Raw genomic sequence first — 72,089 nt, forward strand, 5'->3', positions numbered from 1 at the left:
AAAAGGTTGCAAATTGAGTCATAATGAGAAAATGTTTGGGATGAATTGGCCTACCTTTACCTATCTATATAACTCCTAACCCTTAATGAGGTAAAAGTTGCTGTCTGTCAGAGTTGAACTTACATGAGGACAGGACACGTTTTGACCCAGAGATTAAGTGAACTAATTTGCCCCCTACATCACTTAGTGGACTAAGTCTGCCAATAATGCACTGATCTCTGAATTGGAGCTGTGAACTCTCAAGTTCTACATTAGGATTGCAACACTATAGGGTTTACTCTTTGAAAAAGTCTGTCAACCAAGACTTACGCGAGACCGGCCCCATATATTTTCTGACAGTTACTTTTCAGAAGCGTGTTGCAGACTGTCCGGCACTTGTGTGACTGGCAGGTTATTTCTGAATGATGAGCTGAAACAGGTATGGAATTAGAATAACTTTCTATGGCCGAATGATAAAAGTGTGTGTGGAGCATAGGCTGGCATGGGGCTAATGGTTATTCAGGGGATCAGTGGGCACCATAACTTGACGTGTGTTCATTAGGCAGCATAGGAAAAGAATGGGTTTTGTCTGGTTTGGTGGCATGAATGACCTTGGAGAGCTTAGCGGTATGGGGGGTGCTTTTGAAATCATCTTTAAAATGCTTCCCTCATGCAAATGGGGGCTCCTCACTCCTGTATGGTTCAGTGAGGTATGTGTCATTGAAAAGCTGGCCCAGCTTTGTGAACCTTGGGGAGGAATGGGACCCATCACCACAAGGAGCAATGATGTTGGCTATGTCATGTATAATCTTCAATCTGAAACCACCCTGCACTCTTAAAAAACATTCCTTCAGCTCTGAAACCCCGAGAATTTGAATCAGGAATCATGGAATAGGGGCAAGCTGGCCAATTTTAAACAGCTCCTGGGTAATCACAGTCAACAAAAATCTCGGCCTCTGTGTTGTCTCCAACTCTGCATGATGCTTATATTTTCTGACAGTATTTTCAGAATTTATGCTGGCCACATTGCACTATATCAAGGATATATCACAACTGATAATAAGTCTCCAATGATCACTAGGAATCATTGTTGCACACAAACCTATAACCACACTACGACAAACACTGGCAAGGTTCAATGACCCCACTCCCATGACATGCGGGACCAACGTAGTTTACAAAATGCCTTGCAATGACTGCAGCAAACATTACATCAGCCAGACAGGAAGGAAACTAGCCATCAAGATACATGAACACCAGCTGGCAACAAAACAACACAACAAACTTTCCCTCTTCTTAGTGCACACGGACAACAAAGGCCATCCATTTAACTGGGATGACATGACCACCCTAGCTCAAGCCAACCATAGACACGCACAGGAATTCTTAGAGGCCTGGTTTTCAACCCGTAATGCAATCAACAAACACATGGAATTAGGCCCCATATACAAACCCATGCAGAACAGAAGCAGAAATGGCACAACCGAAATTAACAGACCAGATCATATGAATTCCAAACAGAGCAGAGCAACCCAGTTTCAGTGGAAGCCACACTGATGATATTACCTAGCAATGGTGATGAAACACCTGTACGATAACCAGCCAGCTCGGTGACCAAGTCAACAACGTCAGTATTTTCAGAAGCTTGGGAGAAACCTTTAATTGCCTTTTTTGCCATTTTGCATCCCTGGAAGCATGGCAGGAAAGAAGATGGCTTTCAAGGACCAACCTGTGTTTCTACCATTGGCCATTTTCCCGAGTGTGGGAGAGGGAGTAGGCCAGAACCTGCCTACTCATATTGAGGATCGAATTCACAGCACTGTGTGCTCATCAAGAGCTTGGCTCCAGTAAGTTTTTACATTTTCATGGGAGGCAGCTGGCCTTTAGCAGCTGTTGGGCTTTTCGCAGGCTGTGTGGAGGCATGGACCATGAATTAGAGGCAGGAAAGGTTTAAGTGATCAATTAAATGGTTTTACCTCCTTTACAGCCCATGGTGCAATGCTGCGGAGTGAATTGTACCTGTGTTTAGTGAGTTGTGCTGTGATTGAAAGATGTAACTATTCCCATATTTGCCGCTTCAGTGAACCCTCAAGCTGTCAATAATAGGTCAACAATGATCAATGGTAAAATCTTCAGATGAGCTAAAAAAAAGCAAGTTAATCATGTGGATAAAAAAAAAATAAGAAACAGTCCCACTAATGAATGAGTAGCCTAGTATGAAAAACAAGAGTAACTAATCTTTCCCCATTACTTCTACATATTCCTTTCTAACACATGGACTTGGCTAGCCTGCAGTTCTGGATGAGTGGCAGGCTTTCCTCCAGGCTAGTTAGGACCTGACCAACAAGAAAACTCTGCCTTCCAATTGTCTTGCAACAGGGGCAGGAGCTGAAAACAAGTTTGGACCAAGGCTTCACTGCCCACTTCCATCTTGAAAACCCAACCCTCTGAGTCCTTCAGCAACAGAGAAATATTGTAATGGTTTGGTGCATTACTGGGAGAAGCACTTTCATACCTTTTGATTCTGTGTGAAGTTTAAGTTCCATAAGGGGATTAATTTTGACAATGAGCAATGGTGTAAAGTGGATGACAGCAAATAAACTGTCATTGTACATTTTATCTGATTGTCATGTCTGTGGAAACAAAATCAAAGAATGCTGTTTAACCATTGGCTAAATTAATTTTGAATGCTTTACTCAATCACTCCTTCCCAGAGACACTCCCCAGGATTCAGGCAGAAGAAATGTCATGTTCTTCAGCACTGAGTTACGTCCTTATAGTGCAGCCTGGTCCCATGCTAACTCTCGATCATGCAATCTTGCATAGTTCCAATGTTACACCAGACTGTTTCCATGTGTTTCTCTCAAATAAAAACACTGTAAGTGAACCATCAGTTTTTGTTAGAAACTAGTGTGGGCAAATGTGAAGTTATGCAATTTGCCAAGAATAGAAAAACAGAACATTATTTAAATGGGGCAAGACTGCAGAAAGCTCCAATACAGAGGCATTTGGGAGTGTTCGTGCATGTATCACAACTAGCTAGTATCCAATAGGCCAGAGGAGCAGGAAGGTTAACATTTCAGAAAAGGTTGAAACAGAGTTCTGACCCAAAATGTCAACTTTCCTGCTCTTCTGATGCTGCCTGACCTGCTGTGTTTATCCAGGTCCACTCTGTATTGTCTCTGACACCAGCATTGGCAGTTCTTATTATCTCTGATCTGGTACCCAAGTTCAACATATAATAGGGAATGCAAATGGCTTCATATTCGAAGGGAACAGAGTGGAAACGTCATGCTAAAACTCTACACAGCACTAGTCAGACCAGATCTGGATCACTATGCAAGTTTTGGTCCCCTTATCTAATGGAAGATAGAATGGAATTGGAGGCAATCCGGAGAAGGTTCACTTGGCTGGTGCCAGTTATCGAGACATTTTATCTGAGGGCAGGTTGAGTAGGTTGGGTTTATATTCTTGAGAGGTTAGAAGAATAAGAAGCAACTTTATTGAAAAATACAAGACTTTTAAGCGCCAGACCTTCTAGATGCGGAGAAGTTGTTTCCCCTTGTGAGAGAGTCTAACACCAAATGGCATAATCTCAGAATAAGGGGTCACGCATTTCAAACAAAGATGAGGAGAAATTTCTTCTCTCAGAGGGTAGTGAATCTGTGGAATTCCTCACCACAGAGGGTAGTAGAGGCTGGGTCATTAAATATAACGAGGCTGAGATAGACAGATCTTTAATCAGTGAGAGAGCCAAGGATTATGGGGAAAAGGCAGGGAAGTGGAGTTTAGGGTTATTAAATCAGGCATGATCTCATTGAACAGAGGAGCAGTGTCAATGGGCTGAATGGCCTATTGTCCTTCCATGTCTCATGGTCTAAAAATGGAATTTGATCATTGTTTTTGCACAGATTCCAGATAAATGTACCTTTAAAGCTGAAACATGACATCAAACATGTGACACTCTGGTATAGACATTCAGCCATTCCCACCTCAGTGTAATGGAGTCAGTGTAATGTGTTCAATCAGTTAGTTATGTTAATGTGAATGAACAGTAATGGTCAGGAAGCACACAGCCCAGGTTATGGGGGGAGGCAATGGCCTAGTGGTATTATCACGGGGCTGGTAATCCAGAGACCCAGATAATGCTCCAGAGATCCAGGTTCAAATCCCAATATGGTAGAATCTGAATTCAATAAAATATCTGGCATTGAGAATCTAATGATTGTCAATTGTCATCCTTTAGGGAAGGAAACTGCCACCTTACCTAATCTGTCCTATGTATGACTCCAGACCACAGCAATGTGTTTGACTCTGAACTGCCCTCTGGGAAATTAGGGAGGTGCAATAAATGCTGCTCAGCTAGTGATACCTTCATCCCATGAATGAATAAAGGAAAAAAAATGTGTAAATAGCTAATGTTAATAAATTTTAAAGCACCTGTCTTAACAAGAACACAGTCTTTGTGGTTTGTGAGCTGACATATAATGAGGCAGTCAAACGATACCATACTGGAAGCGGTGTTTGACTCAAGTTTTTTGAATTGTTTTTTCCTGTTGTGGGATATGGGTGTCAGTAGCTGGGCTATTATTTATTTTCCATCCCTAGTTGCCCTTGAGAAGGTCGTGGAGAGTTACCTTCTTGAACTACAGCCCAACTTCTCTGAGTTGAACCGCATGTCATTTGGGACGGAATTCCAGGATTTTGACCCAGTGACTCTGAAGAAATGGTAATATATTTCCAAGTCAGAATGGTGAATGGCTTGGCAGGGAACTTGCAGGTGGTGCTGTTCCCATCCTATTGCCCTTGTCCTTTTAGATGGAGGTGATGTGGGGTCGCAGGAACAGCACCTCATATCTCGCTTGGGAACCCTGCAACCCAATGATATCAAAGTGGACTTCGCAAGCTTCAAAATCTCTCCTCCCCCTACTGCATCCCAAAACCAGCCTAGCTTGTCCCCACCTCCCTAACTTGTCCTTCCTCCCACCAATCCCCTCCTTCCACCTCAAGCCCCAAACCGATCTCCTACCTACTAGCCTCATCCTGCCTCCTTGACCTGTCCGTCCTCCCTGGACTGACCTATCCCTCCCTAACACCCCACCTACAATCACCTTTACTGGCTCCACCCCAGCCTCCTTGGCCTGTCTGTCTCCTGTCTACCTATCTTGTCCTTTATCCAACTTTTATCCTCCTCCCCCTCTCTCACTGTTTATTTCAGAATCCACTTCCCCTCCCCCATTTCTGAAGAAGGGTCTAGGCCTGAAATGTCAGCTTTCCTGCTCCTCTGATGCTGCCTGGCCTGCTGTGTTCATCCAGCTCTACATCTTGCTATCTTAGCTGTAGATGATCATGTGTTTGGATGGTCCAGTCCAAGGAATTTTGGCGAATTACAAGTTATGAGACTTGATAAAGTAATGGATGGAAATTCATGGCTTCACTCTCAAAATCAGAAAACCACCCAATATCCGCTTCTCCCATGCACAAATCCATGACAACTCTCCCTTCATGAAACATAAAAACATAGAAAATAGTAACAGGTGTATGCTCTTCAACCCTTCGAGTGTGTTCTACCATTTAATAAGATTCAATATGATTGATTGATTTGATTTGAAGTATTACAGTCATGAACTGAGGTACAGTGAAAAGTGTTGTCTTACTTGCTTTACAGGTGGATCGTACTATATAAGTGTGCCAGGGTAACAGAACAGAGTGCAGGATAGTGTTACAGCTGCTGAGAAAGTGCAGTGAGAGAGATCAACATTAATATTAAAGAGATCCATTCAAAAGTCCAATAACAGCAGGGAAGCAACAGTTCTTGAGTCTGTTCTTACATGTATGCAATCTTTTACATTTTCTGCCAAATGGAAGATGGTGGAGGAGAGTGTAACTGCGGTGAGAGGGATCTTTGATTATGTTGGTTGCTTTCCCAAGGGCAGCGGGAAATATAGATGAAGTTGAAGAATTGGAGGCTGGTTTGCATGATGGACTGAGCTGTTTCAGACTCTCTGTAGTTTATTTCAGTCTTGGGAAGAGCAGTTGCCAAACCGCACTGTGGTACATCCAGGTAGGATCATAGCTGATCATCCAATTCAGCCCCATGTTCCTGCTTTCACCCCATACCCTTTGATCCCTTTAGCCATAAGAACTATATCTAATTCCTTCTTGAAAACATTCAATGTTTTGGTCTCATCTACTTTCTGTGCTAAAGAATTCCACAGGCTCACCACTCCCCGGGTGAAGAAATTTCTCCTCATCTCAATCTTAAGGGGAGGTGATGGTCTAATGGTATTGTTGCTGGACTGTTAATCCAGAGATCTAGATAATGTTCTGGGGTCCTGGGTTCAAATCCCACCATGGCAGACGGTGGAGTTTGAATTCAATAAATGTCTGGAATTAAGACAGTGAATTTATTGCTGTTTGCAGGAAAAACCCATCTGGTTCACTAATGTCCCTTATAGAAGGAAACTGTCCATCCTTACCTGGTCTAGCCTACATGTGACTCCAGACCCACGGCAATGTGGCTGATTCTTAACCCCACCCTCTGGGCAATAGATGCTGCCTGGCCAGCAACACCCTCAACTCATGAATGAATAAAGGAAAAAAAGAAATCCTAAATGGCCTGCCCTGTAGCCTTATACAGTGACCCCCTGGCTCTGGGCTCCTGAGTCATTGGGAACATCCTCCTGAATAAATACTTCCTCACACAGCACCATGTTCCTACTTGCTTTGGCAGAACAAAAATGTTGAAGGTGATGTTGGAGGCTGAAATTAAAAACAGAAAATGCTGGAAACAGCTCAGTAGATGTAAAAGCACCTGTGGTGAGAGAGGAACATTTTTTACCTTTCTGATCTATGACCTTGTCTCAGAATCAGGTCAAGTTGGAAATATAATCGAACATAGAAGAGGGGGAGGGTGGTAATAGGAAATAAAGGGCAGCTGTGTGATATAGTGGGCAGCAGGGGATATTAAATGTCGAAAGGTTTCATGGTGAAGGCCAAAGGGAGTGGAAATGGGATGAGCTAAAGAATAGAAGATATCCCTTAGATTGAATGACAGGATCTTGAAAAACTTCCAACTGAATGTGCATGGTCAAGGAAGAGAGAGGAGTGAGAATAACTGAAATAAACAAGCCAGCAAAGAACAGAGAAATAAAATCTGAACAGAGGTTGTGATTTCAAATTGTTGAACTCAGAGTTGAGGTGGAAGGCTGTAGAGACGTGACGTGGAAGTTGAGGCCTTGTGCCTTGAAATTGTTTTGAGCTTCACTGGAACATCACAGCAGACCAGGGACAGAGAGATCAGAGTGAGAACTAGGTGGAGAATTGAAATGACTGGTGACTGGATGCGCGGGGATGTTGCTATAGATTAGATCGAGGTATTTCACAAAGCTGTCAACAAAATTTGTGTTAGTTGCTGGACACTGTGTGTTTCTTAAAATATTCTCTCATGGGAATGTGGTCATCACTGATGAAGTCACCCTTTGTTTCCTATCCCTTATTGTCCTGGGGAAGGTGGCAGTGAGCTGCCTTCCTGAACTGCTTCTTTGGATGTGAGAACACTCACTGTACTGTGAGGGAAGGAGTTGCGGGATTTTGACACAGCAACACTGAAGGAATGGTGATTTAAGCCAGGACGATGGATACCATGGAGGTGGTGGTGTGTCCATGTATCTGCTATCCACGGTGATAGTGGTCCTGGGCTTAGAAGGTGAAGTTGAGGGAGTCTTGGTGAGTTACTGCAGTGTATCTTGTGTATAGTACACACTGCTGCTACTGTGTGTCACTGGTGATGGATATGCATGTCAGATATGGTGGTTCGGGGGACCATTAGGCAGGCTGCTTTGTCCTGGCTGGTGTCAAGCTTCCTGAGTGTCATTGGTTGCTTTCCCAAGGGCGGCGGGAAATATAGATGAAGTTGAAAACTTGGAGGCTGGTTTGCATGATGGACTGAGCTGTTTCCAACTGCACCTATCCGGGCAAGTGGGGAGTATTCCATCACACTCCTACCTTTTGCCTTGTAGATCGTGGACAGACTCTGAGGAGTCAGGACGTGAGTTGCTTGCTGCAAGATTTCTAACCTCCAACCTGTTCTCGTAGCTATTGCATTTATATAGCTATTGCAGTTTAGTTTCTGGTCAATGCTAACTCCCAGGATGTCGACCATTGAGAGGTAGGTGTTCAAGGATGGTGAGGCTATTGAATGTTAAGTGGTTGATAGTTAGATTTACATTTGTTGGAGATGGTTAGTGCCTGGCACTTGTCTGGCATCAATACATGTTCTAAGCAAAATTTATCCTTAGAATACCATTTTCCACTTATGTTATCATTGTGCATTTTACCTCCCTATTGCCGTACCCCTTAATATCCCCTTCCACCTGTTCCCCTCATTGCTTCGGTGCCCTCTCACCTCTCGCACTCCACCATTCTATTCCTGTAATATCTGGACAAGGACACTTATGTCAATCCCTACTCATCGACAATAGCTTCACCTTCAACACCATTAACCCTCTGGGCAGATCTCAAATCTCTAAGACCTAGGTCTCAGCTCCACCCTCTGCAACTGGAACCTCAACTTCCTGATCCATAGATGATAATCAGTGAAGATAAAGCACTGTACCTTATCCATGATGACCCTCAACACTGCAGGCCCTCCAAGGATGAGTTCTCGGCTCCCTCTGTACTCTGTTCACCCACAGCCGATTACCCAAATTCCAAATGAATGCCATCTAGAAGTTTGCAGAAGATGCCACCATGGTAGAATGGGTATATAATAATGACATGTCAGAATACTGGAAGGTGATAGACTTGGTGTCGTGGTGCAGTGAGAACAACCTCTCTCTCTCAATGTCAGCATAACAAAAGAATTGGTCATTGACTTCAGAAAGAAAGGAGGAGAACGTACCCTGGGCTACATCAACAAAATTGAGGTTGAGAGGGTGGAGAGCGTCAAGTCCTTAGGAATGAAGATAGCCAACAACCTGCCCTGGACTTCCCAAGTGATAGTCAAGAAGGCACAGCAACATCTCCTCTTCCTCACCTGGCTCAGGAAGTTTGGCATGTCCATAAAGTCCCTCACCAACATCTACAGACGCACCATAGAAAGCATACTGTCCGGGTGTGTATGGCCTGGTGTGGCAATTGCCCTGCTTAGGATCGTACAAAAGTACAGGAGCTGATGTGCACAGTTGAGAACATCACAGAAGCCAACCTTACACCCACAGAATCCATTTACACTTCTCATTGGCACAGAAAGGCTGTAAACATATCAAAGACCCTTCCCACCCTGGTAATGGTCTTCTACAACCTTTTCCATCAGGCAGAAGATATAGAATCTTGAACACACACACCAATGAGTTCAAGAACAGCTCTTCCCCTCTGTCATTAGGCTGCAGATTGGACTCTCTAACTTCAAATAATGTTGATCTTGCTTTGTGCATCCCCTGTGCACTCCAACCTATATGTATCACTCTGGCTAAGCACCCTATGATTTGTGTGTCCTTGCTCACCACAATTTGCCTGTACTGCTTGCAAGCAGAGCTTTTCACCTTACTTAGGCACACATGGGTACAATAAATCAAATCACCCGGCACTCCTTACATCCCATCACTCCTTCTGTTTCCACCCAGCCCCACACTGCAACTTTGTTTCTGAAAGGAAGGGCAGCAGAGAGAGGAAAACAATACAGAGAGGGCAGGGAAACTGGGTGAGGGGAGTGCTGATGGGAGTGGGAGAGGGGTGAGGGAATGATAGAGTGATGAGGGAAGAGGAAAGAGTCGTGAGGTGGTAGGGAGACTGGTGAGGGAGTGGGTGAGCAGTGAAGGGAGTAGGGAGATTGGTGGGGGAGTGGGAAAGTGCTGAGTGGGTAGGGAGATTTGTGCAAGAGTGGGGAAGGGAGTGGGAAGTATGGTGAAGGAGTGAGGTGGGTAGTGAGGGAATGGTACTTGAATTGAATGGCTTGCTACGGCATTTAAGAGAGCTGTTAACAGTCACCAACATTGTTGTAGGTTTGGAGTCACTTGTCGGCCAGACTAGCTGAGGATGGCAGGTTTCTCTCCTTAAAGGGAATTTGTTAACCAGACAGGCTGTAACAAGGATAGGGGAAGATGGTGTTATTATGATACTGTCCCTGAAATAGAAATCAAGAGGCCCAGAGCAATACACCGGGGACACAGATAGGAAACCCACCACAGCAGTTGAATTAATAGGTCAAGGATGATAAAGCTAGTGTTAGTAATGGCGACAATGAAACTATCGTTGATTGTCAGAAATACCCATCAAGTTCAGTAATTACCTTTTGAGAAAGAAATCAGCCATTTTCCCTTGATCCTGCCTCTGTGACTCCAGACTCATTGCAAAATGGTTCCCTGTCTAATAGTCTCACTGGTTTCTGAGTCCTTTTTAAATTCACTTTTGTGGGATGTGGGTGTCACAGTATTTATTGCCCATCCCTAGTTGCCCTTGGGAAGTTGGGGGCGAGCTGTCTTCTTGAACCACTGCCATCCACTTGCTGTTGGTTGAGCCATAATGTCCTTAGGGAGGGAATTCCAGAATTTTGGTCCAGCAACAGTGAAGTAACGGTGGTATATTTCCAACTCAGAATGATGAGTGGTTTGGAAGAGAACAAACAGGTGGTGATGTTTCCATGTATCTTCCTCGATGGAAGTGGTCATGGGTTTACAAGGTACTGTCTGAGGATCTTTGGTGAACTTCTGCAGTTCATCACACATTCTATCACACTCCTGACTCATGCCTTGCAGGTGATGGACAAGCTTTAGGGATTCAGGAGGTGAGTTACTCAACTGCAGTATTTCCAGCCTCTGGCCCGCTCTTATAGCCACTGTGTTTATGTGGTAAATCCAGTTGAGTTTCAGGTCAATGGTAACCCCCAGGATGTTGTTGGGAGGGGGTTTCAATGATGGTAACACCATTGAATGTTAAGGGGCGGTGGTTAGTTTGTAATAGTCATAGCCTGGCATTTGTGTGGTGCAAATGTCACTTGCCACTTGTCAGCCCAAGCCTGGATATTGTCCTGATCTTGTTGCATTTGAACCATGGACTGCTTCAGTATCAGAGTATTCAGAGAAGCCGCGAATGGTGCTGAACACTGTGCAAACAATAGTGAACATCCCCACTTCTGAATTTATGATGGAGGGAAGGTCATTGATGAAGCAGCTGAAGATGGTTGGGCCTAGGAGACTACACCGAGGATCTCCTGCTGAGATGTCCTATAGCCACAATAACTGACCTCCAATGACCACAACCATCTTTCTTTGTGTCCTAATTGACTTTAACCAATGGAGAGTTTTCCTCCCGATGCCCATTGATTCCAGTTTTGCGAGGGCTCTTTGATGTCAAGGGCTGTCACTCTCACCTTTGGAGTTCAGGTCTTTTGTCTATGTTTGAACCGAGGCTGTAATGAGGGCAAGAGTTGAGTGGCCCTGGCAGAACCCAAACTGGGCATCACTGAGCTGATTATTGCTGAGCAGATGCTGCTTGATAGCACTGTTAATGACACTTTCCATCACATTACTGGTGATCAAGAGTAGACTGTGTGGGTGGTAATCAGTAGGATTGAATTTGTCCTGCTTTTTAAGTACAGGACATACTTGAGCAATTTTCCACATTCAATACAGAGTGGAGCTGGAGGAACACAGCAGGTCAGGCAGCATCAGAGGAGAAGGGCAGTCGATATTTTGGATTGGGGCCCTTCTTCAGGACTGGCAGAGGGGGAAGGGAGCTGGGAAATAAATAGAAGGAGGAGGGGTGGAGCGGGGGAAGGCAGGTGGGATGGTGATAGGTTGATGCAGGGAGGTAATTTTCCACATCGCCAGGTAGATGCCAGGTATGATTAGGGCCATGCAACAAATTCTGGCCTTATCAACAATACCCACATCCCCTGAATAAATAATGAGATTGTTCTTGATGCAATGTTTTAAAAATTTGATTTGGGTAATTATTTGTAAAATGGCACCTGTACAAGCGCAGGAAGTGCCCCCTGTCAGACCCCCACAAACCATTGTGTTGGCACAAATAAGTGTAACCATTCTCCATTGTAATTAGCTTTCTTGTCAAGAAGGCTAGGACTGTTCAACAGGGTTTAAACAAACACTGAGTGTCACTTTCTGTTCACAGACTTGTCAACAAAGGGTGACAGATACTGAGTCTGCCCCCTTGCTGGTGGACCTAACACACTGTTGTTAATCAAACATTTGGCAAACTTAGGTTTAAATCAGAGCCATCTGCAGCCTGTTTCCCAGTTCCTGTGATAACATTCTTATTTCTCACATCACATAATTTCAATAAGTCTCAAAACACATCACGAGCATTTAGCGATGTTTGAATTGTTGCAAGGAGTTATTTTGCACATAGCAGTAAAATGGATAGCAAATGCTAAAAGCCCAGATAACCCATTTGAGTGCTTTGTCTAAACTGGAACATTTCACCCAAGTGAAAAGCCTGCAAGAAAACCAATATTGCTTGGAAATGAACATACTGGTTGTACTGGACCTCCATTCTGAAGTATACAAGACAACAGGCACCAGTATATGTTACCTGTCAGTTTTACTGGTTTCTCATTCTGGGCTCCACCGCTTTCCTTTATAGATAGGACTCAGTTCAACAGCTTAGAAAACTCCAGCATTCCCTCAGCCCATCACTGTAAAACTTGCATTATGAAGATTCCTGTGGGATCTTACATACATAAAAATCCAGCCAAGAGACAGGATAACTACCACTGAATTACTCTGTGACAGACAAATGTATAGTGACATTTCAGCATCTTTCATCCCAGCTACGCAGCTGCTATTCTTGATCAATCACATGCTAATGGGATGGGCCAGGCTGTTTAAATATTTTTTTTAAATGTTACTTACTTCAAAAACATACTTTATTTATAAAAAATATCCTTATATACATACAGTTTCACTAAAACAGTGCGGATCTGTATAGTAGCATATAAAGAAACAAACAAAACATTGGAGCTTGACTTTATCCAACAAAACAAATGAAAACCATTGCCTACTTGTACAAGATGATATTGGCATATATTTGAGGCATCGTGAGGGTCAGGTAACTGAACGGATGCCTATTTACCTTCAGCAGGAAGACCTCAGATGGTGGTCCTTCCATATTGCCCTTCAGTGGTAGCTGCCTCAAGAGTTAGTGCATCCCTCAGCACATAGTCCTGGACCTTGGAATGTGCCAGTCGGCAACAGACATTCGGGGTCAACTCCTTGTTCTAGAAGGCCATCAAAGTACAAGCAGACCTAAGAACATCTTTCACCAAGTTTATGGTCCTCCAGGCGCTGTTCCTTTGGTGTCACTGGGTCAAAATCCTGGCATTCCCTCTTTAAGAGTATTGGGATCAACCTGCAGCACATGGACTTCTATGGTTCAAGAAAGCAGCTGACCAACACCTTCTAAAGGACAATTAGGGATGAGCAGTAAATGCTGACCCCAGCCAGTGACACCCACATCCTGAGAATAAATAAGAAAAAATCTTTACTTAGAGCTGTATTACAGCGATCATGCGTAAATAGAAGAGATTGTTAGAACTCCCAGGAGCCGGGCAATTATTACCCCTTGTTAATGCAGAGGGCCAGGAAATGCAATTGCATGGGGATGGAAAATTTGTCACCAACCCCTCCCCAATCCGTCCACCTTGAATCATAATCTCATAAACAACAATGCAATCAATAATGAACCATTCCAACAAAGGGAAGGGGATTTTTTTCTATTCACTCTGAAAAGGAAGTCAAGACCTCAGATTAGAAACCTCAGCAAGCTGGAACCCATGATAAAGAAGAATTAAAGATTAGATTTGTTCAAGTTGTTTTTCTAACTTTTATCAAGACACATCGAGGGCCGAAGGGCCTGTACTGTGCTGTAATGTTCTATGTACAGTCCATCGATAGCATCCTCAGCTTGGATCCAGATGATTGTGGGGTTGAAGTTCCATTTTAATGCAACTTGGGATTTGAACACATGGTTGACTCAAAGATCAAGAAGCACGGAATGTTATACCATGACATAAGGCCATTAAAAACCGGAAAGGAAATTATAGTTATTAATAACATACACATGGAACTCGGCCTGGGGGTCGTTTTTGGCTGAGGGATTCTGAGTTTCATCCCTATTCCTGTCAGTCCTCTCTCCAATAAAGACAGCTTTTTATCCTAATTGGGAGAGTGTGATTGTTCCAGCAAGCCTCCATCACTGTTACACCTACTGTGTGAGGTTCCACTTATATTAAGGTCCAACTTATATTCGTTCATAAGTTCTAGAGTTGAGCAAATGTATTTTTACACGTTGTTAAAGGTAGATCCTGTTTATGAAGATGATCAGTGGAGTTGTTCTGGTTCAGAAATAAAATTACATTTATGGAGTTTACGCAGTCATTTACCTTTTTCTCCCCCTTGTACTGTATTTAAGTGTCAGTTTTGATTGTCTCTAAATTGGGGCTTGAACACTCCTTTGCAAGTAAGCAGACAGCAGAGATAGCTCTTATCAGCAATGTTGTCCTTCAGGGATTAGGTATAGACTTACTACATTACATACACACAGTCCAGTAAATATACGCAGACAACCTCTCTCTGTATTGATACATATAAACATATGTTCAAGTGAAAATATTGAAGATTCTGGGGCTCAGAAATGGAAATAAAATGTGCTGGAAGTACTCACGTTTGGCAGTACCTGTGGAGAGACAGAGTTAATATTTCAGGTCAATGAACTTCCATCATTTTGTCATTGCTGTGTTAATCTTGTTCTTTTAAGCCTGTGAGATAGTAAGAACTGTCGATGCTGTGGAATCTGAGATAACAAGGTGTAGAGCTGGGTGAACACAGCAGGCCAAGCAGCATCAGAGGAGCAGGAAGGCTGACATTTCAGGCCTAAGCCCTTCTTCAGAAAAGGGAAGGGGAAGGGAGCTGGAAAATAGAGAGCAGAGGGATGGGGCTGGGGAAGGTAGGTGGGATGGTGATAGGTGAGTGCAGGTAGGGAGTGGTGGGGATTAGTCAGTGAGGTGGAAGGGGCGGATAGGTGGGACAGAAGATGGACAGATTGTGGAGAATCCCACGAGGAGCTTGAACAGTTCATCAACTTTACTAACACCTTTCATCCCAATCTCAAGTTCTCCTGGACCATCTCTGACACCTCCCTCTCCTTCCTGGAACTCTCCGTCTCCATCTCTGGTGACCACCTCAAAACTGACATCTATTTCAAACCCACTGCCTCCAACAGCTACCTGGACACCTCCTCTCACCCACCTTCCTGCAAGAATGCGACCACCTACTCCCTATTCCTCTGCCTCGACTGCATCTGGTCCCAAGGTGAGGCATTCCACTCCTGAACATCCCAGATGTCCTCCTATTTCAAGGACCACAACATCCCCTCTTGGGTGGTCAAAAATGCTCTCAACTGCATCTCTTGCATTTCCTGCCCTCACATCCCCTCCCACGACAAAACAAAGTCAGAATCCCCCTTGTCCTCACATATCTCCCCCACTAATGTATCATTCAATGTATCATTCTCTGCCGCTTCCACCACCTATAATCTGGCCCCACAACCAAAGGCATAGTTCCCTCCCCACCCTTATCTGCCTTCTGTAGGGACTGCTCTCTCTGCGGCTCTTTCGTCTGCTCTACACTCCTCACTAGCTCCACCACACTTGGCACTTTTCCCTGCAACCACAGGAAGTGCTACACCTCCCCCCTCACTTCCATTCGAGGCACCAAACAAACATTCCACATCAGACAGAGATTCACCTAACATCCACTAATGTGGTGTACTGCATCCCCTGCTCCCAATGCGGCCTCGTCTACATCGGTGAGACCAAGCGGAGGTTTGGAGACTGCTTTGTAGAGCACCTGCGCTCTGTTCGCCACAAATGACAACACCCTCCGATCACAAACGATTTTAACTCCTCCTCCCACTCCCTGAGTAACATGTCCATCCTGGGCCTCCTTCAGTGTCACAATGACAGTTCCCGCAAACTGAAGTAGCAGCTCCTCAGGAGCCTACAGCCCATTGGCCAAAACGTGGATTTTACCGGTTTCAAAATCTTCCCACCCTGGCCTCAACCCATGGCCAACCCCCCGCCTCATCCCTGCCTCCTTGGCCTGACACAACCTGCCCATCTTCTCTCCCACCTATTCACCCCTCCCACCTCACTACCAATCCCCACTACTCCCTACCTGCACTCACCTATCACCATCCCACCTACCTGCTGCAGCCCTACCACTCCTCTCTCTGTTTATTTCCCAGCTCCTTTCCCCCTCCCTCATTTCTGAAGAAGTGTCCCGACCCAAAACAACAGCTTTCCTGCCCCTCTGATGCTGCCTGGCCTGCTGTGTTCCACACTGTATTGTCTCTCTTTAAACATGCCGTACTCTTATTGGCTGTGTTATGAACCCCATAAAAACCCATAAACTAATAGAAAAATATATGTCTGGCTGGAAAGATCATGCTAAGGTGGTGGATTTCAAGACTGGGGGGACACATTTTAAAGTTGAGAGGAGAGAGATTTAAAAGGGAAAGAGAGGCAGATTTTTTACATTGAGGGTGGCTTATCTGTGGAATGAACTTCCTGAAGAAGTGGTGGATGTGGGTACAATTACAACATTTAAACGACATTTAGATACGTAGATGAATAGGAAAGGTTTGGAAGGATATGAGCCAGGAGTAGGCAGAGGGACGAGTTTAGTTTGGGATTGGCATGGACTGGTTGGGCCGAAGGGTCTATTTCCATGCAGTTTGACTCTATGACTCTATAACTTCTACTGGAATAAACAAATTAAAAATAACATTAACTAGCACTATTTCAATGGGCAGTTTACATTCTAAGCTAAGGTAAGAATTCCCTGCATATTTTTGAAAGTAGCTGAAGACCGCTCTTCCCAGGTTTAACCTATTCTGCCCCTTAAGCGGCCAGTTCATTCTCCAGCCCAAAATTACTCTCCGCTCCTGAATGTTGTTTTCCCCTAACTTTTCCAAGCTGGATTCCTTCCATGTTTCCTGCTGAGAGTTACAATGGAGATTCCTCACTCTAGCCAAAGCTGGGCAAATCTTCCAGACATGTTTAAATCTTCATGAACTTGGTCTCTTCAACCCAGCTGAGAACCCCCATTCATGTTCTGCCAGTGAACAATAGAGACTAGCTGCCTCTATTTATCATCTCTGACTATTTTATAAACTTCTACCAGGTGGCCTCTCAACCACCTGCACTCCAGTGAAAAATGCCCCAGCCAATCCAGCCTTTCTTCATAACACAAATCTTCTATACCTGGCAGCATCCTGGTAAATCTCTTCTGAACCCTCTCCAGGTTATTAATATCTTTCCCATAATTAGGCAACTAGAACTTGATCACAGTATTCCAAAAGAGGCCTCACCAATGTCTATGCTTCTATACACAAAAGAATGAGCAATGAAGGCAAGTGTGCTAAACACTTTTTAACCACCCAGTTAATATGTGACGTAAACTTCAAAGAAATATGTACCTGTATCCCTAAGTCCCTCTTATTGACACATTACATTTATTTGGCATTTCTTTTGAACATAGTTTTTAAAATAATTCACTTTGCCTGATAATTTTGCTGTTTCCTAATCCTGCCTTCTTCATTGTCCATGCCGACCAGACATCACAATCTGCCCTAGACCAATTTGCCAGCATTTGGCCCATATCCCTCGAAACCCTTCCTATTCATATACCCATCCAGATGCCTTTTAAATATTGTGACAGTACCAGCCTCCACCACTTCCTCTGGCAGGTTAATGTCAAGTTTATCTAAATGAATAAATGAATGATTGTTATTATTGTTGCATGTATTTGCAGTGAGAAAAACAGTAAAATACAGTGAAAAGCTTTTCCATTGTTGCCATGATCCTACGCCATTTTGAATAGTTTTATGAATAATTAACAAAAGAAAGATATAGCTTAATGAGAGTCCTGAGAAAGCTCATCATTATCGACTGCCATCCCTCCTCCACCGTCCTGCTGCTGCTTATGTTGGACCCAACCAACATTGAAGGCTATACTCTCAGGCGCCATATTTCACCACTGGGCCAATTACCATCTACCACCGTCTCACTGCCACCTGCACATGGCCCACCACGGTCGGAGTCACTTTTCTCACCACGAGGCCAAGCTTGTCAATGTCGCTGCGAGGTGCTCCTGTCACCACTTTGCTGCCACTAGCACTGGACCTAACCAATGACAAAGGAGCCAATCTTCAGGCGTTATCTCTTGTGACTCGGCCTACCTCACCAGCAGCGCCCCCGCTGATGTAGCAGCCATTGATTTTGATGCCAGGTGCCATGCTCACCCTGGAAAAGTAAGTAGGGGCTCATTCACCATCACCATGAGGTCTGTGCTGGGCCCACTCAAGACTGGCTGAGGCTTCTCGCCATTCTCAATGACATTTGATGACAAGAGGTAAGCGAAGAATAAAAGAGAAAACAGAAAAGAAAAGTGGTCAGAATGGATGAGCCCCAGCTCAGGGACCCTACCCCACGCCATCTTGCTCTGGCATGCCGGATACAGTTTCGTCCCCTTACTTGAGATAATAAAGTTCAGAAATGGTTCACTAAATTAATTCCAGAGATGAAAGGCACCTCTTTAGAGGAGAAGTTAAATAGTTCATGTCTATACCTTCTAGAGTTTAGAAGAATGAGAGGAGATCTAATTGAAGTATATAAGATGCTAAAGGAGACCGATAAATTAGACATAGAGGGGATGGTTCTCTTTGTGGGGCAATCTGGATTAAAAGGCCATAGTTTCAGGATGAGGGGTAGCAGGTTTAGAACAGAGATGAGGAGAAATTACTTCTCTCAAAGGGTCATGAATTTGTGGGATTCACTACCCCGAATGTGGTAGATGCTGGGAAATTGAGTGAGTTTAAGGAGGAGATAGAGAGATTTTTCATTAGTAATGTGTTAAACGGTTATGAATAGTGGGTAAGAAAGTGGTGTTAATGTCGAAATGGAGTCCGTATGATCATATTAAATAGCAGGGTAGGATCGAGGGGCTGAAATGCCTATTCCTGTTCTTAGTCCTTGCATTCTCATGTGGGGAAACTTGTAGAATCCATCTTCAAATTACTATTCAGTGAGCAATACATGGCATAATGAGGCAAATCAGTCCAATTTATTGTGAGAAAGCTGTGTTCGTCAAATATGAGAGGTCTCTGACAGTAGTAAGTGACTGGAAGGGTCAAGTACTAGCACATTAATGTTGTATTGGTATTTGTTTTGAAGGTATGTCAGAGGAGTTGAATAAATCCAGGTGTTCAACATCAAAGAAAAAGTAGCGATGCTGGCCAATGGAGAAAGAAGAAAGATTATGGAGTCTGCAGCATATGGAAAAGAGCTGCAAGTGATTCAGGTCAAAGTTCAGTGTTTGGTCAGGTTTGTTCATTGTGTTCAGATAAATAAACCTTGCTGGTGGCAGGATATGGTGAATGAAGAGAGAAAGTACTTCAGAAAGTCAAACACAGATTGGTCATGTGGACAAACACGGTCGTGTTCAAAACCCAACCTCCAAAATTGCATGACCTTTGTATCATTGAACTTTATGGCAATATAAACAGGACAGTTTGTCCATCATGCCTCAGCCAGGTTTTTTTTGGCAACAGCTGTCTATTTAGTTAACGTCCCCCTCATCTCCCTTCTCTTTCCTCTGTACTCTCCATTTTTCTTCCTTTCAAGCATTTATCCAATTTCTTTTTTGAAAGTTACTTTTGACCGGCTTCAAACACCCTTTCAGACAACACATACCAGCTCCATATTCCCAGAATGGCATGGTGGCTCCGTGGTTGCCACTACAGCCTTACTGTGCTAGGGACCTGGGTTCAATGTTACCCTCGGGTGACTGTGTGAAGTTTGTGCATTTTCCCTGTGTCTGTCTGGGTGCTTCAGTTTCCTCCCATAGTCCAAAGATGTGTGAGTTAGGGAGATTGGCCATGCTGCAGATTGTAGGTTATGTGGATCAGTTTTGGGAAATGCAGAGTTACAAGGACAGGGTGGGATGTTTCTTGGAGTGTTGGTGCAGACTTGATGGGCCAAGTGGCATGTTTCCACACAGTAGGAATTCAGTGATCCCAAATACTTGCTGGGTAAGGCAACCTTCTCTCTATTTACCAATTATTTTAAATTTGTGACCTTTGTTTATCAACACTGCTACAAGTAAAAGTTTCCTGCTATTTATCGCATACAAACCTTTCTTAATTTTGAAATGCTATGAAATCTCCTCTTAATCATTTTTGTTCTCAAGAGGTCAATTTCAGATTTCCCAATCTTGCCTCAATTCTGTAGTCTCACAGATAAATTGCTAGATTTCTGGCAGAGAGTCAATCTTGGCAACGAAGATTTGTCAAATCATCACAATTTTAAATAAATGTTAAAGACCTGTGTTTACATTGTATCTTCCAGGACCTCAGGGTGGTATTCCTTAACCTTTTACAGCCAAGGAAATACTGTTGTAATGTAGCAGAAAAGGCACCTCATTTGGACACAGCAACTTCAACAAAACAACAATGTGATAATGACCAGATAATCATTTGGAAGAGGTTTTGGTCAAAGGATTAATAATGAACCAGAATTTTGGAGAACTCCCTGTGCTTTCTTGAAGTAGTGCTCTCAGATATTGTACACCCACCTCTACATCCTCTGGATTTTTGCTCCCACATCAGGGCGTATAGTTTGATGTAACAGCCTTGAAGTAAAGATGTCCAAAAAGTGCCTGTTCAAGGCTGGTCAGGTACAATATAGCCTTAGAACATAGAACATAGAACATAGAACAGTACAGCACAGTACAGGCCCTTCGGCACATGATGTTATGCTGACCTATTATCCTACGAAGATCAACCTACCCTGCATACCCTACATTTTACCATCCTCCATGTGCCTATCCAAGAGTCGGTTAAAAGTCTCTAAAGTATCTGACTCCACTACTACTGCTGGCAGCACATTCCACACACATCCACCACTCTCTGTGAGAAGAAGCTACCTCTGACATCTCCTCTATACCTTCCGCCAATCACCTTAAAATTATGCCCCCTCGTAATAGTCATTTCTGTCCTGGGAAAAAAATCTCTAACTATCCACTTTATCTATACCTCTCATCATCTTGTAAACGTCTATCAAGTCACCTCTCATCCTTCTTTGCTCCAATGAAAAAAGCACTAGCTCCCTTGACCTTTCCTCATAAGACCTGCCCTCCAGTCCAGGCAGCATCCTGGTAAACCTCCTCTGCACCCTCTCTAAAGCTTCCACATCTTTCCTATAATGAGGTGACCAGAACTGAACACAATATTCCAAATGTGGTCTAACCAGAGTTTTATCAAGCTGCAGCATAACCTCACAGCTCTTAAACTCAATTCCCCTGCCAATGAAAGCCAATACACCAAACACCTTCTGAACAACCCTATCAACTTGAGTTGCAACTTTGAGGGATCTATGGATGTGGATCCGAAGATCTCTCTGTTCTTCCACACTGCTGAGAATCCTGCCATTAACCCTGGATTTTGCATTCAAATTTGACCTTTCAAAATGAATCACTGAAGTCTACCAGCCCAGGATTCAGATTAAAGGTAGCAACAAGAACTACTGACTGTCAGGGTGGGCTGTTTAAAGACCCCACATCAGGTCCTTCGGATTCTATCTCAATTGTTTAGTTATATTTTAGGTCCTCTAGCGGCCAAACCTTGCTCAACAGCATCTTACCCCAGCCACTCCCCATGCTGCTTCCATGTTCCCATGCCTATCTAATGGCAACTCAATCAATCCATGCCAACCTACTCAAAGCTTTTATGCCAACTTAGTGCCAATTCATTTCAATTCATGTAAGATCTTCCCAGTTTAAGGCACTTACATGATCCATGTTAAATGCTGACCTTGCTGTGTGCATTTCCTGCACAGCCATAATCTGTGTGCCTCGCTCTGTCTAAGTACCCTATGATCTTTATGTCCTTGTTTGCTGTGATCTGCCTGTACTGCTCACAAAACGAAGATTTTCACTCTACTTAGGTACATGTGTATCTTCTATGGGCAGACATCAGGGTCCATGGCGAAATGACATAAAACTATATATCTATTACAATCTTCACTACATTAATATAAAACTTACTTCCATTCATCTGGAAGGAGGAGCAAACTGGCAAACTTCTGACTCAGGAGAGTGGCCATAGATGCTTGCTTATGATGATGCTATTTTAATGGTCATTACGCCCCTCGGAACATATTGCCCAGGAGAAAGGACAAATTCAACATGTGTAATTACTCCACGGTTCTTTGATCACTGTCATCTTTTGAACAATTGCTTTGATTCTATCATGCTATGGGCACTGACGGAGGGTAACTAAGACCATAGGGCCATAAGACCATAAGACATTGGAGCAGAAATTAGGCCATTCGACTCATCAAGGCTGTCATTCAATCATGGCTGATAAGTTCTTCAACCTCATTCTCCCCAGACTGTTGATCCCCTTGATAATCAAGAACTTATCTATCTCAGTCTTAAATGTACTCAATGACCTGGCCTCCACAGCCTTCTGTGCATTGAATTCCATAGATTCACCACTCTCTGGCTGAAGAAGTTTCTCCTTATCGCCGTTCTAAAAGGTCTTCCCTTTACTCTAAGGCTGTGCCCTCAGGCCCCAGCCTCTCCTACCAATGGAAACATCTTCCAACATCCAGGCCATTCAGTATTCTGAAAGTTTTAATTAGATCCACTCTCATCTGTCTAAACTCCAATGAGTATAGTCCCAGAGTCCTCAGACGTTCCTCATATGTTAAACTTCCCATTCCTGGGACCATTCTTGTGAACATCCTCTGAACCCTCTTCAGGGCCAGTACATCTTTCCTGAGATATGGAGCCCAAAAGTGCCCACAATACTCCAAATGTGGCCTGACCAGAGCCTCAGAAGCACATCCCTGCTTTTATATTAAAGCCTTGTCAAAACAGATGTCTTCCTGACTACTGACTCAACCTGCAAATTTACGTTGAGAGAATCCTGGGCTGGAACTCCTCAGTCTCTTTCCACTTATGGCTTCTGAATTTTCCCCCCATTTAGAAAGTAGTCCATGCTTTTATTCCTCTTACCAAAGTTCATGACCTCACATTTTCCCATGTTGTACTCTATCTGCCATTTCTTTGCCCACTCTCCTAACCTGACCAAATCCTGCTGCAGCTTCCCCACCTCCTCGATGCTACCTGTTCCTCTAACTATATCTTTATACCATCTGCATAAAGTGAGAAAGTGGAGTGATTGAAGTATTATCAATTGAATTAAGGTTCTTTGGAAAAGTCTATTCAAGTATTGAATGCTGGCACCAGCTCACCCTAAAGTCAACATTACACATAACCCCCCCATAGTCAGTGTTTCCCAACAGAGTTTCAGAAATGAGCAAAAGCAGATCATAGTTATCCATTTTCAGTGCATTCAGAATAAAAGCAGTTAAGCCCATTCTCCTATTCATTCCTCTTCACTCATTTGAAAGGGTCCTGTAGAACAGGGTAGACATACAAGTGTGTTATACATCACGCTGTTTAACAAAAAACACATGCTATGCTTGAAACATTTTTGCATGTAATGTAACTCCTGCAATGTTTAATTAAAGTGGTGTGTGCTGTTTTGAGTGCACTTTATGCTGACTTACCATGGTGAGAGATAGATAAAGTCTATTAGCCACAGTACAAAGACAGCACCATCTGCTTTATGGACAATGAAGCCCTTTTAAAGGGTCTCCCCTTTCAATTCCAAGCAATTGACTTTCAACATATTGTGGCTAGCCAACTAATATTATCACTCTTATAAATGAAAAGAAATCCAAACAGTGGCCAAAATTAATAATGAGTGGGTCATGTTCAGCAAGTGCCATGCATCGAAGCAGCCATAGCTGCCAGAGAGTGCTGCTTTGGTCAGAGTACCAAGCATAACAATATTCTGTGGCTGTGAGTTGACCGAACTGATGTGGACAAGGTTTTCATTGCAGATGCTGCTTTGTCTGGCTAGGGACCAACATTGTTAGAAAGCACAGCTCTCAGCCAACAGCCAGAAGCCAGACTGAATATTAATGGGACAAAAGAGTGGGATCAAACACAGCTTATTCAACATCTTGCATTTAGTGTGAACTTCCTGTGAATGTCACAATTCCTTCCTGCCACGCTGATGCCCATTGCAGTTTGTGCTGCCATTGTTGTCAAAATGCTTGGCATCGGATTCACTGATTGATGCCTTTGGAAATTTGCCAGTTGAACATGAAGCATTTTCAAATGGAAAAACTGACAGTGAATTTTGGAATCTCCCAGCAGGTCCGGCAGCAGCTGAAATATAATTAATGTTTCAAGTTTGTGACTGATCATCAGGTGTGTGTGTGTGTGTGTGTGTGTGTGTGTGTGTGTGTGTGTGAGAGAGAGAGAGAGAGAGAGAGAGAGAGGGAGAGAGAGAGAGAGAGAGAGAGAGATAGACACTCCAGAGTACAAATACATTTGTTCATGAAAAGTTAAGAGTTATCCTGAAATATGTTCTGATATTCACAGCAGTTGTTCTGTCCTTTGTGAAATCAGATTTTTAGTTTTAGCATGAGGACATTGTTAGCAATGTTGACATTTATGGCACATATGTCCCCAAGTGAAAGTCCTTGTGTGTGGAAACCGAAATTGCTGGAGGAACTCAGCAGGTCTGGCAGCATCTGGGGAGAGAGAAACAGAGTTCATGTTTTGGGTCCAATTACCCTTCCAAAGAACACTTTCAGTTTTGGTGAAAGATCGTTAGAGCTGAAACATTAACTCTGTTTTCTCTCCACTGATGCTGCTAAGCCTGCTGAGTCTCAACAGAAATTCCTGAATTTGTTTCAGATTTCCAGCGTCTGCAGTTCTTGTTTCTATTATATACAACAAACTTTGTTTTAAGTGTCACCTTATGAACCAGCACTCTTGATAAAATGGCAAAAATTGTATCCTCAAATACCATAAAATTTACTTGATTATTCTGTCCAATTATTATCGTTTTCTAATATATTTTCCTTAATGTAAATATACTTGTTATTTAATTGAGTGGCCGCATGAGATATCGACAGTTGATTCAATTTCAGATATATGAAAAGGATCTCACAGGTAATGCAGTAGCCAAGCACTATCTTGGTGCTTGTTCGAAGATTCTGGTGATGAGGTATTCTGCCAAATGATCTTGACAGTCTGCTCGGGGAGTAATCCAACAGGATCTGCACTGTCCTTTAGCAGCAGGGTCTCGAGGACACTATTTGCTGACCACTTCCTGATGGACTTGTGGTCAAAGGAGTTTTTCTTTGCAAGTTTCTCCATGAAGGACGGGAGATATGGAATGGCCCAGCTACTTGGACCATTCCGCAGAAGTGAGGACAGCCCCATCCTTCCTAACACTGGGGACAAGTGGAACCCCAGTACATAGTGACACTAGGTGTTTGCATACTGAGGGTCTACCCACAGTTTGATGCAGACGCACTCAAAGATACCCATCAGGATGAGGGCAACATTGGGTACATTCAATCCACCTCCCCTTTACCAAGAGTTTGGTACATGGAGTCCCAGCAGACATGGTCCATCTAGGTAAAGTGGAAGATGGCTTGGGTAACTGCAACAGCGTAGGAGGAATAGTCCAGACCTGTGCCACGTGCAATAACAGAGACAGTGCCTCACGCCTGATGATCAGGTTTTTACCCGCTATGAAGAGAGAGTGGTGCTCCCAAAGGACCACTTCCTGCCTCACCTTGGCAATGAAATCTCAACAAAAAAAAACACAGATTTTACAGCAGGTTACCATCCCTGGGGATTCATGAAAAAATTGGGTTTTAAATTCAATCGACAGCTTTATGGCCACCTTTTCTGAGGCCAACTTTTCATTTCTAGATTTTATAAGAGATGTTGAAGGCGGAGCTGTGGACTTTTTAAAAATTTCTGTGGCATGCACTATGAGTCCTGCTTCTACAACACAACGTGAGTCAAGAGCTGTGATGTGAGACTGTTTTCAATGACATCTCTAAGGATTGGCTCAGTGACCACATTGTAAGGAGGGATGGGTATTAATATGCAAGGCAGGCAGAATCCCTGCCAATAAAAACAGTACAGACACACACACACACACACACACACACAGAGAAAAACCCACAACACTGGAATGTCAGAAGCAAACTATTTGAGGAGATTCACTTGCTGGCTGCTTCTCTCTCATATATCTTACTGACACTTGGCATTACAAAGTAAAATATTATAGTTAGCACTGTCTGGATTGTCTGATCCTGTACAATACTGCTTACTCCAGGGGCTGATCCCTAATGTCAGAGCACTACTATTAGCCATTGTACACTCTGCCCATCTGGTGCCTTGCACTGTACCCTCCTTTGTCACCACATTATTAACAACCCCTGCCTTCAACCATCATGACATTAAGTTCTAGAGTTCCTTCTTAAACAGCCCTCTGTCTTTCTCCTTTTTCCCTTAAGAACATCTTTCAACCCTACTTCTTGACAAAGTTTGAGGTAAGTTATCTTAATGGCCCCCTCTTTAGCTTAGTGCCAGTTTTCCTCCGGTTCTGTTGTTGTGAAATGTGTGATATGACCTTAAAGGTGTCATATAAATGCAAAAAATTGTTGTAGACTTTTCTGCACGGGTCTCTGGGAACATATCATCGTTTGCAGAGGATCCCTGGGAATGAGTCAGTGCTTTCAAGGTTTATTTTAGTGTTTCATTTTTTAAAAACTTCTGGGAGTAAGCCCTGATTAGACAATCTACCTCATTTCTCGAGGACTTCACCCTGTTTGTAATAAAGGCTCCTGCCATCACCCTGCCCCCTACACTCTGTCACCATCCTACCCACAGCCCATTCCCTCATGCATCTTCCACAGATATCTGCATCCTCCAGACCCATTCACCCAGAGTGGGCTAGAACCAAAGAATGTTTTAAAATGATCAGAGAGAGTGAATCTCCCCAGCACTACCGGAAGAAGGTCAATGACCAGCTCCACTCTGCCAGCGTAAGTGCCCCTACCTTGTCTCCGATATCTCCCACACACTCTGTCTCCCTGCTACTGTACCCCCTCCCACCAAGGCTTACATTCTACCACTCTCACCATCATCCACAACATCTTCCCTCACTCATTCTCAGCCACCCAACTTCGATACCATTAACCCTGCCTGTCCTCGGCGCTGCCAGTGTTTTCACTCAGCGCATTTCACAACCCACACCAACACTATGCCTGTCACCTTCAAATCTCCATTAATACGTGGCCCTCTCATTCCAGGAGGAAAACAGCCCCAGAAGAGCAGGAAAGGGTAAAACAGAATGTGGACTGTCTGATAGATGACTCCTCTCTCTTAATGAGGTGATGATCCTGACTCTGACCTCTTCAAGTGGCTGACTGACCATGTTCAAACCACAGAACAGGTAAAGGAGACCACCCTTGACTTACTGTTTCTGGGACTGTCTGACTGAAAACTATTTGCTCTTGACCTGACTGAGGACTGCTGGCAACCATGTCAAAGTTGTATAAATAACCTGACAGTATGGTAATACAGGGAGCCTGGAATCTCTAGCTGAGGGGCAAAACACATAAAGGCAAAACAAGACAAGAGTGAGAGAGCATCAACAAGCTCGGAGTGTGTAAGTGAGTGCTACGGCAAAGAGTGTTGAACCCCGTGAAGCAGTGAGGTCCAGTCCATGAACTAGGTGAATGTCCCTGACTGCACAGCGCCCTTGCTGCTCTGACAGTTACTAGCACAGCCTGAAATGCAGTTTTGAAGTGTCCTGCAAGCAGATTGGAGATGTTCCACCAGAATTCTTAGAGGCTGGCAGATGTCAGATGCCAATTTAGATGTGAGGTACACGTGGCTGGCATCCAAGGAACGTTGCAGAGATGCTATTGCCCGGTGCCCAACATGGGAGAAGCATTGAAGTGAAATCACCAGATGCCTGCCCTCATTTCCATGTGAGAAATCTCAGTGATTAGTTTACTTGCAGTGGATAGTACAAAAGAAAGCTGCATGTTAATGATAACGAAGTGTGAAGCTGGATGAACTCAGCAGGCCAAGCAGCATCTCAGGAGCACAAAAGCTGACGTTTCGGGCCTAGACCCTTCATCAGAGAGGGGGATGGGGAGAGGGTTCTGAAATAAATTGGGACAGAGGGGGAGGCGGACCGAAGATGGAGAGAAAAGAAGATACGTGGAGAGGAGAGTATAGGTGGGGAGGTAGGGAGGGGATGGATCAGTCCGGGGAGGACGGACAGGTCAAGGAGGCAGGATGAGGTTAGTAGGTAGGAAATGGAGGCGTGGCTTGAGGTGGGAGGAGGGGATAGGTGAGAGGAAGAACAGGTTAGGGAGGTGGGGAGAAGCTGGGCTGGTTTAGGGATGCAGTGGTGTGAGGGGATGAGCTGGGCTGGTTGTGTGATGCAGTGCGGGGAGGGGACGAGCTGGGCTGGTTTTGGGATGCGGTGGGGGAGGGGGATATTTTGAAGCTGGTGAAGTCCACATTGATACCATTGGGCTGCAGGGTTCCCAAGTGGAATATGAGTTGCCGTTCCTGCAACCATCGGGTGGCATCATTGTGGCACTGCAGGAGGCCCATGATGGACATGTCATCTAAGGAATGGGAGGGGGAGTTAAAATGGGTCGCAACTGGGAGGTGCAGTGGTTTGCTGCGAACCGAATGGAGGTGTTCTGCAAAGTGGTTCCCAAGCCTCTGCTTGGTTTCCCCAATGTAGAGGTGGCCACAACGGGTACAGTGGATATAGTATACCACATTGGCAGATGTGCAGGTGAACATCTGCTTAATATGGAAAGTCATCTTGGGTACTGGGATGGGAATGAGGGAGAAGGTGTGGGGGCAAGTGTAGCACTTCCTGCGGTTGCAGGGGAAGGTGTCAGGTGTGGTGGGGTTGGAGGGGAGTGTGGAGCGGCACTTTGTTATCTTGAATTCTCCAGCATCTGCAGTTCCCACGATCTCTGCATGTTAATGAGGCAGGATTTGCAGTTACTAAGGTTGGAATAGCCCCCTTTGTGGGTAAGTCAGTGTTGCCTAGTGAAAATCTCACCTTGACTTTAGTTAAACATTGTAGCAATGTGCTCCCGACATCAAGCCAGATTTTGCTGACCTTCTTCAATTTTTCTATGACATCATTCAGGGCTCCCCCCAGTCACTGTTTCTCAGGTAGTCATTCAACTCAATGCTTTATTCACTGAACTGAAATTCCACCAGCTGCAAAGGTGGGGCTTGAATCCCTATTTCAGGCCATTAACCTGGGTTCCTGGCATAGTAAACCAGTGTCATTACCACTACACTACACTGCCCCCAGCTACTTTGAGCCACCCTCTGAAATGGTTTAGCAAGTCACTCAGTTCAAAGACACTTAGTGACATGTAACAAGAAGGGTCCTTGCCAGAAACATCCACTTCCAATTAAAAAAATGGTGCTTAATGAGCATTGCCATACCCAGTGCACAATTTAGCTGCTTCCTGGACCAAATTCAGTCCTGCCACCTCATAGACTGTCTGTACATTGAGAATACAGCAAAGGGTGCACGGTTAGTGAAAAGATATATGTGCTCAGATCTTTTGTGCTTTGAAAGATAACAATTAACCAGGAGAGCAGCTGTATAGCTCTCGCCTTCTGCAACATAGTGCCATGGGATCTGTAAGGCCCTCCTGAGAGAGGAGGGGGAGGCCCCAGTTAACCTTTCATCAAATGTGGGAACATTCAGTCTGAAGGCTTTATGTTTTAAAATAGATATTCTATAAAATTGTTTGAAAAGGATTTCTGAAAAAAACGACTGAAATGATTAATTAGCTCTCCACACCGCCTTGACTCCCATTTGCCCTTCTTGAATGCATTAGCCGATAGCTAATATGGGAAGATTCCTGTTTCTGACCCTTCCCCCCATCCATTTGTGAAACTGATATGGTTAGGATTACAGGGAAACGCCTGTATGGAGCAAATACAAAACCAGAGAAAGATCTACTGGTGTTTTCTTGTTTTGATCTGGGCTAATTCCAGTGGTGACCGTAGGACTGGTCATTCTGTTGCTCTGAAATCTGACACCAGTAGGTTCTCATAACCTTTTGCCACAGTCTCACATTACTCTGGACTAAGACCCTTACTGTCTTTCTGCACTTTTCATTCAAACATATGCTTATCATCTCTTTTGCATGTTTTCTTATGTTTAGCCTACCCCTGCCCTATACCAAAGTCTATTCTTTCCTCTTTTATGATTGTAGTAATAGACTCAAAATAAAAAACATATCGTGTTCATTGTTATACATTTCTGAAAAAGGGTCTAGACCTGAAACATTAGCTTTCCTTCTCCTAAGATGCTGCTTGGCCTGCCGTGTTCATCCAGCTCTATACCGTGTTATCTCCTGTTCATTGTTGTTTGTCATGTTACACCAAACGTTTTATGACCTGGTGATATGAACCAGACCAAGCCCCCTTCAGATATATCAAGGACGTAGCCCAGGCCCAAGTGTAAGGTACTGTATTCCAGTTACAATTTGATTGGTTACATTACTTGGTTTAAGCAAAACATACTTTATTCTTACACCCAGTAAAATAAAAACAAAAGAAAGAAGAATTGGTATAATTTTAACTTGTTTGGAAAACTTAGCAGAATAATGAGTACATAACCACTAAACAACAACTTGTTCCAATGGCAGTAACATTCCATAAACACATTCTTGGCAAAGGCAAATTCAGTTAAAAACATTGTTCCCACATGTGATGTTTCTCCAGGACAGGAGAAAAGAATACCAAGGGGAAATGCTGGCAAACAGTCAGAAAGCTCCAGCATTTTGCTGTGACTCAGAAAGATGCATAACAGCTTCCACAGCCAACTTCAAAGCTCCAACTGCAGAAGCTAAACTAAAACCCTGGTTCTGTGGGAGCCTGACTCCACCCATTCATGCTGCTTCTATTGTTCTAACTTTGTAAAAACAAAACTCAGGGCCTCACAATTTGTTTACCTTGGCTTGGAAGAGACTAGAGAGATAAAAAGAACATTGGCAATGAGAGAAAGAACAAGAGTGGGTCTGAGCGCAACTGTTTGAAAGTAATGTGGACAGTTCTGTGATAGAAATTACAGCTTCCAGCTTCAAGAGTTGCAAAGAAATTTACACACCTCCCAACATTTGGCCCAGCTCACCACAGCACAACAAAATAAAAACAACAAATTGTGAACGCAGGAGATCTGAAATAAACGGATCTTGGTGCCAAGAGCAATGTCCCTGTGGATTGTATCACATGGTCGACAAGAGCTGGTACAAATGGTGATTCCCCTGACTTGAGAGTTATAGGAGGTCACAGACATTACCCATTACACAGCAACAAAACCAAGTGAATCAGCTGTAAGAACTCAATTACCACCTCCAGTCGTGGCTCCTGGCCAACACACACACACACAGTTTTTTAAGGCCACACACATTGGTTGCCACTTTGATTCTCACATTCAGATCACCCCAACCAGTTAAGAAGAGAACAAAGGAGTTTTTGTTTTTGTCTCCCACAGCACAGCCTTCACAAACTATGGATCCATCCAGAGTGAGAACTGTCCAGATCAGGACAGCTAGTCAAGAACCTTGCACACCTAATGGCTAATAGGTTTATTTGAAAGCACCAGCTTGGGAATACCTAATCTTCCACACAACACCTGAGTAAGGAGCAGAACTTAAAAAGCTTGTGTTTTCAAATAAACCTGTTGCACTATAACCTGGTGCTGTGTGATTTTTGACTTTGTCCTCCCCAGTCCAACACCAACTCCTCCACATCACACTTCATGACTGGCATTGACCAGTGCCTGGGGCAGACATCCTCTATACCCCCATGGATGGGATGGTAACTATTCTCTCATTGCACCAAATCATGGTTCATAAAGCAGTTCCAGCATTATTTAGCTGGGCTTCTCTCAGTAGCTATGCAACTCCAAAGCATATCATCTCTGTGCAAGTACTTAGCATAAGTTCAATTTACATAATCTCCAGACTACTGAGCATAAAACTGTCCCCAAAAGGATTAACCTCAGAGTGACATGCACATTACAAAGCCACAATGGAAGTCTGTTCTTGTTTTGAAGACAAACTCAATGTGGGTGAAGAACTAGACTGCTACTCTTTGGTACTCTAGGATACTATGGGACAGGTTTATTGACGGAGAGCTATGTGCATGCTTTACCAGAATGGAAAATTTTAATATGGAATAAATGCAAGGTATTGCATTTTCATAAAGCAAGCAAAGGCAGGGCTTATGTAATTAAAAATAGGGCCTTGAGTAGTTTGGCAGAAAAGAGAAACCTGGAGGTTCGGGTACATAATTCTTTGAAGTTTGCAGCACATATAGATAGGGTGATTAAGAAGATGTTTAGCATGCTTTCCCTAAGTGCACAGACATTTCAGTATAAGGTCAAAAACAGAAGTTGTGGAAAAGCTCAGCAGGTCTGGCAACATCTGCAAAGAAAAAAGTCAGAGTTAACGTTTCGCATTTGGTGACCCTTCCTCAGAACTGATGGTAGCTGGGAAAACATCGGTTTATATGCAGAAAATAGGGAGGAAGATGAGGTCGAGAGTAAACAATAGGATGGAGCCCAATACGAGGGAAGAGCAGTTGGATAGACAAAGGAGTTAATAATGATCTGGCGACGGGAATGAATAACTATTAATGGGGACTGTTAGTGACTAACAATAGGTAATGTGTAATGACAAGCTATGTGATAACAAGGCCTGGTGCGTGGTGTGGGAGGCTAGAGCATACTAGAGTTTGGGCCCTAAAATTATTGAACCCAGTTTTGAGTCCGGAGGGCTGCAGGGTGCCCAAATGGAAAATGATGTGTTGTTCTTACAACTTGCATTGAGCTTTGTTGGAACACTGTAGCGAGCCAGAAACAGAGATGTTGGCCAGGGAGCAGGGTGGTCCTTTAAAGTGGCAGGCAACTGGCAGCTCAGGGTCTTTTTTGTGAGCTGAACGTAGCTGCCCTGTGAAGCAGTCACCCAGTCAATGCTTTGTTTCCCCAGGGTAGAGGAGATCACATTGTGAGCAGCAAGTACAATAGACTAGATTCTGGGGAGAGGAGGTGAAGTGTTGCTTCACCTGGAAGGTATGTTTGGACCCTTGGATATTAGGGAGGGAGGAGGTAAATGGGCAGGTGTTACACCTTTGCTGGTTGCAGGGGAAGATGCCGTAGGGCTGTGGGTGTTTGTTGGGAATGAAGGAAGTGTGGGCCATGGTGTCTCAGAGGGAACATTTCTTGTGGAAGGCAGATAACAGAGGGGAGGGGAATATGTGTCTGGTGACAGCATCTTCCTGGAGGTGGCAGTAATGGCATCTGATGATCTTCTGGGTGTGGATGCTGGTGGGATGGTAGGTAAGGACAAGGGGAACTCTATCACTGTTACGGGAGGGGAGAGAGGGTGTGAGGGTGGAAGTGCGGAAGATGGGTCAGAGTTGGTTGAGGGCTCTGTTGACAACAGTACTGTGGAATCCTCAGTTGAGGAAGAAGGTGAACATTTTGTAGGTTCGCTTGTCGAAGTTGACCTCATCTGAACATATATGACAGAGATGGAGGAACTGAGAGAATGGGGTGGAGTCTTTCCAGGAAGATTGGCATGAGGATGTATAGTCCAGTGGCAGTCAGCAGGTTTATAGTGGATATCAGTGGCCAGTCTATACCCAGAAATAGAAACAGAGATGTCAAAGAAGGGAATGGAGGAGACAGAGATAGACCAGGTGAAAGTGAGGGGAGGGTGGAAATTGAAAACAAAATCCATGAACTTTTCAAATTTTGGATGAGAGAGGGAAGCAGCATCAATGATATCATTGATATATTGGAGAAAGAGTTGTGAGTGGGAGCCGGCTTAGGACTGCACCAAGGAATGTTTCTTTGAGCACAGTGGTTTGGATGTCACTTTGAGGTTGTTCAGGATGTTGGTGAGGTCTCTTCTGGAATACTGTGTCCATTTTGGGTATCCCTGTTATGGGAAGGATATTATTAAGTTGGAGGAGGTTCAAAAAAGATTTACAGTATGTTGGTGGGAATGAAGGGTTTAAGTTATAAGGAGAGGCTGGATAGGTTGGGACTTTATTTACTGGAGCGTAGGAGGTTGAGGTTTATGAAATCATGAGGGGTGTAGAGAAGGTCAATGGCAGATATCTTTTCCCTTGAGTGGGGGCTTTCAAAACTAGGGGGCATATTTTTAAAGTGAGACCAGAAAGATTTAAAACAGACATGAAGGTTTTTTTTTACATAGAAATTAGTTTATGTAGAATCATTGAATTCCTATGAAAAACATCATTCAGCCCACTGGATTCAATACTGGCCCCCACCCTACCCTCATGAGCCTGCATTTCCCACAGATAATCCACTCGCCAAGGCAATTTAACATGACAATCCACTCAACCTGCACATCTTTGCACTGTGGGAGGAAACCAGACCACCCAGAGAAAGCCCACACAGACATGGGGAGAATGCGCAAACTCCACACAGACAGTTGCCTGATAGTGGAATCAAACTCAGGCCCCTGGTGCTGTGAGGCTGCAGTGTTAACCACTGAGCCACCGAGCCAGCCTGTATGGGATGAACTTCCAGAGGAAGTGGTAGATGCAGGTACCGTTACAACATTTAAAAGACATTTGGATAAGTACATGAATAAGAAAAGTTTGGAATGATATGGGCCAAGTGCAGGCAGGTGGGGCTGGTTTATTTGCGTCTGTGTTCGGCATCAGCTGGTTGAACCAAAGGCTCTGCTTCTGTGCTATATGATTCTATGACACCCCATGCCATCCCCTAAGTGAAACCCTGCAACTTTTCCAGTTAAGCTGAGAACTGTTAGTGTTGAGTTCACCGCAGGACCTTGATCCATTTGACAGTGACTCTGACTAATATCTCAGCTCTGAATGTTCCAGCTGCCTTGTCACTTGGCCGGACTCACAGCCAGTAATGTTTGCTCCCTGTTTTCTCCCCACTGCTTGTTTTAGCCATCACCAACGCTACGAGATGTATGATGAAGGGATCCACAGTTACACATCGAAAAATAAAAATGGACTTCACCAGGCTCAGAAAAGAGAATTTGAGTGATAAAGCCATGTTGAGTGGTCATGGGGGCATGGCAGTAGCTATACTTTCCTCATTTATCACATTAACATTGTCTTTTTCAGCTGTGCACTTTCCTTTGATGCTGTGTGATCAATAAAATATAAAATAGATTCTTAAACAAGTTGATTGATTTTATTGTCATGTGACTGAAATACAGTGAAAAGCTTTGTTTACAAGCAGATCGCAGAGAGCAAAGGATGTACCGATCAAAAAGACTTAGAGGCATACAGGTTACATTGCAGGTCTACTCAACTGTCTGACATTGGCTGGAAAGAAGCTGTTCCTGAACCTGTTTGTGTGTGTGTTCAGGTTTCTGTATCTTCTACCTGTCAGAAGAGGTTGTGGGAGAGCATTACCGGGGTGTGATGGGTCTTTGATGACATTGGCAGCCTTTGCATAGCAGCGAGCCATGTAAATAGAGTCTGTGGATGGAAGGTTGGCTTCTGAGATGTTCTGGGCCATGCATACCCACTTCTGCAGCTTCTTACAGTCCTGGGGAGAGCAGTTGCCGTCCCAGGCTGTTATGCACCAGGACAGAATGCTTTCAACAGTGCCTCTGTAGAAGTTGGTGAGGGACCTTATGGACATGTCACACTTCCTGAGCCACCTGAGGAAGAAGAGCCGTTGTTGTACCTTCTTGACTGTCACATTTACGTGGGAAGTCCAGGACAGGTTTTCGTCACTCTGAGGAACTTGATGCTCTTCACTTTCTCAGTGTCAATTCCATTGATGTAGATGGAGGAGTGTTTTCCTCCTTTCTTTCTGAAGTCAATGAGCGGTCCTTTAGTTTTGCCAACGTTGAGCGGTACAATTTATATCAACAGATACACCCTCCAATGCACAAACCTCCAACTGGGCACACTTTTCTTCACTGCGTAGGAAAACAGAGACTGTCAGGGCCACAGCTGCAATGCAGCATCAGAGATCATAAAATTTCTGTCACAGAATTACACTGTAACCAGTATCACTGGTGTGATGACCAGTATTCAGGACCGGTGTCACTGGTGCAATGACCGGTATTCTGAACCTGAGTCACTGTTATGACCTGTATCCAGGATCGGTGTCTCTGATACAATATCTAGTGGCCAGGACTAGTGTGATTGGTGCCAGAATCAAATTCCATACCAGACTGGTCTTGTACTGGTCCAGTGCTACTGGCTTTTCACTCTGGGGTGGCTTTTATAGACAACTGATATCTTCATGCAAGCATGATGGGGAGGTAATGGCCTTGTGTTAGTATTACTGGACTGTTAATCCAGAAACACAGCTAATGTTTTGTAATCCTGCCATGGAAGATGGTGGAACCTGAATTCAATAAAAAGTAATCTTGAATTAAGTATCTAATGATGACCATGAATGAGTGTCGATTGTTGGGGAAAAGCCCATCTGGTTCACTAATGCCCTTTAGAGAAGGAAACTGCCATCCTGTGTCACTCCGGACCCAGAGCAATAATGTTGACTCTTAACTGCCCTCTTGGCAATAATACAATCTAGAGTACAAAACAGCACAGGAACGGGCCCTTCAGTCCACCAGTCCTGCGCTGATTCTTAATCATTGTTAAGGCTTGCTACTTATTCCCCATACATAGCTTCGGGCTCTCTGTTCACCTCCTAGTCATGTGCCTATCATGATACACCTTAAACATTGCTAACATTCCTGCTTCCATCACCTCCACTGGCAGTGCGTTCCAGGCACTTACCACCCTCTGTGTGAAAATAAATTTCCCTGCACTTCTCGCCCAAACTTTCCCCCTTTTACCTTGAACCTGTACCCTCTTGGAGTTGACCTTTCCATCCTGGGAAAAAGCCTCTGGGTATCCACCCTATCTATGCCTCCCATAATTTTGTAGACCTCTGTTAGTTGTCCCTTAGCCTCCATCTTGCCAGTGGAAACAATTTGAGGTTATCCGACCTGTGCTCCTAGCTAAAACCTCCAGATCCGGAAACATCCTGATAAACCTTCCCTGTACCCTTTCCTGTATCCAGTCCTTCTGGTGGTATGGTGACCAGAACTGAATGCAATGTTTCAAACTTGCCTTACCAAAGTTTTATACAGCCGTAACATAACTTGTCAACTTTTTATTCGAAGCTCTGACCAATGAAGGCAAGTGTGTTGTATGCCTGTGTGACCACCTTATCCACCTACATCTGCTACTTTCATGGATCTGTGGATCTTGTATGCCCAGGTCTCTCTGTATGTTAATGCTCTTAAGGGTTCTGCCATTTCCTGTATAATTTGACCTTCCAAAATGCATCACCTCCTATTTGTCTGAACTAATCTCCACCCGCCATTTCTCCCCCCAAAACTGTAATCTACCAATCTATCTATATCACACTGTATAAATGCTGGCCCGCCCAGAGACGCTTTCATGCTCTTGAATGAATTTTTAAAAAATGCAAATCCTAAATTCACTAAAACTCAGTTTCTCATATGCTGTCTAATGCTGTAAACTTGAAAGTGGTGTCTGTAGGTAAGTAATGAAATGTGTAGCTGGATGAACACAGCAGGCCAAGCAACATCTCAGGAGCACAAAAGCTGACGTTTCGGGCCTAGACCCTTCATCAGAGAGGGGGATGGGGAGAGGGTTCTGGAATAAATAGGGAGAGAGGGGGAGACGGACCGAAGATGGAGAGAAAAGAAGATAGGTGGAGAGGAGAGTATAGGTGGGGAGGTAGGGAGGGGATAGGTCAGTCCAGGGAAGACGGACAGGTCAAGGAGGTGGGATGAGGTTGGTAGGTAGGAGATGGAGGTGCGGCTTGGGGTGGGAGGAAGGGATGGGTGAGTGGAAGAACAGGTTAGGGAGGCAGAGACAGGCTGGGCTGGTTTCGGGATGCAGTGGGTGGAGGGGAAGAGCTGGGCTGGTTGTGTGGTGCAGTGGGGGGAGGGGACGAACTGGGCTGGTTTTGGGATGCGGTGGGGGAAGGGGAGATTTTGAAGCTGGGGAAGCCCACATTGATACCATTGGGCTGCAGGGTTCCCAAGCGGAATATGAGTTGCTGATCCTGCAACCTTCGGGTGGCATCATTGTGGCACAGCAGGAGGCCCATGATGGACATGTCATCTAAAGAATGGGAGGGGGAGTGGAAACGGTTTGCGACTGGGAGGTGCAGTTGTTTATTGCGAACCGAATGGAGGTGTTCTGCAAAGCGGTCCCCAAAGGTTGCAGGAACAGCAACTCATATTCCGCTTGGGAATCCAGCAGCCCAATGGTATCAATGTGGACTTCACCAGCTTCAAAATCTCCCCTTCCCCGACCGCATCCCAAAACCAGCCCAGTTCGTCCCCTCCCCCCACTGCATCCTAAAACCAGTCCAACCTGTCTCTGCCTCCCTAACCTGTTCTTCCTCTCACCCATCCCCTCCTCCCACCCTAAGCCGCACCTCCATCTCCTACCTACCAACCTCATCCCACCTCCTTGACCTGTCCGTCTTCCCTGGACTGACCTATCCCCTCCCTACCTCCCCACCTATACTCTCCTCTCCGCCTATCTTCTTTTCTCTCCATCTTTGGTCCGCCTCCCCCTCTCTCCCTATTTATTCCAGAACCCTCACCCCATCCCCCTCTCTGATGAAGGGTCTAGGCCCGAAACGTCAGCTTTTGTGCTCCTGAGATGCTGCTTGGCCTGCTGTGTTCATCCAGCCTCACATTTTATTGTCCTGGATTCTCCAGCATCTGCAATTCCCATTATCACTGATACAAAATTACTACAACAGGTAGTTTCCATTCTGCATGAGATTAGATGTGACTTCAGGTGGGTTAAGATCATATTCTAATGGCTGTAAATACAGACTCTGCGTCCTTAAAGCTTACCTTTCTCTGTTAGCTTTGTCTGGCCAGCAAATATCAACACATTGCGCTCAGTGCCCTTACTCTAAGTTATTGGAAATTACTGCTGCCTGTGCAATAATCCTTGTGGCATTGTACTATTGGCAACCCGTCATCCCAATTCTCCCTTCATTTTAGTTTTTTCGTTTCTAATTTATATGAGCTCTAATATTGTGTAACAACTTCTCATGTGGCAACTTAAATTCAAGTATAATACATTCACAGTTTCCCCAATATCTGTCCTCCTCTTTCAACCTTCAAGAAACTCTGACAGATTTGAACAAAGATGACCTCTGTTCCATAAGCTTGCATTTGAAAATGGATTAAGCCTTCATATCCAAACTAACCAGGATTGATAGAAACATGAGCATAACACAAGATGCATGAGAGAGTTTCAGAGATAGTAAGAACTGCCGATGCTGGAGAATCTGAGATAATACAGTGTGAAGCTGAATGAACACAGCAGGCCAGGCACCATCAGAGGAGCAGAAAGTTTGACGCTTTGGGTCAAGGCTTACCTCCTCCTCTGATGCTGCTTGGCCTTCTGTGTTCCTCCAGCTTCACATTGTGTTGTCACAAGACAGTTTCCTTTGTTTTGGCAATTAAGAGGAACAAAAGTTGGCAGATTTTGTCAACTGTTCTATTTGTGGATTCAGGAAAGTCTCCATCTCTCTCTCTCTCTCTCTCTCTCTCTCTCTCTCTCTTTCTCTCTCTCTCAGTCCCACAGTTTCTTCCATTTTGGCAGTGTAATATTGCTAGCCTGGAATGGTGATTTGGCAAATAATCCAGAGGCTATAAGATCAAATTTAGAGATTGGTTAGGTCAATTGGCCAGGAAGTTGGTTTCCTGTGCAGAGTGATGCCAATTCCCACATTGGCTGAGGTTACCATGAGGGACTTTCCTTCTCAACCTCTCCCCTTGCCTGAGGTATGGTGACCCTCAGGTTGAACCACCACCAGTCATCTCTCTCTAAGGAAACATTAACCCTATGGCCTAGTATGATTATGTCAACTTTATACGGCCAGATTCCATCAACAGTAAGTCTTTATATGAGACTCAATTGACTTAAAAACTTGAATAAAATTTTATGGATGATAAAAAGTTGGTCTTCAGGTGCAGCAGGTAATTAAGAAGGCAAAAGGAATATTGTGCATCATTGCTGGAGGGATAGTCTTAGAAAACAGGGAGGTTATGCTATAGCTGTACATGGTGCTAGTGGGGCCACACCTAGAGTACTGTATACAATTTTGATCTCCTTACTTGAAGAAGGATGCACTGACACTGCGGGGGCGGGGGGGCGGGGGTGGGGGGTGGGGGTGGGGGTGGATGGTGCTCAGTAGAGGTTCACCGGGTTGGTTCTGGAGTTGAGAGGGTTGGCATATTAGGAGAGATTGAGTAGACTGGGACTATACTCTTTGGAATTTAAAAGAATGAAGGGGAAATCATATCGAAACATGTACATTTATGAAATGAACGGATAAGACAGAAATAGGAAGGTTGTTTCCATTGAGATAACAAGGTGTAGAGCCGGATGAACACAGCAGGCCAAGCAGCATCAGAGGAGCAGGAAGGCTGATGTTTCGGGCCTAGACCCTTCTTCAGAAAAAATGGTTTCCACTGGCAGGTGAAACCCGGGGGCATCGTATCAAAATAAGGGACTGCAGATTTAAGACGGAGTTAAGGAGGGGCTTCTTCACTCAAAGGGTTATGGCAGTCCCTATTATCTCTGAGTGAGTTTTAACCCCACTGCAAAACCTCTTCTAAGAATGCCTACCTTGAAGAAGTTACCTACCTCCCTCTGGAAAGACCTCAGTGGATCTGTCTCCCACTGCAACCTTCTGGTAATCTCTTCGGCCCTGAAACTACTCGACCTTGTGCTGAAGCTATTTATTTCAGAACCCCATTCCCCTCCCTCATTTCTGAAGAAAGTGTTCCGATCTGAAGCGTCAGCTTTCCTGCTCCTCTGATGCTGCTTGGCCTGCTGTGTTCATCCAGCTCTATATCTTGTTATCTCAGATTCTTCAGCATCGGCAGTTCCTACTATCTCGATATGAATCTGTGGAATTCCCACCCAGTGAAGCAATTGAGACACCTCGTTGAAAGTTTTTAAGGCAAAGATAGATTTTTGAACAGAAAAGGAATTAAGGGTGATGGTGAGCAAGTGGGTAAATGGAGCTGAGTCCATGAATCATGATCTTATTGAATGGTGGAGCAGGGAGTGGAAATTAGGGATGTGGCATTGTCAGAATTGGTATAATGCACAGTTGCTGGGCAGATAGAGGAACTTACAGGGTGGCTACTGGGGGCAATTTGGGTGTGAAATGGGGGAGAGAGAGGAAGGCCTATGATCCTGGAAGATTGCACAAACCTGGAGACAATGGTATTCGAACAATTAGACAATGGCTTGTTCTAATAAGTAAAGATTGCTAGGAGAAGAATAAAGTGATTAGTGGAGTTGGAAAGCACTGTGAGCTATTACAATGAGGTTTGCTACTGCAATCCTTGGAGATTAACTTTTCTGATGTAATCCAGCTCTAATTTGTGTTTTGTCAGTGCTGTGATCACAGGTTGGAATTTGATCACTGAGCCCGCCTTTGCCTTGGGATCTCATATGAATTTTGATTGTGGTGCAGTAAATTCTGTGAGGAAGCCAGCCAGACAATGTTTCAGACCTGGGCTCTGACCCCGTGACCTTCTAGTTTCTCTGAGCTTCCTGCCTATATATTTTTCTCTGTGCCAATTGCTCGGCTGATAGAAAGTTACTTTCTTCATCTGCAGTTTTATTTAACACTGAAACACATTGATGCGGAGATGCTGACAGAGGGAGGCCAGGCAGTCTCTGTAGGCAGCTCTATCATTCTAGATCATCTCCCTCAACAGCTTCTCCCAGGCCAGACCTCCTAACCCTTCATGGGAGTCAGTTAATGAGCTTCCTATTTAGAAAGTTGTGCTCATCGCACAAATGCCAACCATCATCTTTCAGTCTTGGTAACGGCAAATGAGGAATTCAAGACAGTGGGGCGATAGAAATAAGGTGCAAGGGTATACAAAGAGAGAAATTGGCAACGGAGTAATGTTGCTCATTTGGCAGGATGGGATGGGTGGCCTCCACCTATACCATAATAATTCTGTGATGGACTGGTTTTCAAATCTGTTTAAATCCTTTAATCAACAATCAACTCAGCCATGAAAATGTACAATACGGAAAGTCACCCTTTGGTCTTACTTACCCATGACAACCAGATATCCTAAATTAATCTAGTCCCATTTGCCAGCATTTGGCCCATATCCCTCTAATTCCTTCCTATCCATGTCCCCATTCAGATGCCTTTTAAATGTTGTAATTCGAGCAGCCTCCACCACTTCCTCTGGCAGCTCATTCCATACAAGCACCACCCTCTGTGTGAAAAAGTTGCCCCTTAGGTCCCTTTTATATGTTTTCCCTCTCATCCTAAACCTCTGCCCTCCAGTTTTGGACCCCCCTTTCTTGGGAAAAAGATCTTAGCTATTCACTCGTTCCATGCCCCTCATGATTTTATAAACCTCTACAATGGTCACCTCCTCGGCCTCCATTGCTCCAGGGAAAATAGCCCCAGTCTTTCCGCCTCTCCCCATAACGCAAACCCTCCAGCCCTGGCAACAGCCTCGTAAATCTATTGTGAACCCTTTCAAGTTTTACAATGTCCTTCCTATAGCAGGGAGACCAGAATTGAATGCAATATTCCAGAAGTGGCCGAATCAATGTCCTGTATAGGCTTAACATGACCTCCCAACTCTTATACTCAATGCACTGACCAGTAAAGGCAAGCATACTAAATGAGGTAACAAGCTGTAGAGCTGGATGAACACAGTAGGCCAAGCAGCATCAGAGGAGCAGAAAAGCTGGCATTTCAGGCCTAGACCCTTCTTAATTCTGAAGAAGGGTCTAGGCCCGAAATGTCAGCTTTTCTGCTCCTCTGATGCTGCTTGGCCTGCTGTGTTCATTCAGCTCTATGCCTCGTTATGTCAGATTCTCCAGCATCTGCAGTTTCTATTATCTCTGAAGCATGCTAAATGCCTTCTTCATTATCCTATCTACCTGCGATGCTACTTTCAAACTCACTTGATTTGCATCTGCTTCAGACGGTAGAGTTTAAAACATTGCTTTTCTGTTGAATTTGGCTTATCTGTTTTAAAGGGTGGTTTTGAACTGAGCTTTTACTGCTGACAATCTGCAGCATGCAAGAGGTCCGGCCCTTTTCGCGAACCAAACATGCAATTAAAGGATTGGATTGCATGAAAGCATTTCCTCTGAAACATACACAGTACTTGCAGCCACAATCCCTTGGCCATGAGTGCCTTGGCCACAAATGACGAGGAGAATTATGCCTGTCAGTAACTCCCCTGTAAGCAGCAAGCAGCTCCAGACTCCGGCCTGCCAAGAATTAGCTGTAAAAAGCCTGTGCTAGCCCTGCAGGAAAGCTAGCCTCCCCAGCTGTTTCCCTTTTCAATCCAACCAGAGTAGCGTAGAAGCTTTAAGCAGTTTTACACGCCTTCAGCCTCTAACGTAGTACTTGCTGATTTTAATGAACTAGTGCTCTGTGGCCGTCGCTTCTGATTATTTGCCCTTCTTTCCGAGGCAATATGTTGACTCACTTCTTCCAGATGCTCTCTCTTAGCAGTTGCCAGTGACAGACAAATTCAGATTTCCTGTAATGAGCCAGAAAAAGCCTTGGACCAGGTGGGAAGAGCCTTGCAATTATGTGACAACCTATTCCCAGAGGTTTCTACCCCCGAGGTATCGAGCTTTCAGCTGTGCCTCAGCTGGTAGCAGACTTGACTGTGAGTCAGAAAGTTCAAGCTTCTCTCTAGAGACTTGAACCCATAATCCAAGTTGACATGACAGGGCTACACTGAGGGAGTGTCTGACACTGCCTTTCCTAAAAGCTGGCATTGTCGCTTTTCTGCTCCCTCAAGTGGTTGTAAAATATCACACAACACTTACTGAAACAAACAGGAGGAGAGTTCTCCCCAGCATCCTGGCCAATATTTATACCTGAAACAGAGCATAATTAGACAGATTCCCTAATCATTGCCACATTACTATCTTTGGGATACCACTGTGCACAAGTAACTGCTGGGATTTCTGAATCAGAACAGGGCACACCATAGAAATAATTAATTAATGATAATCAGGCTACTGCTGGGTGCAAGATAACAAAGTGTGGGGCTGGATGAACACAGCAGGCCAAGCAGCATCTCAGGAGCACAAAAGCTGACATTTCGGGCCTAGACCCTTCATCAGAGAGGATGCGATTCTGTGATTATGCAACATTCGTTGAATAAAATCAGTTGTGCTAATCGCCACAATGGCAACCACTTAATATGCAAGCAAAATTATCATTTTTTTTACGAGAGCATGGGTGTGCTCTTTCATTTGAGATAGACAACTGGTGGTGTTTTAAACCGAGTGTCAAGGTGCGGGGAGCTCTTAAGAAGAAGAGATCTTCATGAATTACTTGCTGCAATATTTCGTCTGACTGCTCTTGTAGCCACTGTGCTTATGTGATGAGTCCTTGTGCATCTCCAGGTGCAGGAATGGAATCAAGATGGTGCTACATAAATGTAAGTTGTTCTTGTCACTTTTAAATCTGCCATCCCTGTAAGATGTGTCAAATCTCTTCCCTTTTAACTTTGTTGAAATTGATCAAATGGCACAGTCAGGTAAACATCGCATCTGGGTCTCAAAGCTGGTGGAACCCATAGGCTCAATAATGTTTTCTATTCTGTGACCTACATTCACAACTGGGAGACTTTTTTTAAAATTAAAAACCTGACAGGCACTTGATTCAAAGCATCCTTTGTTTTTTCTCCCCTCTCAGAGCGATGTAGCACTACCTTTGTGTGGGATGCAGTGACCTCATCCACCTTCCAATCGCTCTGTGAATCATATGTAATATCCGACCTCCCTCAGTTCTCACCAGATTTCAGGGATATCTCCAAGACTCAAACCAAATGGAAACCAACAGCGATGGGAATTGTGCTGCACACAATGGTTTAAGCAAGTGAACAATACCACCGGAATTGAGTTGACCGCACTGCAAATCTCCCAGGAACTCTCATGATGATGAAGCTTATCAGGTAACTGGTGATAAAAGGAATCAGCGCCGGACCTGCTGACCCAGCACCCTGCAATATCAGCTTGTATTACAACAACTCACACACTGTTCAAACCATAGCTTGCTATTTCTGAATGATTCCCAGTTTTCTAAAGAAAATCTGAATACTGCACCATCCAGAACTTGAATTTTTTTGAACTACTCATTATTAAGTTGATGTTGTGCAAAATTTACTGTTATTTATTCCCACCATGACCCCTGGCCCAGTTTCGACACTACCCCTCACCACAACGCGAAGGCCCCTTCTCCAGTAACTGCAGCAGATGAAGCTCCTCTCTGTTTACCTCCTCCAAGGGCCAAACGCACATTCCAGGTGAAGCAGCGCTTTACCTGCACCTGACACAATCTAGTCTACTGCTATTCACTGCTCCCAATTTGGTAATTACTCTGAGCGTCCAGCTGCCTGCCACTTCAACACATCACCGTGTTTCTTGCTCAATATCCCCATCTCAGACCTGCTACAGTGCTCCAGTGAAGCTCAGTTCAAGGTGAAAGAAAAGCACCTCATTTTCTGCTCGGAAATTCTACAGCCTTCTGGGTTCAATATTGAGTTCAACAATTTTAGGGCTTAAGGCACGACTCCCATGTTCTAATCCCAACCCTCACATTCCAGGCCTTGTTATCACACGATCTGCTATTACACACAGCCCATTGTTAATTACTAATTGTCCCCATTAGTAGCTATTCACTCTCCCAGGCTGACCCTTATCCACTCCTTTGCCTGTCCAACTATTCTTCTCTCTCTTTGGGCTCTATTTCCACCCATCTCCCTACTCCCTCTCCCTCTCCCTCCCCTATTTTCTGCATAAAAATAATGTTATTCCTAGCTTCCACCAGTTCCAAGGAAGGACCTGAAACATTAACTTTAATTTCTCTGCACAGGTGCTGATCCTTGCCAGCAATTTCTGCTTTTATTTCCGAAGCGTGCCTGCACTTTGAACAATGAGATGTCTGGGGAGCCCTGGAGGCTGGCTGAGCCTTAATAACAAAGGAGGTAGTGAGCCAGGTGCAAACTATTGTTTAAGATTGAAGACTGTTTGGGCAGAGGGTCACAGTGGCTCTTGGGTGAACGCCGGTGGAGTGGTGAGAAAACTTGTAGACTTTGGGCGCAGTGGGAAAAGCAGCAATTAGTGGATGAGGAGGGTTTTGATGCCATGCAGGCTTGGTGGGGCTTTGTAGTTAAACAGAACAACATGCTTTTTGTAGCATGTCATGTTTCATGTGAGTCCTGGCAAGTTGGAGATTGAGACCTTTATATCTTCAGATCGGATGCCATGATACAGTGACGATATCATGAATGTGTCTTTTCAAAATATAATGCTATTGACTGTGAAACTTAACACAACACCAGTTATTAGTAACATTGGTGGAGTTGACAATAATGAATAGATAAGGCAGAGGATAAACTCATCGTTCCCCATCCCCGCATCGGCTACTTCTATCTCCTTCCCAAAATCCACAAATCCGCCTGCCCTGGTCGACCCATTGTCTCCGCCTGCATCTGCCCCACCGAACTCATCTCCACCTGTCTGGACTCCATTTTCTCCACCTTGGTCCAGGAATTCCCTACCTATGTCTGTGACACTACCCACGCCCTCCACCTCCTCCGGAACTTCCAATTTCCCGGTCCCCAGCACCTCAGCTTTACTATGGACATCCAATCCTTATACACCTGCATTCCCCATGCAGATGACCTAAAGGTCCTCCGCTTCTCCCTGTCCCACAGGCCTGAGCAGTCCCTCCCCACTGACAACCTCATCTGCCTAGCCAAACCTGTCCTCACCCTCAACAACATCACTTTCGATTGCTCCCACTTCCTGCAGACAAAGGGGGTGGCCATGGGTACCCGCATGGGCCCAAGCTATGCCTGCCTCTTTGTAAGTTACGTGGAACAGTCCCTCTTCCGTACCTACACTGGCCCTAAACCCCACCTCTTCCTCCGTTACATTGATGACTGTATCGGCACCACCTTGTGCTCCCACGAGGAGCTTGAGCAGTTCATCCACTTCACTAACACCTTCCACCTCAACCTCTAGTTCACCGGGACCATCTCCAAAACATCCCTCACCTTCCTGGACCTCTCTGTCTCCATCTCAGGCAACCACCGAGCAACTGATATCCATTTCAAGCCCACCAACTCCCACAGCTACCTGGAATACACCTCCTCCCACCCACCTTCATGCAAAAATTTCATCCCCTATTCCCAATTCCTTTGTCTCTGCCGCATCTGCTCCTGGGATGAAGCATTCCACTCCCGCACATCCCAGATGTCCTTGTTTCTCAAGGACTGCAACATCCCCTCCGTTGTGGTCGAGAACGCCCTTGACCTTGTCTCCCACACTTCCCGCAACACATCCCTCACACCCCGTCCCCGCAATAACCGCCAAAAGAGAATCCCCCTTGTCCTCACATTCCACCCTACCAACATCCGGATACAACGCATCATATTCCGACACTTCCGCCATCTACACTCTCTCCGGGATTCCTTTGTCTGCTCCACACTCCCATCCAACCCCACCACACCCAGCACTTTCCCCTTCAAACGCAGGAAGTGCTACACCTGCCCCCATACCACCTCCCTCACCCACATCCCAGGCCCCAAGATCACTTTCCACATCAAGTAGATGTTCACCTGTACATCCACCAATGTGTGGCTTCCTCTACATTGGGGAAACCAAGCAGAAGCTTGGGGACTGCTTTGCAGAACACCTACGCTTGGCTCGCAACAAACAACTGCACCTCCCAGTCGCAAACCATTTCAACTCCCCCTCCCATTACTTAGATGGCATGTCCATCCTGGGCCTCCTGCAGTGCCACAATGATGGCACCCGAAGGTTGCAGGAACAGCAACTCATATTCCGCTTGGGAACCCTGCAGCCCAATGGTATCAATGTGGATTTCACCAGCTTCAAAATCCCTGTCTCCCTAAACTGTTCTTCCCCTCACCTATCCCCTTGTCCCACCTCAAGCTGCACCTCCATTCCCTACCTCCTAACCTCATCCCGCCCTCTTGACCTGTCCGTCCTCCCTGGACTGACCTATCCCTTCCTTACCTCCCCACTTATACTCACCTCTACAGCTTCCATCCCTGCCCCTTTAACTTGTCTGTCTCCTCTCCACCTATCTTCTCCTCTATCCACCTTTGATCTGCATCCCCCTCTCTCCCGATTTATTTCAGAACCCACTCCCCATCCCCCTTTTCTGATGAAGGATCCAGGCCTGAAATGTCAACTTTTGTGCTCCTAAGATGTTGCTTGGCTTGCTGTGTTCATCCAGCTCCACACTTCGTTATCGCGGATTCTCCAGCATCTGCAGTTCCCATTATCATTGTTTAGCTGTTTATGTACCAACTAAGTTTCTCTGAGTCCTACTTATGTGTAACAGAATCAAAGCTTATCTGTGGTGTTTTCAAGCTCGCATCACCCCCTTCATTTTTAGGGAAAATGAATCACTGCTGGCCACCATGTCAAATTCTTGTGCTGTGCGCCAGAACACAGAACTGGGTATCTCATATCATATTGGTAAGTAGCAGAGATTCCATGTACTTCGAAATCTCCAGTAAGTTTGCATGTTAGAATCTGATAGTAAGCAGTTTCAGAACAACTTCAAAACACATAAACATAGCATACTGCTATTCAGAGTCTCAATGGCTGCTGATCATGTGGCAACAACTTGGTCCTTGGCTCATTAGCTTACACAATTCTTAAACAATAACACAGAAGCTGTTCTGCAATTTACTCCAAATCTCATTCAATTAGCACCCGTGTGTTTGCTAACCTTCCTGTTTGACAATGCCTAATTTTAAATCCTCACCCTTGTCTTCAAATCCCTTACACTCCCAATCTCTGTCACCTCCACTCCTCCAAAAAGTCTTTGACAACTCTGCATGCCTTTCCTGGTGCTGGCACTTTCAGCTGTCTCAGCCTGAACACTCTGAAATATCCTCTCTAAACCCCTCCACATATCTGCATCTCCTTCCTTTCGATCAAGCGTTTTTTTTTACTATCCTTACTGACTCTTTCTTTCGTGTCAAGATGAAACGAGAAAAGCTTTATTTGATTTTGCTTTTGTAAAGCATCTTGTGATGTTTTCTTGCATTAGTTATTCTGTAGAGGCAACAGCATTTATTGCTAACAGGCTGTTTTTCCACTGACAGGCATTCCACTACTCGTGAGCATTTCCATGGCAAAGTAGTTTAGTTATGTTACAACGTGACTAAAGGTCCTATGACGTATTTGAACTCTCACAGTGAGACTGTGAGATTAACCTATTCTCTTTATTCCCAACACCTCCCCCATACCAACAAAGCCAAAATGGTCCCTGAATAGCAAATCTCAATATCTGTGCCATTTATAAAAAAAATGTTTATTTCACTTTATATAGGGAGCAATTGTGTGCATGTGACTGGGCTATTTATGAGGGCAGCTTTAAAGGCTTTCTTTCTGCCCTTCTGTAATACCTTGTTTCCTTTACACATAAAATCCGTCTCAGCAGTAAATTCTTTGACTGCTGTGGTTTTTACTGTGTGACAGTTTTGCCCCTTCAGACCAGATCTGATTGGAGTGCAGCCTGATGTGAAAATTGAACAAGTCTTTACCAATCTCTTCATCAGTAGCCCCCAAAATAAAACGTAATTTGCAAATTCACAGACTAAATAATTATAGTTCAAGGAAAACCATGCTTGTGTATTCTCAAGTAATCTTGTGTTCACTGTTAACTGCCAGACACTCCATTATATGACTGTTAACTTGCAGAGAGGTGAAAGGGCAATCATTAATCCAACTTCATTAAACATAGAATTATATGGACTGAAGAGATTTCCACTTGAGGGGAGCCCAGTAAATACAAGTATACGCTAGTCACTAACAATTCCAATAAGGATTCCGGAATAAAACCTTTATCCAAGGAATAGTGGGGTAAGCACAGGGAGAAGTTGAACTGAATAATACAGATGCTTTTCAGAGAAATAAATAAGAAAGGGAAAAAGGACCAGAAAAGTTGTATGAAGTCAGGAGAAGGCTCATGTGGAATAAACGCATGGGCTTAGGCCGTTGAATTTGAATAGAGTTTTATAATGCTGTGAATCATAGATAATTTCACTGCTTTAAGACATAGATTGAACAAATCATTTCAGCTGCCAATCAGAACCCTCTAGAGCAACAGAAATAATGGGAACTGCAGATGCTGGAGAATCCAAGATAACAAAGTGTGGAGCTGGATGAACACAGCAGGCCAAGCAGCATCTCAGGAGCACAAAAGCTGACGTTTCGGGCCTAGACCCTTCATCAGAGAGGGGGATGGGGTGAGGGTTCTGGAATAAATAGGGAGAGAGGGGGAGACGGACCGAAGATGGAGAGAAAAGAAGATAGGTGGAGAGGAGAGTATAGGTGGGGAGGTAGGGAGGGGATAGGTCAGTCCAGGGAAGATGGACAGGTCAAGGAGGTGGGATGAGGTTAGTAAGTAGGAAATGGAGGTGCGGCTTGAGGTGGGAGGAAGGGATGGGTCCGAGGAAAAACAGGTTAGGGAGGCAGAGACAGGCTGGGCTGGTTTGGGGATGCAGTGGGTGGAGGGGATGAGCTGGGCTGGTTTTGTGATGCAGTGGGGCGAGGGGACGAACTGGGCTGGTTTTGGGATGCGGTGGGGGAAGGGGAGATTTTGAAGCTGGTGAAGTCCACATTGATACCGTTGGGCTGCAGGGATCCCAAGCGGAATATGAGTTGCTGTTCCTGCAACCTTCGGGTGGCATCATTGTGGCACTGCAGGAGGCCCATGATGGACATGTCATCTAAAGAATGGGAGGGGGAGTTGAAATGGATCGCGACTGGGAGGTGCAGTTGTTTATTGCGAACCGAACGGAGGTGTTCTGCAAAGTGGTCCCCAAGCCTCCGCTTGGCTCCCCCAATGTAGAGGAAGCAATAGAAACAAGCTTTCAAGCCACACCTCGAAAGCGTGATTAAACTCTGTTCCAAAATGTGGAGCTAATCGGTTGCTAATTGAAGAGATAATGGCTGCACTCTGTGGCAATTATGAAGCAATAGGAGACGTTAGAATGCTTGATGAATAATGTCTTTCTTCATCCACAGAGGCACTTTGTTTCATTTGTTAAATTCATTTGTGGGATGAGGCAGTTGCTGGCTGGGCCGTCATATATTGCCCATCCTTGAGGGAAGTCAAGGGTCAATGACATTGCTGTGGGTCTGGAGTCACATGTTGCCCAGGCCAGAGGAGGGTGGCAGATAACAAAGTGTGAAGCTGGATGAACACAGCAGGCCAAGCAGCATCTTAGGAGCACAAAAGCTGACTTTTCGGGCCTAGACCCTTCATCAGAAAAGGAGGGTGGCAGGTTTGTTCTGTAAAAGACATTATTGAGGCATGTTCGCACTCATGCTTGTTCTTATTTGCATTATTTAAGGTTATTATTAACTTAGTTTTAATTTGTGTTGCTTCTCAACACAACTGCTCAGTTAGTGCCTTATTCCTGAATTGATCTTTGTTACTCGCAATGTTTGCATACCCTTGTGAATTGTGTTCTGGGTAGCATTTACACTGAAAGCCACAAGCACAGAGCTGTGATAGACAGAAAGTGCCTGCAGTCATGTGGGCCTATAAACGAACAAATTTGAGCTTATTCGTTGCGACACGCAGGTTTGGAGCAGAAATGGGCCACTCAGCCCCCCAAGACTATTCTGCCATTCAATCAGATTGTTAATTTTCTGATCAGTCCATATTCCTGCCAACCACTGATATCCCGTTACCTTCCTGATCTATCACTGCCTTAAAGGCCAACAGGGCAATGAAGTAGGCATTTGGCACACTTGCCTTGGTCAGTGCATTGAGTATAGGAGTTGAGAGGTCATGTTGCGGCTGTACAGGTCATTGATTCGGCCACTTTTGGAATATTTTGTTCAATTCTGGTCTCCCTGCTCTAGGAAGGATATTGTGAAATTTGAAAGGGTGCAGAAAAGACTTACAAGGATGTTGCCAGGGCTGGAGGGTTTGCACTATGGGGAGAGGCTGAATAGGCTGGGGCTATTTTCCCTGGAGTGACAGAGGCTGACGGATGACCTTATAAAAGTTTATAAAATCATTAAGGGTATGGATAGAGTGAATAGCCAAGTCTATTCCCCAGGATAGGGGATTCCAAAACTAGAGGTCACCAGTTTAAGGCGAGAGAATAAAGATTTAAAAGGTACCTAAGGGCAACAGGATGTCCAGGTGCATGTATGGAACAAGTTGCCAGCGGAATTAGTGGAGGTAGGTACAATTAGACTATTTAAAAGGCATCTGGATGGATATATGAGTAGGAAGAATTTAGAGGGGTATAAGGCACATGCTGGCAAATGTGACTAGATTAATTGAGGATATCTGATTACTGTGGATGAGTTGGAGTGAAAGGTCTGTTTCTGTGCTGTACAACTCAATGACTCCACGATTCTAAATATATACAAATGCCTTGCTTAAGGAAAGAAGTTCCAAAGACTCTCAATCCTCCAAGAAATAAAATTGTCCTCATCTGTCTAACATGAGCAGATTTATTTTTTTAATTAATTTAAAAATAGTGGCTCCTATTTCTAGATTGTGCCACAAGAGAAAACATCCTCTCCATAAGCACCCTGCTTAGGCCCTTGAGGGTGTTAACTGTTACAATCAAGTTATATTTTACACTTCTCATCTCCAGCAGTGACACGCCTAGTCTGTTTTACATTTACTCGTAAAAAAAGTATTAATCTAGTGAATTGCCTGTGAACAGTTTGTATTGATATCCTTTGTTGATAAGGAAGACAATATGTTATTTCACAGTCAATAGATGCAGAGCTGTAAAAGCGCAGCAGGTCAGACAGTATCCGAGAAGTCCACGTTTTGGGCTGAAACCCTTTGTCAGCAATGGGGAGGAGGGGGGACCCCAGAGCTAAATAGAGAGAGGGGCTGGAGGTGGGGGAAGGTTGGGTGAGATGGAGCTAGTTGGATGCAAGTAAGGGGTACTGTGGTTGGTCAGTGGGAAGGGTGGGGTGGATAGGTGAGTAGGAAGATGGACAGGTTATATCAGGCCAGGGAGGTGAGGGGGGGTGGGGATAAAGCTGGACAAAGAATAAGGCTGGGGGTGAAGGGGATTTGAAGCTGTTGAATTCAATATTGAGACTCCCAAGGTGAAATATGATGTGTTGTTCCTCCAGTTTATGTTTGGCCTCATTCTGACAGTGGAAGTACCCAAGGATGGGCATGTCACCAGGGGAGTGGGAGGAGGAAGTAAAATAGATAGCAACCAGAAAGTCAGGTTAGTTGGTGTGTGCAGAATGCAGGTGCTCTACAAAGTGGTTCCCAAGTCTGTGTTTGGTCTCCCCGATATCGAAGAGATTACATTGGGAGCAATGGATATAATAGATGAGGTTGGATAAAGTGCAGGTGAATCTTTGTCGGATTTGGAAGGATTGTTTGGGGCCTTGAACAAAGGTGAGAGGGAGGTGTAGGGGCAGGTGTGGCACCTCCTACAGTTGCAGGGAAAGGTACCAAGAATGGTGGAGAAGTCGGTGGGGAGTGTAGAGCTGACGAGGAAGTCGTGAAGTAAGAGGATACCTGGGAAGTCCTAGAGCAGAACGCCTCATCCTAGGAGCGGATGCAGCAGGAGCGGAGGAATTGTGTGTACAGGATAATATTTTTGCAGGAGGGTGGGTGAGAGCAGGTTTAGTCGAGGTAGTTGTGGGAGTCAGCAGGTTTGAAATGGATATCAATGGTGAGTCAGTTTTTTGGAGAAAGAGAGGAATCATTTGGACCTCTCCACCGCTCTCACTTACTCCAACCTCTCCCCTCCTCATGTGAACATGTAACCCTCTGCTTCTTTTCATCCAAACCCAACCTCACCATTAAACCCACCAACAGGAGGAGTTGGGGGGGGTGCAGTGCAAGTATGGCGCACTGACTTCTACATCGCTGAGGCCAGACACCAACTCTCTGAGACCACCTCCTACCATCCCCTCAATCACAACCCCACCTCTGATCACCAAGCCACCATCTCCCAGATTATTAACAATCTCAATCCTTCGGGAGGTCTCCCATCCACAGATAGTTCCCTAACCCCTCACTGCCCATTTCCATCTCCCCAAAATCCATAAACCCCTCTGCCTGCTCCTGCCCCACTGAACTCATCTCCTCCTCCCTCAACTCATTCTTTCCCATTTGGTCCAGGAACTCCCCACCTACTTTCAGGACACAACCCACACCTTCCACCTTCTCCAAAAGGTTCAATTCCCCTGGGTCCCAAAACCTCATCATCACAATGGATGTTCAGTCCCTGTACGTTCTGTTTCCACCATGAGGATGGCCTAAAGGCCCTCCGCTTCTTCTCCTATGGGCCCAACCAGTCCCCCTTCACTAACACCGTCATTTGCTTGGCTGAATTTGTCTCACCCTCAACAATTTCTCCTGCGAATCCTTCCTTCTTCACCCCTGTCTGCCTTCTGCAGGGACCGAGCCATTCTGTGACTCTACCATCAGCTCCACACTCCCCACCGACCTCACCACACCCAAACTAAAGGGATGGCCACAGGCACCTGCATGGGCCTGAGCTCTACCTGCCTTCTTGTGGGATATATGGAACAATCCCTCTTCCACATCTACATTGGCATCATCCTTTGCCTTTTTTCTGCACTATATTGATGACTACATCGGTGCAGCCTCGTGCTCCCGCGAGGAGCTTGAACAGTTCATCAACTTCAACAAAGCCTTCCACCGCGCCCTCACATTCGCCTGGACTATTTCTGATACCTCCCTCCCCTTCCAGGACTCTCTGTCTCCATCTCCAGAAACACCCATTTCAAACCAATTGGCTCCCACAACTACCTCGACTACACCTCCTCTCATCCACCCTTCTGCAAAAATGTTCTCGCATGCTCTCAATTCCTCCGCCACTATCATATCTGCTCCCAGGATGAGGAGTTTTACTTCTGGGCATCCCAGACATCCTTCTACTTCAGAGGCTGTAGTTTTCCTTCCTCTGTTATTAAGGATGCCCTTAACAGCATCTCCCTCATTTCCCGCACTTCTGCCCTCAAACACTATCCATCTAACAGCAGTAAGGCTAGAGTCCCCTTGGTCCTCACATACCACCCCACTAACCTTCGAGTCCAATGCATCATCCTCTGACATTTTCACCACCTACAATCAGACCCCAGCCCCAAAAAGATATTTCCTTCTTCACCTCTGTATGTCTTCCGCAGGGACCGAGCCATTCTGTGACTCTATCATCAGCTCCACACTCCCCACCAACCCCACCACACCCAGTACCTTTCCTTGGAACCACAGCAGAAGCTATAACAGTCCCATTCACCTCCCCTCTCGCCTGAATTCAGGGCCTCAAGCAATCCTTTCAAATCCGGCAGAGATTCACCTGCATTTTGTCCAATCTCATCTATTGTATCAGTTGCTCCCGATGTGGTCTCCTCTATATCTTGGAGACCAAACACAGAGTCGGGGCTCAGTTTGTGGAGCATCTGCATTCTGCACACACCAACCAACCTGACCTTCCAGTTGCCATCTACTTTTAACTTCTCCTTCCACTCCCCTGGTGACATGCCCATCCTTGGCCTCCTCCACTGTCAGAACGAGGCTAGACATAAACTGGAGGAACAACAAGTCATATTTCACCCTGGGACCTAACAGCCCAATGGTCTCAAGATTGAACTCAACAAGTTCAAAGCCCCTCCACCCCCAGCCTTATCCTATGTCCAGCTTTACCCCTCCCCGTCACCTCCCTGGCCTGGCCTAACCTGTCCATCTTCCTACTCACCTATCCACCCCACCCTTCCCACTGACCAACCACAATACCACCGACTTGCATCCATGTAGCTCCATCTCACCCAACCTTCCCCCACCTCCAGCCCCTCTCTCTATTTAGTTCTGGGCTCCCCTCCCCCTCCCCATTGCTGACGAAGGGTTTCGGCGTGAAAAGTTGACTTTCCTGCTCCTCGGATGCTGTCTGACCTGCTGTGCTTTTCCAGCCTCACACATATTGACTATGGTTTCCAGCGTCAGCATTCCTATCTGTCACCACGTTATTTTACATATCTCTCACCGATGCCCTGTGTAACTCAAGCCTTCTATCCCTACTCTTTTCTTCAACCGTCCTCACAGTAAACAACAACAATTTATTTGCTTTCCTAATTACTTGGCACACCTGCATATTAGCCATTTGTAATTTACACAGTCGGACACCCAAGTCATTTGTATAAATAGCAAGAAATGAGTCTCCAGCATTGATCCCTGTGATAGACCACTCATTACACTCTGCCATGCAAAAAATTCCATCCTTTTCTGTGCACTGTCTGGTTCCTGTGAGCTACTCAATCTTCTGTCCATACCAAAATGAGAGTTTATCTTAGAATGTAGGACATAGAATAATACAGGACAGGAATGGGCCCTTCGGCCATGTTGCTGTGCTGAACATGATGCTATATTAAACTAATTCCCACTGCCTGGCCCTGGTCCATATCCCTCCATTTCTTGTTTGTTCATGTGCTTATCTAAAAGTCTCTAAATGCCCCTATTATATCTGCTTCCACCAGTGCCCCTGGAAATGTGTCCCAGAATCCTGCCATTCTCTGTGTAAAAAAACCTGCCCCTCACATCTTTGAATTTTCCCCCCTTTACCCGAAATAGATACCTCCTAGTATTAGAAATTTCAACTCTGAGAAAAAGATTCTGGCCGTCAATCCTATCTATACATCTCATAATGTTATAGACTTCTATCAAGTCTCCTCTCAGCCTGTACCACTCCAGAGAGAACAACCCAAATTTGTCTAGCCTCTCCTTAATGCTCACATCCTCTAATCCAGGCAGCATCCTGGTAAACCTCTTCTGCACCCTCTCCACAGCTTCCACATCCTTCCTGTAAAGTGGTGACCAGAACTAAGTGCTACCCAACCAAAGTCTTATAAAGCTGCAACATGACACCCTAACTCTCGTACTCAGTTCCCTGACCAATAAAGACAAACATTCCACACGGCTTCTTTACCACCCCATTCATGATCTAACTCTGTAAAAGTGGGCTTTGGAACCGTTTAAGGAAAAACTCAGTGACCCCTTGTGGGGAGTACAGCAACTCATATTCCGCCTGGGAACCCTGCAGCCATATGGTATCAATGTGGACTTCACCAGTTTCAAAATCTCCCCTTCCCCTACTGCATCCCTAAACCAGCCCAGTTCATCCCCTCCCCCCACTGCACCACACAACCAGCCCAGCTCTTCCCCCCCACCCACTACATCCCAAAACCAGTCCAACCTGTCTCTGCCTCCCTAACCGGTTCTTCCTCTCACCCATCCCTTCCTCCCACCCCTAGCCGCACCCCCCGCTACCTACTAACCTCATCCCACCTCCTTGACCTGTCCGTCTTCCCTGGACTGACCTATCCCCTCCCTACCTCCCCACCTACACTCTCTCCACCTATCTTCTTTACTCTCCATCTTCGGTCCGCCTCCCCCTCTCTCCCTATTTATTCTAGTTCCCTCCCCCCATCCCCCTCTCTGATGAAGGGTCTAGGCCCGAAACGTCAGCTTTTGTGCTCCTGAGATGCTGCTTGGTCTGCTGTGTTCATCCAGCCTCACATTTTATTATCTTGGAATCTCCAGCATCTGCAGTTCCCATTATCTCAGATGAACTGAATGGCCTGATTTGGTGCCATAATGTGAATTTGATTCTGGGGTGAGTGGAACGGAAGAGTGCTCCCCCCTCCACCCCTAGACCAGGCCAACCCAGACTCCTTTAACATGATTGCTTTAAGTGCACTGAAACTGGTTAAAGCCCAGCTCCACCAAAGGCTGATCATCAGTAATGACCTGGGGCTAACTGACTGCTGAGAAACATTCCTTTCTTACAAAGCTGCTTCATGCTTTTTTTCTTCAGGAGGAAACACCCCTAATGCAGCACGATGGCACATCGCCATTCATTTCCCATGCGAGGAAAGGAGTTGGCAATCATCTTGTCAGTTGGTATCGTTTCATTCACAAAGGATTTCTTAGGAGATAGCACTCTTGATTTTTCCCCTTCCTCCAACCATTGTTTCCCCGCAGATGTGGGTTAATAGCCTCACACTGCAAGGGGATTTAGCAAGCCTGGCTGAAGTAAATAAAAGGACACTGCTCTGAAAAGACATTGACAGAGAATTTTAGGTGGAATTGTGGTCAGGGCAGTTACCCAGATTTTACAAAGTGAGCTAGACTGGAGATTTAGGTTCATTGTCACACTGTTTGTAAAACGGCTGCACAATAGCAGGGTGAAAGCTGGCTTTTGTTTTCAGCCGGGGATGTCATGGTGATTGATTATGTGTTCACGTCACCTTTGCACTTTCAGCAAAACCATTCGTTTACTAAGGAGCAAAAAAAAGGGCTTGATGCCATTTTATCATGAGTACAAATGCGCTTCAATATTTAGGACTGAAAGGAACAGTTTATCTTCAAGATAATGAGACCACTATGAAATGCAACTGGTTGTTACATGTGTCCCACGTGTTTGAAAACCAAGGACAGAGAGAATAGCCAATAGAGCACAATCAAAATATTGTGGGAACTGAGCCAAGATATTTTTGATTGAGCTCAAGTTCAAGCCAGCAATGCCTCTGACCCCGGTCCTGGATATAAATTCACAGCAGCTTTCTGCGTCTGTTAGGATTTAGCTCAAAGAGGTTACATTGAGCCTACAATTACCATCTTCCTGTTTTCTCCATGCACTACAACCCTTACAATCTGCCTGTGGTCTCCAACAAGGATTTCCACAGATTGCAAAGGCTTTGTTAAAGCACTTAAGAGTCAGAGCTGTACAAAGTCTAACTCCTCATTCTGACATGATATCCTAAATAAACCTAGTCTCATTTGCTAGCATTTGGGCCATATCCCTGTACAGTCTTCCTATTCATATACCCATCCAGATGCCTTTTAAATGTTTTCACTGTACTAGCTTCCATCACCTCCTCTGGCAGCTCGTTCCATACATGCACTACCCTTTGCGTGAAAAAGTTGCCCATTTTAAATATTTACCTTCTCACCTTATTCCTATGTCCTGTACTTTTGCACCCTCCCACCCTGGGGGAGAAAAAAAACCTTGTCTATTCACCCTACCCATGACCCTCATGATTTTGTAAACCTCTATAAGGTCACCCTTCGGCCTTTGACAGTCCAGGGGAATTAGCCCCAGCCTATTCAGCCTCTCCTTATATCCACAATTCCTATAAATCTTTTCTGAACATTTCCAAGTTTCACAATATCCTTCCTGTAGTAGGGAGACCAGAATTGCACACAGTATTCCAAAAGTGGCCTAACCAATGTCCTCTACAGCAGCATCATGACCTCCCAACTCCTACACTCAATGAGCTGACCAATAAAGGCAAGCATACTCAACACCTCCTTCACTATCCTATCTACCTGTGACTCCACTTTCAAGGAACTATGAACCTGCATGCCAAGGTCTCTTTGTTCAGCAACACTCCCCAGGACCTTACCATTAAGTGTCTGATTTGCCTTTCTAAAATGTAGCACCTCAAAGTTATCTAAGTTAAACTCCATCTGCCACTCCACAGCCCATAGGCCCATCTGATTAAGGTCCCATTGTACTCTAAAATAACATTCTTCATTACCCATTAGACCTCCAATTTTGGTGTCATCTGCAAACTTACTAACTATGCCTTCTAAATTCACATCCAAATCATTTATATAAATGAAAAAAAAGCAGTGGACCTAGCACCAATCCTTGTGGCACACCATTCATCATAGGCCTCTGGCCTGAATACCACCTTGACTTCTACCTTCCACTCAAATGGCTAGTTCTCCCAGTATACCATGTGACCTAACCTTGCTAACTGGTTTACCATGAGGGACCTTGTTGAATACCTTACTGAAGCCCATATAGATCATGTCCACCACTCTGCCATCATCAATCTTTTTTGTTACTTCTTCAAAATCTCAGTCAAATCACTGAGGCACGACTTGCATGCAATAAGTCATGTTGACTATCGCTAATCGTTGCCTTTTGAAATACAAGTAAATCCTGTCCCTCAGGATTCCCTCCAACAATTTGCCAATCATTAATTAGATAGCAAGAACTGCCAGTGCTGGAGTTAAAGATTCCACAGTGTGAAGCTGGAGAAACACAGCAGGTCAGGCAGCATGAGAGGAGCAAGAAAGTTGACTTTTCGGGTCAGGACTCTTCTTCAGAAATGGGGAGGGGTCTCTGAAATAAATAGAGAGGAAGAGTCGGGCTGGGGAATGTAGGTGGGATGGAAATAAGTGAGTACACTTAGGGAGTGGTGGGGATTGGCCATTGAGGCGAGATGAGCAGATAAGTGGGAGAGACGATGGACAGGTTGTGTCAAGACAAGGAGGCGGGGATGAGAGGGAGGGTTGGTCATGGGATGAGGCCGGGGGTGGGAAGAATTTGAAATTGGTAAAATGCGCATTTATGCCATCAGGCTGTAGGTCCCTGAGGCGGAATATGAGGTGCTGCTCCTCCAGTTTGTGGGTGGTGTCACTGTGACACTGGAGGAGGCCCAGGATGGACATGTCACCCAGGGAGTGGGAGTGGGAGTTGAAATTGTTCATGACTGGAAGGTGTCGTTTGCCACGAACAGAGCGCAAATGCTCTATAAAGCAGGGTCCAAGTCTCCGCTTGGTCTCATTGATGTAGAGGAGGCCACATCGGGAGGAGCAGATGCAATAGACCACATTAGCTGATGTACAAGTGAGCCTCTGTCTGATGTAAAAGGTTTGTTTGGTGCCTTGAATGGACGTGAAGGGGGAGGTTTAGGGGCAGGTGTAGCACTTCCTGTGGTTGCAGAAAAAGGTGCTGGGGGTGGTGGGGCTAGTGGGGAATGTGGAACGGATAATGGAGCTGTGGAGACAGCAGTTCCTACAGAAGGCAAATAGGGGTGTGGAGGTTCAGCCTTTCATAAAGACTGCTGTCTCCGTAACTCCCTTGTCTGCTCCACACTCCCCACTAGCCCCACCCCTCTCTCTATGTATTTTCCAGCTCCCTTCCCCCTCCCTATTTCTGAAGAAGCGTTCAGACCTGAAACGTCAGCTTTCCTGCACCTCTGATGCTGCCTGGCCTGCTGTGTTCATCCAGCTCCACACCATATCACCAATCATTAATGTCAGGCTCTCTGGTCAGGTTCCCTGGCTTTTCTTTACCACCTTTACTCAATAGTGGCACCACCTTAGCCAAACTCCAGTATTCCGGCACCTCTCCTGTTAAAATGATATAAATATCTCAGCAAGGGGCCCAGCAATCCCTTCCCTAGCTTCCCACAGGGTTCTAGGATACACTTGATCACGGCCTGGGGATTTATCCACTTTTGTGCATTTTAAGACGTTCCGCACCTCCTCCTCTGTAATACCGACATTTTTCATGATGTCACTATTTATTTCCCCATGTTCTATATCTTTCATATCCTTCTCCATAGAAAACATTAATACAAAACACTCGCCTAGTATCTCCCCCATCTCCTGATGTTCCACACATAGGCTGCGCTGCTGATCGAAGTCCACACTGGGCAACGGAGCTACCTTGGCCCACTGGTTCTGTTGGTCAGTCTGAAAGATGTTGGGACCTTGGGTAACAGAAACAAAATCAGAAATTGCTTGGGAAACTCCTCAGGTTTTGCATCATCTGTGGAAAGAAAGCAGAGTTAACATTTTATGTCCAGTCACTCTCTCAGAACTGATGAAGGGTCACCACAGAAGTACTACAGAGTTTGAGTTTGGAAGAAAGGTCACTGGACACAGAATGTTAACTCTGCTTTCTTTCCACAGATGCTGTGCTGGATTTTTCCAGCAATTTCTGATTTTGTTTCTGATTTCCAGTTTATTTTTGACTTGGGCAGCTCATCTTCATGGGCATGGTAGACTGACTGACCTGGCAGAGATATCCAGTGCTGTTCGTGAGGGTGGTGTAATGAGAATGGAGATGATGAGATGGTGATATGTATTGTAGTGCAACAGTAAAAATAGGTGTCACATTCTAGAGACTGTAATGAAAGATTGGGACAGTCTGTACATGTGGGAGATGCACTTACAGGGAGCAAAGTTAGGTGCAATCGTATAAATCAGAGATAATGAGAAATGCAGATGCTGGAGAATCCAAGATAACAAAGTGTGGGGCTGGATGAACACAGCAGGCCAAGAAGCATCTTAGGAGCATAAATGTGATAAATGTGCATATAATGTGGTATACTGTATTCGCTGTACCCGGTGTGGCTTCTTCTACGTTGGGGAAACCAAGTGGAGGCTTGGGAACTGCCTTGCAGAACACCCACGCTCGGTTCGCAACAAACAACTGCACCTCCCTGTCGCGAACCATTTCAACTCCCCCTCCCATTCCATACACAACATGTCCATCATGGGCCTCCTGCAGTGCCATAATGATGCCACTCATAGGTTGCAGGAACAGCAACTCATATTCCACTTGGGAACCCTGCTGCCCAATGGTATCAATGTGGATTTCACAAGCTTCAAAATCTCCCCTCCCACCACTGCATCCCCATACCAGCCCAGCTCGTCTCTGCCTCCCTAACCTGTTCTTCCCTCATCTATCCCCTCCTCCCACCTCAAGCCACACCTCCATTCCCTACCTCTTAACCTCACCCCGCCCCCTTGACCTGTCCATCCTGCCCGGACTGACCTATCCCCTCACTACCTCCCCACTTATACTTACCTCTACAGCCTCCATCCCTGCCCCCTTAACTTGTCTGTCTCCTCTCCACCTATCTTCTCCTCTATCCATCTTCGGTCCGCCTCCCCCTCTCTCCCGATTTATTTCAGAACCCTCTCCCCATCCCCCTTTTCTGATGAAGGGTCCAGGCCCGAAATGTCAACTTTTGTGCTCCTAAGATGCTACTTGGCCTGCTGTATACCACCCCACCAACTTCCGGATACAACACATCATCCTCCGATACTTCCGCCATCTACAATCTGACCACACCACCCAAGACATTTGGACATTTCCTATACACCTGTATTCCTCATGCAGATGGCCTCAAGGCCCTCTGCTTCTAACTGTCCGGCAGGCCCAACCAGTCTCCCTCCACTGACAACCTCATCTGCCTAGCCGAGCTTATCTTCACCCTCAACAGCATTTCTTTCGATTCCACCCACTTCCTACAGACAAAGGGGGTGGCCATGGGCACCTGCTTTGGCCCAAGCTATGCCTGCAACTTTGTAGGGTATGTGGATGGTAACTCTTCCGTACCTACACAGGCCCTAAACCCCACCTCTTCCTCCGTTACATTGATGACTGTATTGGCGCCACCTCATGCTCCCCAGAGGAGCTTGAACAGTTCATCCACTTTACCAACACGTTCCACCCCAACCTCTAGTTCACCTGGACCATCTCCAACATGTCCCTCCCCTTCCTGGACCTCTCTGTCTCCATCTCAGGCAACCACCTACAAACCGATGTCCATTTCAAGCCCACCGACTCCCACAACTACCTGGAATACATCACCTCCCACCCAACTTCCTGCAAAAATTCCATCCCCTATTCCCAATTCCTTTGCCTCTGCCGCATCTGCTTCTAGGATGAGGCATTCCACTCCTGCTCATCCCAGATGTCCTCATTTCTCAAGGACCACAACATCCCCCCCATAGTGGTCGAGAACACCCTCAACCATGTCTCCCATATTTCCCGTAACTCATCCCTTACACCCCGTCCCCGCAATAACCGCCCTAAGAGAATCCCCCTCATCCTCACATACCACCCCACCAACCTCCGGATACAACACATCATCCTCCGACACTTTTGCCATCTACAATCTGACCCCACCACCCAAGACATTTTTCCAAACCCACCCTTGACTTCCTTCCGGTAAGACCACTCTCTCCGCAACTCCCTTGTCCGCTCCACACTCCTCTCAACCCCCACGACACCCGGCACCTTCTCCTGCAACCACAGGAAGTGCTACACTTGCCCCCACACCTCCTCCCTCACCCCCATCCCAGGCCCCAGGATGACTTTCCACATCAAGCAGATGTTCACCTGCACACCCACCAATGTGGTATACTGCATCTGCTGTACACGGTGTGGCTTCCTCTACATTGGGGGAAACCAAGCGGAGGCTTGGGGACCACTTTGCAGAACACTTGGTTCGCAATAAACAACTGCACCTCCCAGTTGCGAACCATTTCAACTCCCCCTCCCATTCCTTAGACGACATGTCCATCATGGGCCTCCTGCAGTGCCATAATGATGTCACCCGTTGGTTGCAGGAACAGCAACTCATATTCTGCTTGGGAACCCTGCAGCCCAATGGTATCAATGTGGACTTCACCAGCTTCAAAATCTCCCCTTCCCCCACTGAATCCCAAAACCACCCCAGCTCGCCCCTGCCTGCCTAATCTGTTCTTCCACTCACCTATCCCTTCCTCCCACCTAAGCCGCACCTCTATTGCCTACTTACTAACCTCATCCCAGCCCCTTGACCTGTCCGTCCTCCCCGAACTGACCTATCCCCTCCCTACCTCCCCACCCACACTCTCCTCTCCACCTATCTTCTCCTCTATCCATCTTCAGTCTACCTCCCCCTCTCTCCCTATTTATTCCAGAACCCTCTCCCCATCCCCCTTCTCTGATGAAGGGTCTAGGCCCGAAACGTCAGCTTTTGTGCTCCTAAGATGCTGCCTGGCCTGCTGTGCTCATGCAGCCCCACACTTTGTTATCTTGCAATCATATAAATGGTAGTTTTCAAATCCTACAGATGCCAGCCAACAGTCACTCAGAGGATAGGAGAAACCACTGACGATTACTGACTCCCAGTGGAGACAATCTATTTCCCCAGTGTGCAGAGTAAAACCCTGAAATACCCACCTCATGGTGACAGAAACCAGTGAGATCTACCAACACTGTCCAACTCAGAGCAGTCCCAGCCCTGGAGATGGAAGTGTTTTCTTGTGTCTGTATTGAGTTATTAGCAAAGCTTTGGCACAACCTTCCAGCCCACTCGGACCCTCACAAAGCTGCTGTTTCTCCCCAGGATTGGTGGCTGTGCCATTGCTTCCTTGCCTGTGTCCTCAAAAATTCCCTCCCTACTCCCTCCTACGCCCCCATCCAACTCACCATCTCTTTCTCCTTGAAGATGGTGTAAATCACCTACCTTTTTTGAGCATGTAATGCCCCCCCTAGGTGGCACAATATGTTTCTCTTGTTTGACTTCTTTCCCTCAGTAAGTACTGTGGCATTTTGTTTGCTTCGTTACAATCATCATATAAATGAAAGTGGGTGGTGCAGTGGTTCAGTGGTTAGCATTGTTGCCTCACAGTGCTAAGGACCCAGGTTCAATTCCAGCCTCAGCTGACTGTCTGTGTTGAGTTTGCATGTTCTTTCTGTGTCTACATGGGCTTCCTCTGGGTGTTCCAATTTTTTCCCACAGTCCAAAGATGCGCAGGTTAGGTAGATTGGCCATACTAAATTGCCCACAGTGTCGTCAGATTGGCCATAGGAAATGCAGAGTTACTTGGATAGGGTAGGATAGGATAGGATAGGATAGGGGTGTGAGTCTGGGTGGGATATTCTTTAGAGGGTCAGTATGGACATGATGGGGAGAATGGCCTGTTTCCATGCTGTAAGGGCTCTATAATTCTATGAAAGTTGTGTCTGGAACATCTCTGGTATTCGTTGCTTGATCCACCTGGGTCAGTGTTACCATGGCAACATTGACATAGAAATGGAACTGGACCCTAGTAACTGTGAAGGGGCCACCCAGTTCCCTTGCCCTGGCCTTGACAGAAGGTGGTTTAGTTGGGTATATAATGGGTGTCACATTCCGTTCTCAGTACTTCATCCACATCCACGGTGAAAAGGATACTCAAATATTCAATGTGTAAACTGCCCTCATCATACTTCTCCCTTTAATCATCCTTCATCACATTTGTGCTGCCCTGATCCCAGTCTCCAGGCTGAGGATTCAGATATTGCAACAATCTCTGACTGTGTTCACTGACCAGAGAGCAAAGAATAAACACTTTCGGACAATACTGCAGTGCACCTTAAACACAGCTCATTCAGAAAGTCACCATTGTGGAAGGAACACTTAGAGAGATGGGCAATGTCAGTGATGCCCATGTCCCAAAAATGGATAAGTGAATAAAAAAAATCACTGAACACGTCTCTCCCAGTGCAGTCCTGAGGGGTTGCTGTCCTGTCAGAGGTGCTGCCCTTCAAATGAGGAGTTGCACTGAGAGCTCCTTCTAGTCTGACAGTCTGCCTCTAAACCCTAATTTGATTGACGATTACACAAAGAACTGTGGGTGCTGGAAATCTGAAACTGAAGCAAAAAGATCTGCAGAAACTCGCAGGTCCGGCAGCAACAGTGGACAGTGAAATAGAGTGAATATTTCTTCAGTTCTAATGCGAGAATTTAACTCTGTTTTCTCTCCACATTTGCTGCTGAGTTGACTGATGATCTTTGTCTACACAGCAGCAGCTCAGTGCACTTCCAAAAACCAATTGATTATTTATGAAGTGCTTTTGGAAGACCTGAGGATATGAAAAAGGCTTGTGCAAACACTTTAAACAATTCCGGGAATCCAATCTAATCAATTCACCATGAATAACTGCTGCTGTAAGTGCTCTTGTGGAGCAATGGTAATGCCCCTAGCTCTGGACCAGGTGGCCTGGGTTAAGTCCTCCCTGCTCCAGGAGGCCTGTAATAGTTAACAATGCTGAGCAGGTTGATTAGGAGATGCATAGAAATCTTAGTTTGTATTGTTCTAGTCATTTAAAAAAAATGAATGTGATATATTGATTGATCATATAATCAGATTTAGATATGTCTATTGATAAAGTTAAGGTAAAACTGAAGCTTTCAGTAGGATTAGACTTTTCTTTCAGTGCTAGAGACATTCAGTTTGTATCAGAAATACAGGCAGTCTCTGGGTTGCAAATGAGTTCTGTTTGGGAGCCGATTTACAAGTTGATTTGTTTGTAACTCAGTTCAGAATGCAGGATGATATAAAGTAGGCATTTGTAAATACAGGAAACGTTCATATGTTGATTCTTTAAAATTACATGCTGTATGGGATCATGTTTGTATGCTGGGAAGCCCTTGTTCTGTCCGAGATAATACCCAAGATATTCCAATGGATTAATCCTGAAAACTGATGCTGAAATTAGGAACATGGCAGATTGAGTTGGAGAATCTTAATTCTAGATCACCGAAGGCTTATATAATTTGCTGTTGATTTCTCCTGCTCCCAGAGACAATCACATTAATACTTGAAAGAATAATTACGATAAAGTGGGCATTTTGTCCAGGATCTAGCCTAGGTCTTTAATTCTGTCACTGGCCGTCAGGCTCTCCATTAAACACCCCTGAGGACACTTAGTAATGGATGACTGTAAAGCCAGAGTGGGAAGCCCACATAGAAGTGCATTCATGCATTCCTCTACAGGAGCTACCATCTGACTTCACACTGCCTGGCTCTGTTCTTGGCACTTGACGCTCTGAAAATAATTCATTAGAAAGTGGATTAAAGGTGATCTGGGATCAGGTGATGTTACAATATAGGTTAATCCTGCAGACACCTGCTTACTGATTCTCCCTCCAGCACTACTAACTGTTTGTGTCCTGCTTCTCACCCGCTGCCCCCTCTTTTACCCCCAAACACCTCAATTTCCTCTCCCCAGGCTCAAACTACATGGATTTAAGTTAGTGTTAGTAACAGATAGTGAAGCATGAGGGCACGGGTGTTACTGGTGGGGAGGAGCTCTATATCTCCTTGTCCAATTTTGGAGAGAAGTTTAAAAAATGTTTTCATGAAGCCCTTCTGAAAGAGGTCTTTGTGGTGATTGTAATGAGATCCGCCGGGTGGACCTGATGGAATATGAGTTCCCTGACTGGGGCTGCTAATCAGGTCCAATCAGGGAGCCCTGGCTGACAGATATAAACAGGGGTGTCAGAGGTTCTGTTCACTCTGAGAGCTGGCTGTGAGGAAACCAGACCAGTGACAAATACTCTGCACGTGTAAAAGAAGGGTGGCTTGGTGACGGGATTCTAGTCTTGTTTTCACATCCTGAGTTAGTCTGAATTCACAGCAGAGCAAGGTTGATTCGGCCTCACAGGTGGTTTTTACACTCCATGATAGCTTCCTCCCTTCCTTCTTTACTTTATTCTATCATGATATTGCTCAGCTCCTTTCTTACCTATTTATCGAGCTCTTGTTAAACTAATCTCACTATTCGACTGGTTGGAGTTTAATGCTGGAGCAATGCCTACCCTCAGTGCTCCATACCTACGGTGAAAAGGATACTCAAATATTCAACGTGTAAACTGCCCTCATCATACTTCTCCCTTTAATCATCCTCCATCACATTTGTGCTGCCCTGATCCCAGTCTCCAGGCTGAGGATTCAGATATTGCAACAATCTCTGATTGTGTTCACTGACCAGGGAGCAAAGAATAAACACTTTCGGACAATACTGCAGTGCACCTTAAACACAGCTCATTCAGAAAGTCACCATTGCCGAAGGAGCAGTTAGAGAGATAGGCAATGTCAGTGATGCCCATGTCTCAAAAATGGATAAGTGAATAAAAAAATCACTGAACACATCTTTCCTGAGGAGTTGCTGCCCTGTCAGAGGTTCTGCCTCTCAGATGAGATGTCGCACTGATGGTCACATTGAGGCTGCTCACTGGTCTGAATTACTCCTGCACAGGGCGTGATATCTTACATCCAAGAGCCAGGGCCAATCAAATGGCCACAGTTCTCTCACTCCAACAGCGCACCCCAGGAATGAAGGCCACTGTTGGAACTACAAGAGTCAGTGCAGAGGAGATATTGATACCTTTGTTCAGCCTGTAAATTGACGATATCACTGGGACCAGTTTGTCATGCCCTGGCAAGGGGTAGATGGGAGAGGAAATATTTTGGAGTGCGTAAATTTGGAGAGCCTTTGATTGGAACGGGAAGTCCAAACAGGGGATGTTCTCACCTTGCAGTTTACACTCAGCAGGCTAGACATTTGATGCCAAATTCATCCACTGTGGGCAATATCACATTGAACAGCTTCTTAAGGACTTCAATTGACCCACGGGATATGTGGGTGTGATTTTTGAATGGGTGCAGTGCCACTGTCATGATGTCCAATTTTAATGATGCTTCTTGCCTGCCAACTCCATGCCCAGGGCCTCAAAACTCCTGTCATGAGTTTCAACGTGTCCCTAGTGCTAGTGAGGTCCACATTCCCAGCGCTCCAAAAAACGCGCAAGACAGCAGCAGGGCATTTGCAAACAGCACAAGAGATTGGCAGCGGTCTACTGCAGTTTGGCCAATTTGAATGCCCTTCCTTGGATTGAATACTATTGTTAATTTCACTTGTGAGCTATGGTCAAGCTACCTTTCCCATTTTACCCTATCTGCCCACTCACCTAGCTTTTCCAAATCCCCTTGAAGCATCTTTACATTCTCCTTGCACATCATGCTCACATCTAGTATTGTGTCAAATATAACCTTGGAAATTTTACATTTATCCCCCGGCATCCAAATTACACATAAACAGAAAATGAATAGCTCAGACTAAGCATTAATCCTGCCTGGAAAACTCACTCTGATGAAGGGTCTAGGCCCGAAACGTCAGCTTTTGTGCTCCTGAGATGCTGCTTGGCCTGCTGTGTTCATCCAGCCTCACATTTTATTATCTTGGAAAACTCACATGACCTGTTTATTCTGACACTTCGCATTCAGTCCATTAAGTGTGTTCCATCCACAGCAGTATGTTCTCCCAATCCCTGGCTCTGAATTTCTTACTCAGCTCTTGTGTGTCATTTGATGTGAATCATATCACAGAGTTGAGGCCATCCTTGATGTAATCACTTGTTTCTACGATCTGCTTCCTGTGGTCTTCTACATGTTAGCACATGTAACATCCCACTGGGAGTCAGGTTTGTATTGATTCATATATCTGTAAATTTGTCAATAACAATGTATCTGAATATGATCTCTCAAGCTTACATACAGTCTGAATGCACTGCTTACTTTGATTGTAGTTACATTATAAACATAACTAACTGAATGACTGCCTAGAAGACTAACTTATCTATTAACTGCTGAATGAATGGTGACCGAACAACAGAAAGTTATATACAAGAGTTATGTAGCTATCTTGAAGAGACAGTGCCTTAATTAGATTGTGCCATAATACAACATCTCCTTTCTTCTATTAAAAGAAACCCTGATCTGATAAATATATACAAGAATGCGCATCGATACATTAACTTTATACAGCAGGAGAAAATATTTGCTGGTGTATAATATGAATGGACCTAGTGCTTATGCAATAATTACTATTCAGCTATGTACCCTCACCTTTCATTATGGACAGGTATGTATCAAGTGGCTGTCTGGTTGCTGTTTGGTGTGATATTTTCAGGATTGGAGTCATCATTTGATTGGCTATATGCCACACAGATCTGTTTTCTATTCATAGCTGTATTTGGCCTTTGTTTGTGACAACATGGCATGACACAGACCGTAAATGACATCACAGTTTCTTACCATGAATCCATGTGATGATCTCAGAATCTGATGCTTCATCCTGCTTCAGGTTGTGATAACTGTCTACATGGCCATTGATCAACACGCTTGATCCATTTTCTCCCTTCTTTCTAATGATGCATCACGTACATGTAGTGGGTGGCAAATGTGGACAAGGGTGGATTTGCCTTTCGGCTTGAGAGCTGCCGATGAGGATAAACCATTGCTTTGAGTAGCTCATGAAACTAACATGAAAACTAACAGAGATTCTGGGCAGAGATAATGGGGACTGCAGATGCTGGAGATTCCAAGATAATAAAATGTGAGGCTGGATGAACACAGCAGGCCAAGCAGCATCTCAGGAGCACAAAAGCTGACGTTTCGGGCCTAGACCCTTCATCAGAGAAGGGGATGGGGGGAGGGAACTGGAATAAATAGGGAGAGAGGGGGAGGCGGACCGAAGATGGAGAGTAAAGAAGATAGGTGGAGAGAGTGTAGGTGGGGAGGTAGGGAGGGGATAGGTCAGTCCAGGGAAGACGGACAGGTCAAGGAGGTGGGATGAGGTTAGTAGGTAGCGGGGGGTGCGGCTTGGGGTGGGAGGAAGGGATGGGTGAGAGGAAGAACCGGTTAGGGAGGCAGAGACCGGTTGGACTGGTTTTGGGATGCAGTGGGTGGGGGGGAAGAGCTGGGCTGGTTGTGTGGTGCAGTGGGGGGAGGGGACGAACTGGGCTGGTTGAGGGATGCAGTAGGGGAAGGGGAGATTTTGAAACTGGTGAAGTCCACATTGATACCATATGGCTGCAGGGTTCCCAGGCGGAATATGAGTTGCTGTTCCTGCAACCTTCGGGTGGCATCATTGTGGCAGTGCAGGAGGCCCATGATGGACATGTCATCAAGAGAATGGGAGGGGGAGTGGAAATGGTTTGCGACTGGGAGGTGCAGTTGTTTTTTGCGAACTGAGCGGAGGTGTTCTGCAAAGCGGTCCCCAAGCCTCCGCTTGGTTTCCCCAATGTAGAGGAAGCCGCACCGGGTACAGTGGATGCAGTATACCACATTGGTAGATGTGCAGGTGAACCTCTGCTTGATGTGGAATGTCATCTTGGGGCCTGGGATGGGGGTGAGGGAGGAGGTGTGGGGACAAGTGTAGCATTTCCTGCGGTTGCAGGGGAAGGTGCCGGGTGTGGTGGGGTTGGAGGGCAGTGTGGAGCGAACAAGGGAGTCGCGGAGAGAGTGGTCTCTCCGGAAAGCAGACAGGGGAGGGGATGGAAAAATGTCTTGGGTGGTGGGGTCGGATTGTAAATGGCGGAAGTGTCGGAGGATAATGCGTTGTATCCGGAGGTTGGTAGGGTGGTGTGTGAGAACGAGGGGGATCCTCTTGGGGCGGTTGTGGCGGGGGCGGGGTGTGAGGGATGTGTCGCGGGAAATGCGGGAGACGCGGTCAAGGGCGTTCTCGATCACCTTGGGGGGACCGCAACTTTCCCCCCACGGTGATCGAGAACGCCCTTGACCGCGTCTCCCGCATT

The sequence above is a fragment of the Stegostoma tigrinum genome, chromosome 33 (genome assembly GCF_030684315.1).
Source record: "Stegostoma tigrinum isolate sSteTig4 chromosome 33, sSteTig4.hap1, whole genome shotgun sequence".
Taxonomy (NCBI): domain Eukaryota; kingdom Metazoa; phylum Chordata; class Chondrichthyes; order Orectolobiformes; family Stegostomatidae; genus Stegostoma; species Stegostoma tigrinum.